Source organism: Ochotona curzoniae, unplaced genomic scaffold, assembly GCF_017591425.1.
Source record: "Ochotona curzoniae isolate NIBS_2020 unplaced genomic scaffold, NIBS_Ocur_1.0 contig_3819, whole genome shotgun sequence".
In the NCBI taxonomy this organism is placed as follows: domain Eukaryota; kingdom Metazoa; phylum Chordata; class Mammalia; order Lagomorpha; family Ochotonidae; genus Ochotona; species Ochotona curzoniae.
The window spans coordinates 44,938,913-45,011,001 of record NW_024466004.1 but is presented as its reverse complement, the minus strand read 5'-3'; positions in this window follow the sequence as shown (position 1 = coordinate 45,011,001).

The window sequence follows — 72,089 nt, the reverse complement described above, 5'->3', positions numbered from 1 at the left end:
ATTTTGCTTGCGTTGCTTTTATGAAAGTGTCCAATTATTATAAATATAGTTTTTTGTTTATTTCATATATATGTGTCCAAGCATATGTATATGATGTGCGTTTGCATTCACATAAGAGACTATGAAGTTATATGTGAATTTGTGGGCAGTGGTTAGAGGAGTGGCATGGAAGTCCAGCTAATCTTTGTCTGCATATTTTCGTTTTCAATATTTTCTGATAAACATAATAATTTGTAATTTTAAAGATGACTATATAGAAACAAAGGACTTATATACTCAGGCACTTAGTATGCATGCTAGTACAAAAAGATAATATTTGGGTTGAAAAATACTTTAAAAATTATTTTGCAGTATCTATCAGTCCTCATAATATGTAATGCATTTAAGAGTTCTCAAATGTAATAGATTTTATCAACAGGAAAATATTATTTTAGGTTTTAATATGTTCATTTTTGCTATTGTACATAAAATGACTATCTATTTTGATCAATTGCTCAGAAAGTTAATTCTGTGGAAATATATCAATTTTGAATAAAGAGTAGAAATTTACTGTATCCAGAAGTATGTTATATACTGGAAAAATTTACCAATTTCATGTATGGAAAAAATTAGATATTGACAATTAGAAATCCCCCCCACATTCACTAGAATGAAGAGGAATAATTCATTCAAGTCTAGGACAGAAGAAAAGAGTGTAACTTGCTCATAAAAAGGTATACTAATATTTGGTGGCACTTGTCATATTACTTAAAGATAAATTGTCTTTAATTCATGTATGTTTATACTCTCCGTTCCTTTCTGAAACTGTCAAAATATTTCAGAATGGCCACACAGCTGGGAAAAACTTCTTTATAACAATGATTTTTGGTTGCATTTTTTGAGTAACCATTAAAATAATAAGATTTGTTGATGTGAAAAATGAATAGCAAACAAAATATTTTGTCTACACAAGCTGCTGGAGATGTAAAGTCAAAATATGTCATTCTAAAGCTGATTTTTTTAAAAGTTATTTTTACATCAAAGTCAGATATACATGGAGGAGGAGAGACAGAGAGGAAGATCTTCCCTCCAATGATTCACTCGCCATATGACTGCAATGGCTGGTACTGTGCCAATCCAAAGGCAGGAGCCAGTAACTTTCTTCCAGAACTCCCACAAGGGTGCAGGGTCTCAAGGCTTTAGGCCCTGCTGGACTGCTTTCCCAGGCCACAAGCAGGGAGCTGGATTGGAAGTGGGGCTGACAGGATTAGAACCAGTGCTCATAAGGGATCCTGGCATGTTCAAGGCAAGGACTTTAGCCATGAGTCCACAACGCCGGGACCCAAAACTGAATATTCAACAGTCTAATACAAAAAAGTATAACATGATGTGGAAGTGCACAGAAAGAAAATTCAAGCAATTTGAATTACTCAAGTAACTTTATCTTGATCACTATTATTATTACATAAGCTGAAATGTGCAATATGTATCTGGCCCAGAGAAAAATGCAAAGTTATAATTTATGAGCACTTCAGGAATGTCTGGAAAACACATACACACACACATACTTCCTCATACACCACTTTGCCTGTCATTCTTGGATCTTAAAGAGCTATATTTTCATATAAGTCCATCAAATAGCAAAACATTTCCTCCACCCCACAAATACTTTTGTAATCATTCCTTTCCCTCACCTCATGTCCTGGCAACCATTTGTCCATTTCCTATTATAGTTATAATTTTGCACGTAGTGCTTCTTATATACAAAATAAAACCATTCAGCATATAATATTCTTAGTCTGATTTATTTTGACAATATTTTATATCTGTTTAGTCTGTGTTGTTGTGTACACTTATGTCCTCATTTTCTGCACACTAAGAATTATCCTTTACACAGACACACATAGAAAATGATTAGTTTTCAAGATGGCATATTTCCAGCTTTTTTTTGCCATTATAAATAAATATACTCTTAAAATGGGTTATTATCTATATTCTTTTCTTAGGACTGATTGACTAAATGGGGGATTACATACTAAGATTATGATTATAATGACAAGAAAGTCATGGACTGTTTTCCAAAGTGGATGTCTTATTTTGCGTACCTAGTTACAGTATGTGAAGAATTTGTAAACTATTAATTTATTTGTTTATTTGAATGGCAGTGTGAGAAAGCATAAGAGAAAGAAAGCCAGAACAAGTGAGAGAGACAGAAACAGAAAGAGAGAAAGATAATCTTCATTTTCTGGTTAATTTCTCAAATTGGAAAAGCCTGGCTTGGGATTAGTTTAAAATTAGGAGCAAGAAACTCCATCCTGTTTCTCAGCAGTCAACAGAGACCAAGATACTTCTGCTTTCCCAGGCACAATAGCAGAAAGCTGGATTGGAAGCCAAGCAGCAGGAACTGGCACTGGCTATGCGACAATAAGACGACCTTGTAACATACTGTGCCACAATGACAGCCCCTGTTTATGGAGTTTATGTATTTTTTTCCTCTGTATCCAGTCCTTACTTAAAACAGTTAATCCTAGTTTATTCAGATTTCCTTAGTTTTCGGTCAATTTCCCTGTTCTGTTCCAATACTCCATCCAGTATACTATTTTTACGTTAGTTGGAGTGTTTCCTAATTCATGTTTGTCAAACTGCTCTTCTTTTTTCATAAATCACTTATTTTTTAAAGAACTATTACTCCAGTACTTTACAAAGTCTTCCTCAACCAAAATCAGTCTGATAGTTTCCTCATACTTAGTAAAGATTTGGTTTATGGAACAAAGATAAAAAAGGTAAGGTGTCATTCTCACCAGGCCATTTTGAGAGCACATATCATCGACATGTAAAGTCATGGTTGATCTTTATTTTGCTCAAATGGTTGAATTGATCTTGTCAGATTTCCCTGTCTGATAAATTATTTTCTTTCTCCCTTCTTCAATTACAAGAAACTAACTACATTGAATTTCTCCTGAAGCAGCTCCAGAAACTTGAGCAGAGAATGTCCACACAAATCATTTTAGATTTATTTGTGCAGAAAATTTGACCATTTTTCTTCCTTCATTTTAATTGTAGAATTATTTTATTGATATTCATTTTATAATCTACTTTAAAACTAAACATTATTTTAATAATATTTCATCAACGTTTTCCAACTTTGGCTATTGAGAATCTTCCAGAATGTTTCCTGCCCCATGTCATTTTTCTATATTTCCAACACTATGGGTGTTGCCTTGTGTAGTCTCTGTCTTTTTGTAAGAATTCTCAGTTTCTGACATTGTAACAGCTATAGGTTCTCATTTTATTTCCTACCCTCAAATCTGAATCAGCCATTTTGCTAAGAGATTGTCATTTTATTTAGGCTGAATAGTATTATCAATCAAGATCTTTTTGCAAAGTGTATTCAATGTGATTGCTTTGTAGTGTTTGTACAATGACAGCAAAGAGATGTACCTGTGGTTACGTATATATGTATATACCCATACCAATAAGCATTTTATGTGTATTCTGCTAAGTCTGTGTTAATTATGGGTAGATACTAAGGTCTACAATTATAATGTATTGCCCAAAATATCATTCAAAATTCCTTCCATCATACATCCGTGACTTCTTAGTCCAACATCTACAAGTGTATCTTGTGTGGTTCTATACCCATTCTCCAGCTCTTCTTGCCAGTATACAGAGAGTCATTTCTGGGTACTTCACTGTATCCACAAGGAAAGCATATCCATTAACTAAAGTAAATACAATGTTTCTTTGTAGTTATTTCCCTTATTTTTAAATGATTCCACATGTTGCCAAATTCAATTCTATGATCAAATTTATTTCTGCATTTAAAATAAAAGCATTTTTATCACAATTTGGATGCAGTCCTAAAATTCCCTGACCTTCTATTTGATTCATTTTTAAGCTTTCTATACTCTAAAGGCTTTGTATTGAATGTTTTAGATTTGTTTGCTTGTTTTAAGATTTATTTTTTTTATTGGAAAGAGAGAAAGAGTGACAGAGAAATAGTGTTCACTGGTACACTCCGCAATGTCTAGAGATGAGTTGATCTGAAGCTAGGAGCCAGGAGCTTCTTTGGGGGTCTCATAATCAGGTGCAGATCACATGGCTTTGGACCAACCTCCACTGCTTTCCCAGGCAACGAGCAGGGAGCTGGATGTGGAGTGGAGCAGCCTGGACAGGAACTGGTGTCCCTATGAGTTCCCAGCGGTTACAGGGACAGAATTTAGCCACCAAGCTTGGCCAAAGTTGGCCCAGAGTGTATGGGTTTTAGTGAAAGCTTTGTTTTTGCACATACAGCATCATATTGAGTACTTTGATTTGTGTAATAATAAGGCCTATATTTTACTTATTCTGCCCTTATGTTCCTGTGTCTGTTAAGCGCAGATTTGTTTAGACACTATAAACTTGCATTTTTCACTTTATAATAGCAAGTTAAGATTCACATATACATACTCAGCCCAGTGGCCCAGTGTCTAAAGTCCTCCTTGAATGTGCCAGGATCACATATGAGTGCCGGTTCTAATCCAGGCAGCTCCACTTCCCATCCAGCTCTCTGCTTTTGGCATGGGAAAGCACTCATGGATGGCCCAAACCCTTGGAACCCTGCACCGCGTGGGAAATACTGAAGAAGTTCTTGGCTCCTGGCTTTGGATCTTTGCAACTCCATCCATTGTGGTCACTTGGGGAGTGAATCATCAGAGGGACCACTTTCCTCTCTATCTCTCCTTCTTTCTGTATCTCTGGCTTTTCAATAAAAATAAGTAAATCTTTAAAAAAAGACACATATATGTTTTGCATGTTTGATAGAATATTACTGCTTATGGCTGAACAGCATTCTATAGAACGGATGTCCTCTACTCTGTTTTTCTATGAACCTATAGAAAGGCATCTTGATTGTTTCTAGTTTCTGTGCCCTTGTGAACAAACCTTGCATAAATATGCATGTGCAAATTCTCTGTCAATATCCATTTTTAAATCAATTTAATAATACTTAGAAGCATATTTGAATTGTTAAAAAGATGATGTTCAGCTTTAGAAGACATTGCCAAACTGTTTTTAAAGTAGCCATTTGACTTTGCATTGTCACCAGTACTACAGAAATATTTTCATTGTTTAGTATCATTGAAAGCATTTGGTTATGCCTGCACATTTTTAAAAATCTTTGTCATTTCAGTAGGATTTTCATGGTATCTCATTCTAAATAGAATTGTTCTAATAAAAAATGATGCTAAGTAGGTTTTCCCATTCTTATTTTAATTTTACATACATTCTTTGGTGAGATGTCTGCTCAAAACATTTGCCCATTTTTAATCGGTTTGTTTGTTTCCCTTTTTATTGAAAGCTAGGAGTTTTCTTTCATACAGTTTTTATCATGTATATCTTCACACATATGTCCCACAGTCTGTGGAAATTCTTTATATTCTCATTCTAGTGTCCTTAGCAAAACAAAGACATATTTAGCAGGGAATAATTTACAGTTTTGTGATCATTACAGTAGCATCCTTTGCTTGTACTTAACCAAATCCAAGTTCGTTGTATAAATACTATTTTATACCACACTTGATCCTAGCCAAGAGGCTGAGAACTGATAACTACTATTTTACGACTCTCCTTTTTACTGCTAGTTTTTTTTAAAAATTATGATTATTTTTCACTTATTTGAAGGGCAAGGAGAGAGAGAGATACAAAGATAGAAAAAAATATTATTCCTTCTACTTCATTCCTCACAATCCTAGCATGGGCTGGGCCAGACCGAAGTCAACAGCAAGGAATTCAATTCGGGTAATTTCCATGAGTGACAAGCACCAGAAGATTTGATTCATTCCCTACTGCATATTAGCTGGAAGCTGGAATTGGAAGTGGAAGCTGAACTCAAACAAGTAACAACCATGTACGGTATCAACAACCCAAAGTTATATGTTCTAGTTTTTGAAGATTTATTTGCTTGAAAATTAGAACCAGAGATATTGAGAGAGAGAGAGAGAGAGAGAGAGAGAGAAGAGAAGGAGAAAGAGAAAGAGAAAAAAAAGGGTCTCACACATGCTGGTTAGCTCAAGAGTGCCACCGTGGGTGTGCCTAGGCAAGGCAAAAGCCAGGAGCTACTTCTGGATCTCTCACTTGGGTGGCGGGGTCCCAAGCACATGCTTGTCTTCAGCTGCTTTTTCTAGGCCATTAACAGGGAAGCTGGATGGGAAGTTAAACAGCTGGGAGACAAAGTGCCTCCCATATGGGATGCTGGCATCACATCACGGTTGTGGTTTTACGTGCTACTCCACAATGCCAAAAGTCCGCACACATCTAAGTGATGCTGTAACTTTTCTAAATGTATGACTGCATAGTAGGTACTTAACTGATGTTTTATCAGTTTTCTACCTTATTTCTGCTGTAGTGTTTTGGGAATTCTACATCTTTGCTTTATTCACACATTTTGGCATTAGGTTTCTCAATATTCAGAAATATCTTCCAGGGATCTTGTTAGACAATATATTGAATCTACAGAGAAAGAAAGGAAGAATTAACTTAAACATGTTGTCTTTGTATCATGAAAATAAAATTTTTTCTACCTTTTAAACTTCTCTCATTGTTTTTGGCATAAAGATACATATAAATTTTATATGTAGTTTACTTTTTACCCTAATATGTCTTTCTGGTTTCCTTTTGATTATTATGAAAAATCCTGTTGTTGCATACTGGGTTCGTATCCTGACACCTTGCTATTATCACCTGTGAGTTGCAGCATTTTTCTCTGTAATTTGCTTTAAATTGGTCTGACTCAGATTTATTTGCAGTTGTCATTGTTATCCTTTAAAAACGTTCGTTTACAGCAGTGATGTCACTTTTTTTATTCTACAATATTGGCAATTGGCATGCTTTTTTGTTAGCGTGGTTAGATTATAAACTTTATTGATCTCTTTAAAACAGATAAGCTTGATTTCATTAGGATTTCCTTATGTGGATCAGTTTTTAATATACATTTCTACTCTATATTTTATTGTATCTTGTATTCTGCTATCATGAAACTTAAATTGCTCATCTTCTTGTAGTTTACAGAGATGAATGCTGAAGGTATACATTTATGTTTCTCTTTCTCTTATTAAATATTCTCACTCGTTTAAAATATTTTACTGGTGCTAATGGTATCCATTTCCCTATTAATACTGCTTTCACGTTACTCTACAAATTTATAAAATACATATATCAATTTTCTTTTAACTTTTAGGATTTATTTAATTGAAAGGCATAATGAGAAGATGTATTTTATTCACCGATCATTCCCCCAAGATAAAGAAGAGACAACCAGGACAGAAGCAGGCTAGGAGCCAGGAACTCCATCCAGATGTTTCCCAAGTGCAGCAGGAATCCAAGTACATGGACCATTATTTAGAGCTTTCCTAGGAATATTAGCAGGAAGCTGGACTGAATGTAGAGGAGAAAGGACTGCAAGGGGATATGAACGGACGCTGACATATAAATGTCCAAATCAGTGGCTTACCCCTCTGAGACTCAATATTTGTCACTCAGTCTTATCTGGTACAAAGTACTTCCTAAGCTTTCTTAAGGCTGATTGCCTGAGCAAAAAATTTTAAATTTTCAAATATAGGAATTTTTTCAATGTGTTTTTAATTTTTATTAAATTTCTAATTTAAAACAAAATTTGTATGCTTTATATTTTTAACATTTTTATGAACTAGTAAGAGGTTATACAGTTGATGTTCCATATAATCTTGGAAAAATATATATCCTAGTTAATGGAGTATTTTATAAATACTCATTCAGATTAAGTTTATTGCTCATGACTTTCATATTATTTGTATTCTTATAAGTTTTCTGTTTTTTTTTTTTTTAATTCCTTAGAGGGATGTTGAAATCTCCAACTCTAAAAGTAGATTTAAAGTTAGAGACAATTTATTTCACATTTCAAATTTTTTCAGTCTTTGTTTCATGTATTTGATTTTTTTTAAAGATTTATTTTTATTATTTTTTTATTGGAAAGGCAGATATACAGAGAGGAGAGACAGAGAGCAAGATCTTCCGTCAGATGATTCACTCCCCAAGTGAGCGCAACGGGCCCATACTATGCCGGTCCGAAGCCAGGAGCCTCTTCCGTGTCTCCCACGCGGGTGCAGGGTCCCAAAGCTTTGGGCCATCCTCGACTGCTTTCCCAGGCCACAGGCAGGGAGCTGGAAGGGAAGCGGGGCTGCCAGGATTAGAACCGGCGCCCATATGGGATCCTGGGCGTGTAAGACGAGGACCTTAACCACTTGCGCCACCGCGCTGAGCCCCTCATGTATTTGATTTTATGAATATTACTAACTCCTTTAGTTTTTGAAAACTGACCATTGCATCTTGTAACAGCATGTAGCATAGCCTAGCTAGCCTTCCAGAAGTCTATTCAATCTTTAGCTAATATGAAATTGATATAAAAATTCAAGATTCTTGTTACCAATTTTGTCAATGTTTTTCTTTCCTTATGGATGACTACTTGACTATTACTCTAAATATGATATATGAGGGCTGTGTGCGTGTTTGTGAGATTCATCTCAGCTTCTTGGATCTTTGTTTCTGGTCATTAATTTAAGGAAGTTTAAACTACTACTTCCAATATTGGCCTCTGCTTCATTATCACATGCTTCTTCTTGTACTTCATACAAGAAGTTTAATATAAAACTTTGAACTTTTGAAGTTACCCTACAGTTCACCTTTTTTCTATAGGAGGCTTATTTTTCTGAAGCTTATATGACCCTATCTTCAAATTAATTATTTTTTTTCTTAGCCCCTTGTTGTCTACTGATGATGCTATCAAAGTCATTCACTACCCGTGATAGAATTTTTTCATCACTGTCTTTGATTCCTTTGTTAGAATAATATTTCTGTTTCCATCTTTCAGCTGTTCTAGCACATAGTATGTTCCCATCAGATCGCACACATATTAATTATACCATTCTAAATTTCCTATTAATTTCAGTATCTCCATGGTTTCCTAGACTAAATGTAATTGCATTGTCTCTTCAGAATGAGATTTTGCCTGTTTTACCTTTTGATATGCTTTGTAGTTGTTAGTTGAAGTAAATAGGTATTTGGTACCAGTCTTTACACTAGTGTGACTACAAATTGGACAGTTTTTAAAGTCGATTATAATTTTATGTGCCAGAAGACACAAATGCTCTTGATGTTCTTGTTTTTGTCATTCCTCTTGACTCTGATTTTCTCTAACTGTTACTCAGACAGACTGTGTCTGCAAATCTTTCAGATATAATACAGTGCTCTACAGGAGCCCTCGTGGCAAGATGGTAAAGTGTGCAAGGAACAATATTCTGTAATCTTAAGATTGAACTAATGTCTTGTTTAGTTCATGTCCCCAGGCTGTGACTTTTCTAAGTGTTTCTCAGGAAGTGTAGCTTTTTCCACCTGCACTTCCTTCTGCTCTTTGGTTACGGCATTCCCCAAACATTTGCTTCATACCGATACTGGAATAGTTACTTGCCTGTAAAACATCAGTTTTACATAAAATTAAACTTAGAGTAATTACACCTAATGTGAAATAATTCTCAACTTAGACCATTTTTCTGGTAAATGTAGGTGTTTTATGTATTTATCTCTGAGCTATTCAGACATCGTTCTCAGATCTTTGGAACAGAGTGAAGAGAGAAGGAAAGCCTAAAAAATGTTTGCAAGACCCTTTGCAGCAGGTTCATCACATAGTGTTTATCAACTGGCTGGAGTATGATGATAAAGAACATAGAATATGGAACAAATTACATGGATTGGGGTTATCACGTGCAAATAAGCAGCAAGGCACAGCAGGAGCCAGACTCCTAGGCTCCCAAATCTGCTGCTTCAGCAGGCTACACCAGCATACCTTTAATTTGTTCTGTATATAAGGGATCCCAAAAAAGTAGCCGACCCCGAATTTAGAAACACTGGCATCACATGAATCACTGTGATAATGCACTGAAGGATATCTGGGGGGTATACATGTTTATAGGGGTGTGACTGAGGCTGGAAAACAGCCCAGGCGCTTCCACCAAGCTCTCAGTGTCTACAGATATTCTTGCGATTTACAAGTAAGGAGAATTGGTTAGGTACAAACCCCAAATCCACGCCTGAAGGCAGAAATCCATGTGTTTTTCCTTTTTAATCTATTTCACATTAAACTTCTAGGCATTCATAGAAATTAACACTTAAAGCATTATGATTGAGAGCTGCTGCGATCTACTTCTCAAAGGGCTCCAACTTTGCAGATGCTCAACCCTTGCTGGACAAGAGACAGACTTGCTTGTTCAGCAACACTGGATTTTCTGAATCATCTAAAAATATTCTCTAATTTTCAGTTTCCATATTCTGATTTACTCACTAAACAATCACAAAGGCCAGAGCTGGGCTAGTCTGAAGCTGGGAGCCTGGAACTTCTTTCAGGTTTCCAAAATGTGTGTAGGGGCCTAAGCACCTGAGCATCTCCCACTGCGTTCCTAGGGACATTAGGAAGAAGCTGGACTCCAGCTGAGGCCGGCATGGGATGTCAGTGCCACCAGCAGAGGATTAGCCTACAACAACCTGGCACTGGCCCCTCATGTCTCACTTTTTAAAAATAAACTTTATTTTTTTTTAAAAAAAATTAATTTATTTGAAAGAAAGACTAAAACACAGGTAGAAATCTTCCATCTGCTGGTGTACTCCCTAGCTGCCGCAAGATTCAAACCAAACACAAGGGGAGTGAGGTTAATCCATCTCCCGTGTGTGTGCGAGATCTCTGGTTACTTGAGATATCACCGGCTGCCTCCGAGTGTCCCACGGTGCACACAGCAGGAAGCTAAAATCAGAGCAGAATTGTCACTCAAATCGAGGCAGTTGGATATAGGATGTGAGTAGACCAGGTGGCATCATAATTGTTGTACTATTGCTAAACACACAATCTTGCCTTTCCCCCATTCATTGGTGTTATTATATTAAAATAAGATGTAAATAATAAATGCACACCTCACAGTTGTAAAAGTCTGTAAAACTCTATAGTTTCAACCTCTATAAGCTCGAAAAATAGGACTAACTTTGATAGTTAATTTTACAAATTTTAATTATTAACTTGTTTATTATTTTATTATTTTATTTTACTGCTATTCATGTATTTGAATTATTAATACTTTATGTTACCGAGAGAGTGAAAGCAAAAGTGAGACACATAGCAGGAAAAAGATGGAAGTCTTGTATCTGCTGTTTCATTCTGAAGAGCACAGAGTGTCTTCCAGGTCTCCCATACGGATGCAAGGGCACACGGATTTGAGCCATCTTCAACTGCTCTTTCCTGGCTAATGGCAGGGAGATGGATGGCCAGTGGAGCAGGCAAGACTCAAAGCAGTGACTATATCAGATGGCATCACAATGACGACTGTACTTGCTATGCACGGCACTGACCCTAGGATTCAGCTATGACAATACCCCAGGACCAATATTCAGCTTCACTAATTGGTAAAGCAGCTCTATATTCTTACAGCTATACATTTTGCAAAGGAACTTCTTACAAATGAATTTTAGCAATTTATTCCTGAGCATGTTAATTATATTAATTTAATATTTCTAGGTGATATTCTAGGTTTTAAATATTGTTGAGGATAAATATGACAATAGATCAATATTGCTGATATAGCTGAAATATCATACAAACTCAAATGTATCACAAGTTTTACAGATTTTGATTCCAAAAATAACTTTCAAGTACGACTTCTACACAATAAAAATATTTACTGTAGTAACTAATAACTTTGTAACTAGTTATTAGGTGACTAATGTGACTGAACGCAGAATTTTTTATTTTATTTTCTTTTTTTTTCCCCCCTAACTTCAAATAGTCACAAAATGCCAGTGGCTATATCATTAGAGAAAATGATTCTAATGAGAAACAAACATTTTGCTTTATTGTGTGCCAGACCTAAGTGTCCAATCTTTTCACATAATTTTTGTTTTATGTAAATAGGAAGCAGGAAACAATGACTTACCTCATGCCGTGGGTAAGAATAATAGAAACCACATGGATTACGATGCTTGCAATGTTTTTTTCTGTAAACAATCACCAGGATCCTCACATCGCAAGTCAATGTATTAACATTGATCATTTTATTTGTGTGTAATATGAACAAAGTATAAAATATCACTTACGCATTTTAATTAAGAAAACTTGCATTCACCTGACGTTACCTCTAACGTAGGTGATCAAATCTCACAGGAGAAGCTCCCCTTATTAATCATTTATAGCCTGAAAATGCAGGATATATGACAGTGAGATATAATTCAGATGTCCATGACCTGGATCTATTTATCAATTTGCAGGTTTACCCCATTCACCTCCTACTGTTCTGCTGCATTATTTCAACTAGATGAGGTACTGTACAAACTACTGGTAATTTAGGGAGGTGATAATAGATGCATGCCATTTTAACATTACAGCAGGGGGCCCTTGTCTTGCCGTTTCCATTCACAGCATCATTGTACAATATAACACCAATTAACACTTAAGTGACAGAGTTTCTTTTTCAAGGTAAAATTAGGAATCTTTCTTTGATGCCACTGTATGGGAGCCTGTATGTTTATGATATTTAATCAGCTGAAAGCCCAGGGCATGCACTTCTACTTGCATTATTATTTATAATTAAATGCCTCACTGCTGCTGTGGCAAAACTTACTGGCATCATTTGTGTAAGGTTTAATGGTTTCTGGTATTGCTCCCAGGTCCTCACTCACCAGGCTATTCTGGTGTAATGTTGCAGTGTTTTAAAATAAGGGTTTGTACCTGAAGTCCATAAAAAGGAGGACAAACAGCGAAAGCTGAAATAAAATAATTAATTTTCAAAAGTATCATCATCTGATCCAGGCCAAGTTTGAAGCATGTATGTTCTATGTTTCACAGGGGTTAAATGACAACACATCAAGTATCTATTCTGAAGGTTTAAAAGACTACACGCTCTTATGTAATCACACATACATCTATACAAATTTAAGAAAAATTAAAGTTTTACAAATTGTATGATAGAAACCACATTTTCTGAGCTTTTCTGTACTAACTTTTGGCTATGTGAACAGCAAGACTACTTACTGCTAGCATCGAAGCTGACATTACTGTTAGGACAGGGTTTTATCTATGCAGTGATAATAGCAAAACAATGCAATAGTGTCTAAAATATTTCTACAGAGACTTGTCTCACTAAATAGTAAGTAGTTAAATACATTTATCTTTGCATGGACCATATGAAATACATTTTACTGAAGAAAAATAAAGGTAATTATTGAAGTTAATTTGTAATTCTAATAATTTCCTTTGTTTTCAGAATTCTTCGTACATATTTCATATTTCCCTGTTTTCTTTCTCATATCTCCATTTTCTCTTACAAATATGGACCTGATTTATCCATTGATTCTTCTTAACAAACAATATACAGCTTGTAAAATATCTATTAAAGGCCTGACTTCTGCCAGTATGTATGGAATGCAGCCTTGAACAGACAAAATGAGTTCTGTCTCTGTCTCTCTGTCTCTTGCTCACTCTCACTGTGTGTCTGTGTGCATAACTCTACCTTTCAAATGGATAAAATGAATTTTATGGAAATACATATTGAGTTATCCCAATAAGTTTCATGTTTACAAAGCTTCCCTTCATGGAATTTGTATTCCAGAGTAAATAATCTTGGGAAGCTGCTCGAGGTCGCTCCTCTATTTTCCTGCCAACACAAGAAACCCTTTAGTAAGATTTATTCACTTAATGTTTTATGTGTCAATGCCTTGATCTTAAAAACTATGACCAATCCATAAATGAATCTTCTGTTTTTTCTGCTTGCTGGTTTCTCAGTAAACTTTTAGATTCCTATAAGAAATTGGAGGAATGTTGTTGCTACTGCAAAAAACCTTTTTTTTATTATTATTTTTTTTTTTAATGAAAAGTTACACTAAGAGCAGCTGCAGCTTATACACTTGGGTAGTGATATGTAAACTATGGCAATAGAATTGAGTGTGCTAATCTGCATTTTTAAATACAATATAAGTAATAAAACCAACAACCCCCTACAATAAAGATGTAAGGAGTAAATGAAATTGCAAAGGGAATACTCCTTTAAGTTTACATTGCACTCTGTAGATATGCTAAGTATTAATTTATGCTTTTATTGCTTCTCTAAGCCAGAGAATAAAGCAGTATACATTTTCTACAGTTGGCCAACATTTTCATCAGTTCTTATAATGTAGAAATTAACCGGATAAGTAAAGGAAAAGATACATCAGAAAAATCACTGGATTAGGATTTGTATGATATCTATAATTCAGATCTGCTACAATTATCAGATCCTTGGTTTTCAAATTTCTTGGAGGTTTAAAGTAGATGAATAGTATTTGAAGGACTATTTTGTAATTTTTAAATTTACAATGCATAAATTAAAAGTATAATTTTACTTTAGAGAGAATTAATTGCAAAGTTGTTTACTTTTCTTAAGAAAATGACATTTTGATCCTATTTTCATTTCAATGATGGATTAACCTGAAGTCATTTTTTTTTACTAAATTTGACATTTTAAACTGCTGAAAAATTAAATTTTAGAATTGTTTAAGTGATCTCATTGATTACTCATTGATCTAGCATCACTAGATGCTTGATATTATTTATCACTCTATGTGATAGTAACAAGTGCTTACTATCATTGTCTTTAAATATAAAACTCAGTTTCTAAGCATAAATTTAGAAAAAGAGAAAGAAATAGCTTCTGCACCTCTATGATCCATGTAGACAAAGTTATCTATTTAGGCTTAATGTATTGTGGAAAAAAATGCAATTCTGTTTTGTGATCCATAAGGAAAGGGATGGAAACAGTTGGTCAATAGTAATAATAGTACTACAATATACCATAAAGCCGTGTTTCATTGATCTTTAATTGAATAATTGAATTTATTTATTCTTCCATTATAAAGCTAAATGTAAATGATTGTATTTCAATATTTTGATGCATATTTTAGCTTTGTCTAGCTGTCTTAATATGGTTCACAATAATTCTTGGGTTTTTTGTATAAATTCCTTCATGTCATGTTTACTTTAATAATATTATCTATAGCTACCCCAATAAAAGCTCTTCTAATGTATTTAGACTGATTAAGTTTTTCAATGACCTGATTTAATCTTTCCATATAAATTTAATTGATTGTGATTTGCTTCTGAAATTTATTGGAATTTCCCATTATTCAAGAAAGTAAAAGATTTATAATATGTAATTGAATATTCTATTCCAGATGTCGAAGTAAAGATAATGAAATTGAATTAATACTTGAATACACACACTGTAGGTAATGGCAGGTGCTTCCTATTAGAGCAGAGGTGGACAGGAACACGTGATAAATTCCAGAGACGCTTGGGTTGCTGTTCCTTGGGAGGGTCGTTGCCTGCTGCTGAACATTCAGTGCACTAATAGCTCTGCAGGCAAATGAAAGAAAGAACAAATAGTGGCAGACAAGAGAGCTACAATGCAGGGTTATGATCCCCTTGTGCATCACATAAGATTAGAAGGTAAAAGATGCCTTGCTTGTAAAAGTGATACTCTTAGAAAAGTGAGCTTACTAAAGAAGCTATTCCTAAGTAAATATTTAGTGATTTTCAAAATAAGAATGACAGCACAGAGGTGTGCTCACCTTTAAATGGGCCACACTTTTATTATCCTAATCCAGCTAAAAGTAGCTAAGGACTGACTAACTGTAACCAGCAAATATGCCAAATGGAACTGGAGTATGGTCAAATGAAACAAAACAATGCATTTAATCTAGGTGTCAGTTTTGAACTTTTATCTTTTCTGTGGTCTCTTATGAAGTATACAAAAGAATAAATTTAGATAGAGCTGTACTTTTCTTTTTGATTTCCAAAATTGTTCCCACTGATATACTTTAAAAGATAAACACAAAACTAAGAAATCTGAGAGATTCTGAACTACCATACAGGATGGCTTCTTTTTTTTTCATACATAAAATATTTTACATAAATGTTCTACAGTTTCTTTTCATTCACATTTTTGTTTAATATGTATTTGTCAGGAAAATGTTTTCAGCTAATGGCTTCTGGCAATTAAATCTGTGTGGGAGCATGAGTTTTGAGAAATTTGCAAAATATCATTACCTTGTAATCTAACTGTATTAAAAATGCGAAGTGCTTATAGAGTGCTGATTTCTGTATTTCCTTTGCTCTTAATACAAGACCCCTAGCTGAGGATTAAATTAGAATAAGTCATTTCATATATGACTCCCAGTGGAAGGTAAATTACAATGCTCAGATTGCTGATTCTCCTAAGTTACCTTTACTATTTTTCTATTAAATCTCCTAATTTTTAATATACAGTATTAGTGGATTTTAGATATAATGAGGAAAGGATGCTCAAATTAAAATGAAAAGATCCATCACATAGCTCAGCCTCTGCCCACAGGCCCTACCGTTGGGACTTTTCCTTCTCTCTTCACACGTTACAGGGGGAAATATGTGCTCAGGCATACACATATTTACAATTCCAGGGGTTGCGTTTAGCTTGGAGACTAAACAAACAAACCAAGATGACTTGAGTCTGGAGCAGAATATGTTTTGTTAGTGTTATGATTGATTTACTTCATTTCACAGCAATCTTTCAGCAGCCTTACACTTGGACTACAACATGTTTCTTAAAATACGGTCCATGGAACAGAAGCATCAGCTTCACCCAGTAACCTGCTACGAAGAAAAGTCCTGCACCTTATCCTAAGCACATGAAATCAACATGTCTGGGGAGGGAGTCAAAAGTTATCATTAAAAATGTCTGTTACAAGATGCAGATTGAGACTCAAGTCTGAGAAACATTGCACTAGAGAATCTTTTTAAAAGGAGTTCTTTAAAATGTTTCCGAAATTTATCGTAACTGAGAGCAAGTATTTTCATTCTGTTTCCTAAAACAAATGCAATATGTGCTTTTTCTTATATTTTATTATTATGCTTTTTATCATTAATAATTTTATTATAAGATGTATGTGCTATTATATAGATAGTATCCTTAAATTATGCTTTTGGAAATAATGAACACTTGACCACTGTTGCAAATAAGCATGCGGTGCTGCGGCTCGAGTCTTGATCTGCTCCCAATTTCAGTTTCTTCCTAATTTAATATTAAGGAGGCAACAGGTGATGAGCCAAGCAGTTGACTCCCTGCCGGCCATGTCTACAATCTGTCTATATAGATCAATCTCTGCAATTGTAGAAATGACATCATATTGCTGTAACTGCAAAATCACACACAATCTCAAAATAAGTATTTTGACAATAGGTATTGCTTTTGTACCTTCGAGAGAAAACCAAGGACCAGGACAGTCTGTATTCATTAGATTTGTTCCAGGCCTCACTATGTAAAATTTTTGAAGCTGAATGTTTCTAAGCCCCAGATTTACTTTCAACTCTGTGATATAGGAAAAGTGATGATGCCTATTCACAAAGCTGCTATAAAAATTTATTTATTTAACAAATAATACCTAAAAGATTATCTGGTGCTACAGACAAAACAAAACTGAACCAAAGACGAATCACTATTAGCCATTAGCTCCATTATAAAAAAAATCAGTAACTGTTTCCAACCATTTTATTCCTAGAGCCAATACTTAGATTGTCTATTTTTGCCCACACCTAAGTAATAATTTAACAAACATACAGCAAATCCAATTAATCTTTACAAAAAATATGAAAAATATACTCAAATAACTCATTCCTAAGAAATATTTACAAAGTACTTACATGTTGAATACATTATCATAGATTTATTTTTTTCTCATCTTGTCTACATATTCTCTCAAAAAGTAGTCTTTGTAATATTACAAATGCATTTCAAGATTTCTTTCTCCATTTTACTTCCATTAATATAATCTAAATGTCTCGTTTTGTTTCATATCTCTCCATTGGCTACCCTCTGTCTTACCTCTGTGGTTATATCTCAAAAAAAAAAAAAAAAGTTTCTATATCCCAGAAGAAAACCAATTACAGCAGGAATTAGGATTCCAGGCAATATCATTTGAAGGGGAAATGAAAGACAGAGGTTGTAAAGAGAGTCATGTCTACAGAATCAATTTTGAAGAAGAGGAAGTGTTACACATGAACTTACTAAATATTCCTGTCATGACTAGCATTAATAACCACCAACTTCAGATTTTAATTTCTCTACTTTAATTATTTATTGAGTGACAAAGTGAATTGTCAGACATTACATATCACATTGCTGTGGTTATTCTTGCCTGAAAACAATCATTTCAAAGTCTTCATCATGAAGGAAGAAGAGGAACAGACACAGGGTGATGAATCTTAGATTATAACTAATTATCTTGATATCAAGAGACCACATAATCATCTAGACTCGTATCCACTGGGCACTAAAATTTGGTAATATGAACATGGAAAGGGCATTAACAGCAGCTGGATTTCCAATTTTCCCAGTTGCAGACAAAGGTTAATTACGCATGGCTATTGGGAGCTAAATAATTGTATCGTAATACACGTTATCTATTCACTACCCTAACCAAAACTGCTGGAAAAACAGTGGGAACAGAATTATTCAGGGATTTTCCAAGATGTAAGAACAAGGGTCTGTATAATCGTAAAAAAAAAAAAATGGTTTTGAGGAGAAAAAATTGTCAAGATAGTTAAGTATGATTTCATCATATTTCCTTACCTGGGATCGCTTATTCAGTAATGTCTACAATAAGTTGCTTCAGCACAGAATATGAAAGAATTAGAACAAATCAGGTATAGGCCTGTTTTGGCAGAGATGGCATTAAAAAATACTCAGCAAATTAAGTTAATATATCAAAAAGTGTCTTCTCATTCACAGCAAAATCCAATCAATGAAGTAAAAACAACAACAACAAACGGCCTCAGATAGTTCCAAAGGCTGATCAGAATAGCTTTATTCCTGAAGTATAGATAACATATATTGCCTTTCAGGAGAGACTGTAAATGCATAAGAAGAGCTGAATAAGATGCAACTTCTGTCAGTATGAATGTGATACCCCCCCCAAAGCAGTAGTGGATAGTATGATTATGTGATATTTATAATAGCATCCAAAGTGTGTGTGTGTGTGTGTTGATTTGAGAAAACTGCTGAATGTTTCCAAAGTTATTTGCAAATCCAACCTGTTTCCGTAATGCTCTTCCTTAAAATGTTTCTCTAGTTATGCCTAGGAATCTGGAATTGTCACACATAATCAGACCTGTTGTCTGGGACTTCAGATTTTGTCTGTCCTTATGGTCACTTTGTTTGCCAGACATCTGCTATGCTTAGAAGCAATGGCTCTGCCCCATCTGGCCCTGTCTAATCTGTATCCATGCTCATCTCTCTCCCTACCCTTATTATGAAAACTACTGCTTTTCTTCAGCTTTCTTAAGAAAGTTGTCTTATTGGAGTTCTTAAGCCAGTGTTCTAACACTTAATTCACATCACAGCTGAGAGGGAAGTGAGATCAAAGAAGAAAAAAAATGAAGGGATGGGGTGGGAGTGGATTTTAAGGAATGCTTCTCAATTTTATAACCAGTTCCTTTCTAAGACAGCCACGCTTCTTCCCTTAGGACTTTTCCCTCGCTTCTTTTTTTTATTACATTTGATTTTATAACACAGTTTCATAGGCTCTGGGATTCCCCAACCTCTCCCTGTTCCCGCCACCCCCATGGTGGATTTCTCCACCTAGTTGCAGTATTACAGTTCAAGTCCAATCCTCATTCTTTCATTGCAAGCATATATTTTGCATAGTGTCCAGCATCTTATTGTCCCTTGCTTTTCATTAGCTCTTCTTTCACCAGCTCTTGTGACACCTGCCTAAAAAATTATGATTAGCTGAAGTCCCCATTAAATCTAGGAAATCACTGTGTACGTTTCAATATACACAACAATTTCAGAACAAGTGACCTTATGCTAGTCACAAAATAGGCTTCAGAGAACCAAGGAAAGGAATTGCACAGCTTATACTTCCTACTTAAAAAAAATGAACAGGGTATGACACAATCAATATTGTTATAAACGCATTTCTATGTAAATAAGGTTTTCCAGCATGGCAACAGAGAAAAAAATATTTCTATGTCCAGGTATAATTAACTTTTAAAGTACAATCAAATATTATCAATATAATTAAAAATTATTCTATCATGTAAGCAGTACAAAAATTGTGAAGCTTCTTGGGCTTAGTCCTAAAATTGAGTGTGCATTTTGCACTAATAAATACCTCAGCACAGACAGACTTCATGCCAAGTGTTCAAAAGCTATCTGGGAATACAGGATACTCTATCTGTAATGCTGACCACATTTTTAACTCTACTTACTGGATTATGATTTATTTGTTTATTTTAGGCTCTCTTAATACAGTTTTAATTTTTAAGTTCACAATCATATTTTTCAGTATGTTTAAAAAAAGTATAGCCATGCTATGCTCTAATTTGGAAGAAAATAAATATAACTTGAAAAATTAGCTCCTTATTTTTGTAGGAGAAATTCACAATATTTGACAAAGAATTTTAAGTGTAGAAGATACATTAGTGGCAATCCATACATATGGAAAATATAAAATCAAGATTATGATACAAATATTAATTTAATAAAAATGCAACCAATAAAATTAAAAACATGTCAATAAATTTGATATATTTCAGATGGCAAATTTAGTTAGATTGGTTCAAACCTGAAAAATGCATTCTCTTAATGACAACTTACTTAATTTTCTCTGCAAAATTATGAAGCCAGTGGTCCACTGTACACTGTGGAGACACAGTTGGAAACTGTGAATGACTGGTGAACAGAAGCCACATACTACATTTATTTTCTGGTCATAGTAGGAATGCTGATCAATAAAGTTCATACAAATTATCTGTGTTGGATCACAGCCATCTGTCTGATGATCCCAACTGAATATTTTAGAGGTTCAAAAATCTGAAACCCCATAGGCATTGCGACAGTCTAGTGACAGCTGCAACTAAGTGCTGAAGCAGAAAAGGGGTCTAAAACTAGGAGTTCTGTTGGTGTGCAACATTTTTGAAGCATCAGAAGACGTTGCTCTATGATCCCAAAAAGGAGTTCTTTACAACACTGAAGTAATAGTGTCCAGGAAACATCCCCTGGGGGGGGGGATGAAGTTGTCTGAAAAAAATACTTACCTGAGTCCTTCTTTTTTTTGAGTGAGAGGAACCATCCTCTTTCATCATACTTGCCAGTTCCACTGTGTTTCTGACCAATATTCATCCCTCGTAGTAACTGATGAGAGTCCTATTGACTCCACTGAAACAAAGATTTAGCCACTGTGATGATCACAAATTAATTCTCAGAAAGCTGAGGTTTCTCTTATGTGCTTATTTATACAAAATCCTAAAAATAAAAATGCACATTTTTTTTATTTTAATAGACAGAACCTGGGTTATTTTTGTCCCTGTTATAACATGTGAGAAATATGAGGGGCCTCTTGGTGCTGCTATATACTACTGATTTATGATTTAAATATATATGCATATTTTTATGCTTCTTTTATCTGTGGCATCAAAAAGCACTCAATAATTATTACAAATATTTACTCAAAAAATTTAGTCAAATTTGTGTTGGGAGGAATGAAAGAAAACTGAATTTCTTTTAGAAAGATACAAAAAATGCAATCCTGACATTGTAGTTGGAGAAATAATTTTGACTTCAGTGTACTTCAGTAATGAGTTTGAATTAACCTGTTATGCTTGATCACACTTGTGTTGTTCTGCCAAAACTGGACATAAATATGGACAACTTGAAAAAAAAATTAAAATTTTTGATTCTAGATTCTTAAAATGATACTGACCAAAAGGCCATAAGTTGCCTCAGTTTAACTAAACTTTATGCAGGTTTTCTTAGGATTTTCCCACTGCGACCATCTGGGGAATGAACCTTCAGAAGAGATATGTCTCTCTCTGATTCTCTCTATCTTACTCTCTCTCCTTTTTTCCGCTCCCAATCCTAAATGTGTGAGTGTATAATTTTTTTTAATATTGAAACAATATTTTACCGACAAAATTAAATATCTACTAAACTACCCATCATATTTAAAGACAACAGAAAAACACTGGTCATGCCTCTTGGATCTGGTATCAATAGATATCTGTGGCCGTTGTTGTGGCATACTGTTTATGATACCACTTGTAATTCTGACGCCCAATATGGGCATTGGTTCACATCCTGACTGCTCCAATTCCAATCCAGTGATGACTGGTGATGATGGTATCTTTAATATCTCCCATTGAGGAGGTTTAAATGGAGACATTTGGTATAAAAATACACGCAAGAGTTAGCAGTCCAGAAGCCCTGATTTCTTGCTTCCAACTTCCATCAGATGCTGCATTAAATAGGTGGGACACAAAATCTTGTACGGGAAGAAAACTTTTACTGAAAGAGAAACTTAAGGAGTTTCACGAAACTTTTACACATGTGCAATTTTATCTATGCAATTTGACATATAATTAGTTTAAAAAGATGAATACCTCAGTATTTTGGAAAGAGTAGTTCAAAATCATTGGGTCATAGAGTATCTGGTAGGCAAAGCGAAACAAGAAAAATAGACAGCCAGTTTTATAGAAGGTAGTTGAAGTTTTCTCATGTCAAATCATGGAAATGTACTTAACTAAACAGGATCTTTTGAGTCTTTTTTCCCCTCAATCTTAGAAGGATGACATAGTTTTAAACATGCATACCTGAAAATTAGTTTTAGGGTAGGGCAGGGGATGAAAGCACTAGGTTTGCTTGCTAGGCTTAGAGAGCAACGAACATCTTAGGTAAGCAGGGGAGAAGAGTACCAAGCCAGCACACACAGCAGGAGCTTGGGTCTTCAGTGGGCAGGCAGAGCTATAGGGTAACACACTTCCCCACTGAAGACTGGGCTTGGGAAGACCTGGCTGGGGAATCCATGAGATCCTGGATACAGGGGATGGGTAATGTTAGGATGGACCATGACACTGATTAACACACAAGAGAACCAGGTCTGGGGGCAGATTATGTGGAGGATATGTGGACTCACTCCTATTGAACTATAATACCTCCTGATTTGATCAAGAACCTGGGCAGTAACAGGCTTACTGGTCATGATCATGGATCCCCAAGATATTCATGGGTATTGGGATTGGGAACAGACTGACATGGTTCAGGATGTAACATCTGTAGACACATCCAAGAATAGGTGTGGGGTGAGCTGGTCATCATTATCCACTGGCTCAAACAAAGGCCAGGACAGAGGGGGTAAACTATACCAGGTAAGGGCCTAGCACCTGCTAACACATGTGACATCTGGGTCTGGGAGTGGGATGAATTATAAAGGTGTGGATAAAAAGCATTCTTAAGTTATAAGGTCTCTTCACAGTTTCATTCAAAATAAGTCTTTTCAGATTATCTGTGAATAATTTATTTTACATTAGTAAAATTGATCAATGTTATAAATACTAATCTCCAGAGTAAATTCTTTGTTTGAATTCCAGACCTTCTGCTGATTGGGTCTATTGTCTTATGAAATTGTTTTTATAGCTGTACTGGAAGAGGCTAATGGATAAACCTTATTCATGCCATTGATTGGAAGAAATGGGAATATATATATATATATGTGTGTGTGTGTGTGTGTATAAATTGCTTTTGTAGCATTTGTGTGATGACTCTACAAATTTGTTAGATCTCTTTCTGTCACTGTTTACATTATTATCACTACCAGGTGTTACAGGATTGAGCATCATTTGGCTTCCCAAACTCAAACATGGTTAAACTACGAAGACTCACGTTGGATGTTAATAATTAATAATAGAGGCTTAAACTAGAGATAATGTCGGAGAGGTGGTTCTGGTGAGTGTCTTCCAGTCGTTGGAGCATGCCCACTGTGCCAGATGACTGGTCTCCAACTATGTACCTCTAAGCTACAAGTGCATACAGCCCTTTTCCTTCTCACTAAATTCTCTTGGATACTTTAGTTAAAGTAACAAAGAGCAACTAATGCACTCTGCTGGTATGTACCATTTATCTTTTGGTATTTTAAGAACATAGTAGTTTAATATTCAGCTTTAGTTGATCGTAAAGTTCCTTTATATTAAAAATAGTTTACAGCATCTAGAAATTCCATTTTTTGAGCACAGCAAAAAAGCTCTGAAGAGCAGTGAAACACACAGAAGAATCACTTAAATGTATCATTTGATTTCACACAAATCCACACTCTCTTCTTTTGTTTGGTAAATGGAAAACTTATGATTTATAGCTTCTAATAGCTTAAAATAAATTGACTTTTACCCTACAGCTTTGGCAATAACAGGTCCCTTGATTCCTAACTCGATAGTCAAGTTATCTGATAACTATTGAGACAGTCATAATAAATGTATTCAAATCTCTGCAGTAGTTTTTTCCCCCATTATATCCATGACATGCAAGTCAACAGAAATATACCAAATGTCTTTAAAGCATTGTAGTTAAAGCATTGTAGTTGGGAGCTCAAATTTCATTTTATATTCCTCACTGTATATCCAAAATAGTTATTAATGATGTTAGGAGTTTTAGGATAGTATCTAATTTCAAACATTGCCCATTTTATCAGTATGCTAAGGAAAGATTTCCTCAATACTGTTTTCAAATCTGGCTGCTTTAATAGCAGAAATTCTTCTCTCTTTTTCTCTTTCTCTCATCCTGGTCACATAATCATAGATAGACAATCTGAAATTGTTGTCATTTTGTCACAACTGTATTTTGCTTAAAAATATTTCCCTTAAATGTGACAAAACAGTACTGCACATATGTATATTTTATGATATTCAATTTCAAATAATCAAGTATCTTTCTAAAAAGAAATAATTTTCCAGTGTTTAAATATGAAAGCTCACTCTTACTTTCAATCCCTTTATATCTTTCTATATTTTGCATGACATTTGTCAAGAAACAGCTATTTAATTACAAAAAGGAAAACAATGCTATTAACACAGAATTAAAAAAAATGAAAGCATTTAATAAACTATAAATATTGATTGAAGGTATAGAACTAGTATCAATTTCATGGTATTTCCCATGAGGAAATATTACAATCACTTCTTTCAAATGGTATTTCATTTTGCAATTCACAATTTTCTTTCTGCGTACATTGAAACACATAAAGTGCCATTCAAATATCACTCTATTAATTTTCACCAATTTTCTTTCCAGTTGTTACTTTTATTATTCTTTTATACTTATGGGATATAAAGTAGATGTGTTGGTTATCTATGCTCATGCTATGGGAACTAGGACGCCAATTCCATTTTTTTTCCCTTGGATTTCAGTGTCTAAATTATTACTTAGAAAAGAAATGCATTAGCATTGTTAAAATGCTGAGAAAAATTTCCTATATTAGTCCACAGGACAAAGAAACACAATTGCCTCAGAATTTCTAAGAATAACTAAAGGAGAAATATATTATATGTAAATCATTTCATATTATGACTTAAACATATTTTCAAAATACAGTAAGAAAAAAAATAGAGAAAAGCAATCTAATGGGCATACAATAATTTTACAAGTAATTATATCAAGTAGCAAGAGTTTAATCGATATATGATATATAAACTTTATATATCTGTATAATTTTCATTATTTTTATGCAACTCTATCAGTATATGCATAATTGTCACCTTATTTGAAAGCAGAAAGGCAATGCAAGACAGAGACCTTTTGTCTACTAGTTCATTGTCCTAATTTTCACAAAAGCTAGGATAGGGTCTGACCAATTCCAGGAGTTGAGAACTTCACCAGTGTTTAGAACGGGGGCAAAGACTCCAGTACTTGATCTGTCACTTGCTTCTTCCCAGGACACAATTGCAGGCCACTGGCCCAGAAAGAGAGTAGCCAGGAATTAAACAAACACCCTGAAGGTAAAATGTAGGCAACCAGAGGATCAACTTAGCTGCTGTACCAAATGCCTGAACCTAATAAGTTACATTCAAACAGTTTTCACATAGAAACCCCAACTATTAGGAATGATTGAAATAAGATTCCAAAGGAAAACCAAATGAGAAGTAGGGAAGGAAATAAGAGAGCTGAGAGTCTTTTCATGGAATTAAAAGAGAGAGAGAGAGAGAGGGAACTGGAATGATTAAAGAGATTCCATGAATGTATAAAAATGATTAAATAAAACATGAAAAGGAGGAGAGAAAAATCCAATCACAGGAACCTGGGCATAAGCTGAAAATACATACATTTAGCTATTTTAACCCTATCTTGTGCTTTCGACATTTTTGGTGAATCTTTTAAATATTAAATGTTGTTTTAGGAGTTTAAAAAATGAATTATTCAGGGCCCGGCGCGGTGGCGCAAGTGGTTAAAGGACCTCGCCTTGCACGCCCGGGATCCCATATGGGCGCCAGTTCTATCCTGGCGGCCCCGCTTCCCTTCCAGCTCCCTGCCTGTGGCCTGGGAAAGCAGTCAAGGACGGCCCAAAGCTTTGGGAACCTGCACCCGCGTGGGAGACCCGGAAGAGGCTCCTGGCTTGGGATCCGCATAGTATCGGCCATTGCGCTCACTTGGGGAGTGAATCATGGGATGGAAGATCTTCCTCTCTGTCTCTCCTCTCTGTATATCTGCCTTTCCAATGAAAAAATAATAAAAATAAATCTTTAAAAAAATGAATTATTCAAATAAAAAATTCAATTTTTGACATAAAACTTAAGATATTATCATGTGTAAGAAATATGAAAATGCATCAAATAAACACATGGCTTTTGGAAAATTGTAACTTCTTTGATATTGTGACAATCAACACCTCTTTCTCTAATTTAGGACACAACAAAAATATTATAATTATTGTTTCTCTTCTGAAATGCAGACAAAGCACAGTTTTAAATTTTAGCTAATAAATATTTTGTAAAACACACTTATTTGTTTTTGGTTAATAGGCAAAGAATCTGTATTTTTTCCTCATAAGGATTATGATTCTTACTACTTAATCTGCTCTTCCTTGGTGATCTAAAGCAAATAAATTTCAGCTGAAATGATAGAAAATAAACACATTCAAAAGGAAAGCAAACTTTGAGTTAAATCATTGTTCATTTATACTCTTTTATTCAAAGTTAGATTCAAACATTTTTAAAAATCTATTAATCTTAAATGTTGTTTTAGTATTCATCTCCATGATTCCTTTAAATTAAATAACTATTTCACATTTTAATCAGACTGTATATATGAAATGACCTGAATTATTCATAGCCATACATTAACTATTCTCACTGGTGTCTAAATTTCACCCCAAGAATAAACTCATCTTTTGTAGAGTAAAAAAGGATAGGATTTGGAAGAACTTTTAAAGATGGTTGTTGTTTTCTAAGAGTTTGCAGGATAAAGTTTCCCTCTGAACTTTATCAGAAAGAATTGAAGAGGTCCACGTGGAAAGCTAAAATGCATTTCCTGTATTTGGGCTACAATGCACAAGCTCTGCAAGTGACAGCTCTGCAAGTCTTAATGGGATGTTTAGCTGCTGATAGATAAAGCAATGTAGCTCTTTGCATTTTAGTCGAATTTATTTGAACTTGCTTTTTCTAGTTCTAATAATGAATATGTTGATATTTACATGGACAAGTTGTGAAAAGAAAGTACAATGAAGAGTAACAAGCTAGTCTTTCCCAAGTCAAAATGTCTCCTGTTGCAGTCAGAAACAAACACTCACGAGAGGGCATACTGCGAGAGCCCCAAAGATGGAAGAGCTGCTTTACAGAACTACGAACTCATTCTGGGAGTGAAGCCTGCTTTGAACGCCTTCTGATGGCCACCTGATGAAAACTCGTAATAACCTCTAATCTATCTTATTTTTTAAAGATTTGTTTTTTATTGGAAAGCCGGGATTACAACGAGAAGGAGAGGCAGAAAGAAAGATTTTCCATCCACGGGTTCACTCAGGTGGCCACAGTGGCAGCAGCTGACCAGATCCAAAGCCAGAAGCCAGCTGTTTTTAACAGGTCTACCATGCGGGTGCAGGGTCCCAAGGCTTTTGGTCGTCCTCCACTGCTTTCCCATGTCACACGGAGAAGCTGGGAGGGAAATGGAACCCCTAGGACATGAAACAGCTCCCAAATGAAATCCTGGCTTGTGAAGGGAGGATTTAGTCAAAGGCTTACAGCGCTGATTCCCTAATAATTTATTTTCATCCCTGGGCTTTCATTCCCTGAGGGAATGGGGTTTACAAATAAACTGTAGAGAAAACAAAGAGTAACAATCAAATTACTTATTTTTACTCAGCACAGAGTTCTGATTCACTATAATGTGGAAGTACAACTTGCATGTGAGAAAGTGATCTGCAATCCCATGTTGATTGCAGTAGAATGCATCACTGCAAAGAAACAGAAACAACCTTGATGCCTGTCAATATGCTGCAGTAGACGTCTCAACTCCAAAGAGAATGATAACTCTAAATGAAACAGTTAAATATACTTTGATACTATGCACTACATTTTTTACCTTTGCCAATAGCTATGATGCCATGATGCACTTAAATGTACTTAAATATAACTCTTACTAAAGAACTATGCTATTATAATATGAAACTAAAGGAAAAGGAAAAAAGGGGGAGGGGAGGAAAAGGAGGTAAAGGGGGGAATCCCTAAACTGCATCATTAAAATAATGAAAAATCATAAGAAGAAGAGAAAATGTAACTACATTTTTTGATCACTTACTTGTGAGTAGATTTTTATTTTCTGCTGTTATTTTTGCTCCATCGAGATTATTTTTATAACGTAAGCATGAGACTTACACATGCTCTACAGATTTAGAATGGGAAAGAACAAACTCTATACAAGAATGACAAAGAAACACTGGGGAATAAAAACCAAATTGCCTTACTGCTTCAGTCTACAGACTCATAATTCCTCATCATTCTAGCACTTGTGATGGAATGTGCTAGCTGAGCTGTGGATGGCCCAGCTTCTCTAATGCAGATGCTACAAGGAGCACTGCTGTTTCAATGCCTAAGAGGCCAAGTCATCTCAACTGGAACAGTAACTGCCAAATGGATGCCAAAATTCTGAAAAAAAAACAAACAAACAAACTTGTATTCCCTCAAAAGTGAGTAAAAATTTGTGTTTTTATAAACTTTTCAATATCTCATTTATTTTACAAGCTAAATTAGTGTTAAAGTTCTAATTTTTCTGTAATTTTACATACCATTTTCTCTCTTGAATGTTATTTTCAAATATTTCTCGTTTAAGAAATCATTGTCTTGGATAAAATTTTGTAATTTATTCTTAACCATTTTAAAGGTTTTTGGTTTTTGGCTTTTCTTTTTTTACAATATCTATACATTCAATTTGTTTAAAATGTGTTTGTGTTTACACTGAAACAGATAAATAGAAATATATAAAGTCAGTTTGACTAATATTTATGGTTACTTTCAGCAGGTAAATGTGCTCTATTTAATGTGAAATAATCCGTATGGTATAATATAATCTTTTATGAATGGTGAACTTTACATGCATATGTAAACATATAGAACGTCAACCTATGTGGTCATGATTATATCAATGTCTGTTTAAGTAATCATGCATCATTTACCTGTGCACAAAGTGTAAATGACAATAACTACCTCAACTAATCCTTATATTTATATTTGCAAAATAATTTATGTATACACAAACACATATATACATAAATTATATACATATATTTATATGCTTAAAATTTATTTGAAACACAGAGTTATAAGAAGAGGAGAGACTGATAAAGGTCTTCCAACCGCTCGTTCACTCTTCACAGGGCTGAAGTGGCCAGGGCTGGGGCAGCTCAAAGTCAGGAGTTGATAGCTTCTTCTGCTTATTTCACATGGATGGCAGCCTTGATAGAGTTTGTCTATCATCTGCTCACTTCCCAGGCACTTTAGCAGGGAACTGGACTGGTAGTGGAGCAGTCTATAGTTGAGTTGGTATCTGTAAGGGGTGACAACATGGCAAGTGGTAGCCTAATTCACTGCTTTACAGTACGGCTCCCACAAAACATTTGTTAAATAATTGCAATTGCACATAAAAATTGTTTGAACAGTGGTTATAAATCTCCTAGTTCAATGTGCGTCTGACTAAACATAAAACATAGCATTATAGGAGAAAGTTCCATAAACATGTATACGCTGCAAATGTTTGCACATTCCTCAGCAAGGATCAAACAATACAACTCTTGCGTTGGTTGCAGGTAATTAACCAATTTAGCCATCACAGTGGGCTCCCAATATCTGCCATGGCTGGACATTTAAGTCAGGAGCCAGAGCCAGGAACGTACCATAGATACTCTGACAGCAAAGAGTGCCTTAACCAGTTTCTTCACTGCTACATTAAGCAACCTTTTTTAGAGTACAATTTTTCTGTCTATTCAATAAGAGATAATATGAGTAAAACATAACTTGTGAACTTTTTACTGTCTTAAATTAATGTGTGTTCTATAAGTGTGCTGTTATAAATAACTACCTATATGTATATATGGTAATGCTAATAGCCACTATGGTTATAAACTAAAAATTATTATCAAATTCATAGCATGTTACTAATACAAAAGATACTGTTAATAGACTATGAAAAATATATTTCACTAGGGTCTTTTAATATATGTACATGGAAATTCATGATTAATATTGCATATAAGTAAAATAATTGAATATAATGAGAATATTAATATGTATAATAACAAAAATACCTTAGAATATGAATCTGCACACGTGTAGATGGACTTATAAAACAAACACAGCAGTAAAAACCAAGTAAGTGGTAATTATTTTCATAAAGCAACAGATTCAGTTTCTGTGAGAAGGAACAGGAAATGTCCTTCATGTACCTATGTATATTGTTTGTCAAAAGCATACATTAAGGATAATTATTACAAATGCAATTATCTTAATGCTTAAAATAATAATATGGCTAGCAGTATTTGTTACAGAGTTTATGTCAACGAATGGGAAACCACATCCCATTTTGGAGTGAGAGGGAGAAAATCATGTCTTTGCTTCTATTGAGCTTCCTACTGCTGTGCAGCCTGAAAGGCAGCAGATAACTCAAGTGCTTGAGTCGTGGCTGTCTACGTTGGAGGTCTCAGTTCAGGCTGTCTTCCATCTCCAAACTGTGCCAATATTGGGTGGTGTGGAGATTTAAGGAATGCATCAGCAGATGGATTGTGTCTTGATCGTTATTGCTTTGTCTCTTTCACATAAAATGAAAATACCAAGAACTTAAAAAAAAAAAAGATTCCGGGGCCTGGCGTGATAGAGTAGTGGTTAAAGTTCTCCCCTTGCCCACGCTGGGACCCAATATGGGAACTGCTTCTAATCACGGCTGCTCTGCTTCCCATCCAGCTCCCTGCTTGTGCACTAGGAGAGTAGTCGAGGATGGCCCAAAGCCATGAGACCCTACGTCTATGTGGGAGACCCAGAAGAGCGCCTGGCTTCGGATCAGCGCAGCATCGGTCATTGTGGGCACTTGGGGAGTGAATCATCGGATGTAAGATCTTTCTATCTGTCTCTCATCCTCTTTGTATATCTACCTTTCCAATAAAAATAATCTTTAAAAAAAATTCCATGAAGTGCATATACAAATATACAGAAATTTAAAATAATGAAACCATTTGTCAAACTGTTAATACATATTCGCTTATTATTTAAATTTGTAAATTCCCTGACTATGCTATTTTGTTAAATATACATATATGTATATATATGCATACATTTCAGAAATGATAGAATCAAAATTTTGAGTTTGAAAAGACAATAATCCAGAAAATTTTAATTCAAGCAGGCATTAATGCTTATCTATCCATTTTGGCCAGGGATAAGCCTGGGAATTAAATGTGATTTTTTAAATGATTATTTCAATGTTTGGAAAATGAGTGATTTACTCATTTATAACTCCATAGCCTAAATATTTTTGTTTACTGAAATGCATATTTTATTTAAGAACCAGTTAAAATATTTTCTTTTTGATGTCTGGTGATAAAGCAATAGTGCATTTATGATTCAGTAAACTTTTCAAGAACAAAAGGTTCTACAAAGTCATATATCCGAAAACATACCTTTCCTGCTCTGTTGAAACCAGTATCCAAATTTATAACAATAAGCAAGCAACACTAATGTTGCAATTTGTATCAAAGTTGACAGACCAGCCCAGAGCAGGTGGATCACTTCAATTACTTGCCATCTTCAATGAATACAAAATAACTTCTAAAAGGGTCTGGAGATCTGTAGGATGCTGGCGACAGCTCAGAGCAATATGACATTGATAGTAGAGCTTGGGCAAGATAAAAGCTTTCCTTCAAAAAAAAAAAAAAAAGGCATTGTCTTTTGCGGCCTTTGGTTTGGCAACCATTTCACTATAAATGCAACAGCTGGCCACTGAAAGGACGGTATCAGGACCCATTGAAGGGTGCTGAGATGTGATGCTATTGGCAGAACGCCTATGGATTTGAATGGAATAAGCCCAGCAACTGGACGTTGTAGCAGCTGGCCAGACAAAAGATATTGTTCAGATATTTAACAGCTGATAATTGAGCATTATAGTAATATTTGTTGAAAAGGAAGTGGTTTACCAAATGAGTTGGCAAATGTTCAGAGACAATCGATATTCACAGTTTGAGAGAAGAATTTATGGAAAGACAAGCCAAGAGTCATGAGTTTGTCATTAACTCAGCTCTTTCAGGAATTCTTTCAGACAGATGAGGTTAGAGACTTCTATAGAATAAATTAATCATGCTTATAGTATATCACTGAGTAGCCATTTCATTGCTGGAGGTTTTTCTTCACTTACTTCAATCTTGCTCTAATAGAATCCATGTCTAATTCGGTACCTCCTCACTGTTGTCCCTAACAGGATGAATCTCAATCATATATTGCCATAAACATTCTTTCTGCCAGTTCATAAAACATATATTATTTAACTGTAATTGGCCAATGATCTGTCCTGTGTTTTTATTTAAAAAATGTATAAAAATAACTTGAATGACCAATTATTTATTATAAAATAAATAAAAGCAGGTTACATGTATATATGTCATTAAAGATAAATCATCCCCCTTTATGAAAATATGTTTAAATGCAGTAAAATCGCAACTCAAAGTATTTCTCTGAGATGTTGGTTTTCAAAATTGAAACCATTCCATTAAATTATATATTTTATCTTATTCAGAAAGTTGGTGCATTTCTATTTTCCCCTAAATTAAGGACCATCATGATACACAGTGAGTGTATAAACCCAAATTATTATAAAATTGAAACTGGGTTTTTATGCAGATAGCTTTGATTTTTAAAATTTAACTGACTTTTCAACTAATTGCTAATTGAAAAACAACATTTTCCTCAAACTCAGTACTTCAAAGTTGCTCTTTAGTATTTATCAAAGTACACATTCTCTAAGAAATGTGCTGTAAATCATAATTGTTTCAAGTAACTTGTATAATTTAATTAAAGCAATTCCCACTGGCAGGAATTAAAGAGAATCCTAACTTCTTCTCTGAACTGAGTAATTAATGAGAGCAGCAGAACATGATGCCAAATGAAATACACAGTACAAAGTTAAGAGGCAATTAAAAAGAAAACTCATCTCACTTTATCTCTTACAAACATCACATTGAAAACATGAGTAGGAATTCCGGAAGAGTTATCGATTTCATTAAAAGGACATATGAGCAATATAATAACTAAAGAAAGACATTGACCAGGAAATGAGAGTACCAATCTATGTAACAGTTATTCAAGCCCTTTATGGTTTAATTAGCACTAGAAAGATTATAAATTTTGTACAAGTGAACTCATATTTCACTCTAAAGTTCAGGTAGCCCACAAATGATGAAGAAAAACCCTTATTACTTGCCTTAAATTTTTTATATTACTTAATAAATGTGTGGAATAGAAGTTCCTACAAAGTATACTTTGTTACTTATCTTAACATTGCACATTTAAGACAAAAACTTTATTTCTTTGATTTTACAAAAATCCATTAAATATGTGCAGACACATAACCGTGTGCCCCTACATATAAACATACATATTTACTCACGTATCTGTTTTTGCTTTCAGAATGTTGTTTGGTTAGGAGTGCAACATTATTAAATTACCCAAGATTCTGTTTTATCTTTGGTTTTTCTTTTTTGCAAATAAAACGTTTTTAAAAAATCTTTTTTTTTAATATATATATTTTCAAACAAACAAACACCTACTTTGAGAAGCTGTTTAACTCAGGCATTGAGACACTCATGCTCCACACAGAATGCTTGGGTTTGCCTCCAGGCTCTAGGCCATAACACCAGCTTCCTGCTAAAACAGGCTGAGATGCTGATGGGTTAATTCAGCTATTACTCCAACTGTGTGGGAGAACTCAGTGATTGACTTCTAGTTTAAGGTTAACTCTGCAACTAAACATTTGGTACATGAATCAGATGAAGAAAGCTCTTTTGCTTGCTCTCTCTCTCTCTCTCTCTCTGCCAGGGGTTTGTATGTGTCTCTATTCCTCAAATAAATCAATAAATACATTTAAAAGGTTACTCTGGCATCATTAGAAGTAGTAATTATAAGAAGAAGAATTGTTTATGGATGGTTTTTTAAACATCTATTTCTTTAAAAAAAAGTATTTATTATTTATTTCAAAGTTAGAATTACAGAAAGAGAGAGGGGAAGACACAGGGATATCTCACATCTATTGGTTCATCCCATAGATGTCCACGTGGCTGGACATTCCAGTGCTGAGTCCATTTGAAACCAACAGTAAGGGGTTCCTCCATCTCTCCCAAGTGAGTAGAGAGTGCCCAGGCACCAGGTCACTCTCCTCTGCTTTCCTAGGCATATTATCAGGGCCTGGGACTAAAGCTCCAACCTGCATCCATGGGGGATGTAGGTATCATAAATGTTAGCTTTAATGGCTGTGCCACAGAACTGGCCAGATCATCTATTTCCACTGTTGTAATTTGTTTATATCATGAAACAGGAAGTATAAGCAGTTTGGAGTAATCATTGATTGCTTCTTCTTGATGTTCATAACAACCATAGTGTGACTTTGTCGTTGATGTTTCCATTCTCTAAAGATAGTGAATGCATTTAAAATATAATTCCATTTCTGCTTGACTTGGAATAAGTAAATATGAAATATTTCTGCTACTACTTCTTTAAAATATTTTACGGGGCTGGGTACGATGGCTTGGTTAGTTCATCCTCTAACTTGCAAGAGACGGGATCCTATCTGGGAGCCTGCTCGTGTTCCAGCAGCTCCACGAATCATTTCACTACATGTTTATGGTCTCGGAAAGTAGTGAAGAATGGCTCAAAGGCTTGGAACATGCATTTGCACTTGAGACCAGGAAAACGCCCCTGGTTCCTCGTTTCAAATCAGCTCAACTTGGCCCTTGCGATATATGGGGAATGAACCCAGTGAATTAAAGATGTTTTTCTCTGTCTCTCTTTCTCTATAAATCTGGCTTTCTAATAAATTTTAAAAAATTAGAAAGAAAACAAATAATACAATGCAATTGTCTCATATGCTATGGGTTTGTAATTCATTATTTGTCTTCATTTATACAAATTATTACAATTTACTGATAAGAAAATTAGGGAAGTATACTGGGAAATACTAATCACCTCTTGTGCTCTCTTCTGCAGCACATATACTAAAATTGCAATGAAATAATAATCATCTCCTCTGGTAAAATGGGTGCATGAGTGAGTGATTAAATTCAAATGTCATTCCTATTAATTAGGAGGATATCACAATGATGAGCCCATTTTTTCTGGATTTTAATAATTATAAACCATGAAATGTTTCCATACATCCAAGTAGCCAAAGCCATTTTCACTTGAATTTTAGAGAATTATAATAATTATCAAAACTGACAAAATTACCAATACTTTCATGGGTAAGATAGAATCAATTTGATTCAGAGGAGTTTCAGTTAATAGCTAGTATTCTAGCTTTAGCAAGTGTCACACAGGAAAATGACCACAATCTCTTAACTCAGCATAGGACATTTAAGCTACTCTATCATTTCTTACATTTTAAAGTTAGTGTATATGTATAATATACAACACCTTAAATATAGACTATAGAATTCTGAACCCAAATTGAAATTTTTATAATTGCTTATGCATTTCATGTCTAAAAGGGAATGTGGTGAGTGAAATTAGCAAAATGAAAGTAAAAAAAAAACAACAGGCTTTTAGTATACACTCCTCAATTAAATTGACTTATAACTCATAAATTTTCAACCCAAGCATCAGACACTTGAATAATATAATCTCATTGAACTGTTCCCCACTCTCCTATTCTAAACCATCAATCTGTGTTTCTCTGTTGGAGAAAAGCAGAGAAAATGTAACTGAATCAAACTGATAGATATGAAATAATACAATTTTACGACTTTTAGATGGTCTTTCTAGGTTAAAAAAACACAATAGGTGAAATTTATTTGTGTTCTTATTTTTGTTTAAATTGAAAATTATCTATGATGGAAAAACACAGGAATGTCTAGAGACTTTATAATAACTGGAAAATAAGTCGATAAATATGCATAAGAAGTCATACACACATCTAATCTGAAAGTATAAAAATCAAAGTGAATCCTCCTTTGTATTGTAAGTGTGTCAGTGTTATTACATCCGTAAGTTATGATAATGCTTTTCCAGTTAAAAGGACACCACCATGATTTGTAATGTATAACTGCTTTTGAATTACGATCTAGATCGAGTGTTCAAACACTGAGAAGATATAAATGTCTACCTTTTAATGTGTAATAATATTGTTCACTTTATCATCATAAATTCAGTATATGTGAATGTATTACCCTCCCAACCCCCTTTTTCATCACAGCTTACCATGTACATTTTTTTTTTTTCTGACTGGTGTTACTCTTTCTCAATTCCCAATACATAGTAATTATATCTTCTTTCTCCAAAGACCCATTCTAACCGTATTTTCAAAACTATCCATATCATTATTGATAAAAAGGGTTACTGCTTTGAAACCAAACAGTGATTACATGGAACACTGCTTTACATGCTTGAAGAATTGCAGCCAGCATTATACAGTGGTTCCAAAAATGATAAAAAATGCTGCTTGAAATACTTTGGAATCAGCTAATATTTTATTCATATATAAGCATATAGGAAGATAATAGGAATATAGAAAACATCACTATTAGAACAGGTTATTCTGTAGTGACTTACCCTTGGAATGGCAGAGAAGAATTCAGAAGAAAATCTGTTTTGCAAGCAAGATGTCAAGGTTTCCAGAAAACCGTTGCCTTGCAATATCACAAAACCTTGCCAATATTAGATTACAAAAGTAGAAGAAAAGAAATTTGAAAAAATGTTTTCATGGATGACCTCAAGATTGACTTAAGGGTGTAACATCACACACATCATTAAGATCCAAGGTGGGAATAAATATATCAGACAAATATCAACCGAAGACCTAAGAATGAAAAACATTTTTTTTAATTTAAAAAAATCATTCAGGTAGTGAATCAACTAAGAATATTCACTCTTTCCTGTTAAATGAATTCAAATAATATGCAAACCCAATTAAGTAAAATAGAACCAAGATGGACATATCAAGCAAAGTAATATACTGGTTATAGAAAGAATGTGTCAAAATCTTTATGGCTTGTTTTTTCACAGTGATTTGACTAAGAGTTATATATATATATATATATATTTGTTATATATATATTTGTTTTATATATATTTGTTTATATATATATATTTGTTTTATTTTTATTTGAAAGGCAGGATAACAGAGAGAAAGAGAGACACAGAGTGATATTTTTCATTCTCCAAATGTCTATAAGGGTTGGAGCAGAATCAATCCTAAACCGAATCAGTACCTTCTTCCGCGTCTCCCACTTGAGTACAGGGGCTCAAGGACTTAAGTCAACCTCTGCAGCTTTACCAGACCATAAGCAGGGAGCTGCCTTAGAAGTGCAGCAGCCAGGGTATGAATCGGCACCCACATGGGATGCCAGCATCATAGAAAGAGGCTTAATGTATCACATCACAGTATTAGCCCCCTTGACCAGTGCTTATGAGAGACATATTAGTAAACTATCCACTACGTTGGAAAATGAGATTTAAAAATTGCCACTGAATACTTAAAATGACTGTGAGCTCTAGCAGCACGTGAACAAATTAAACACATTGCTCAGATCTCCAACTCTTGCTCACTGATGGCCACTTCAGAAGCACCTAAGGACAGATGTCACAACATGAGCAACTTACCATACAAAGTCGGGAAATGCAGAGAGGTTCACAGGAAAGACACAACTGTAAATGTTTATTGCAAAAACATCTCCTGGGAAAAAACAATTCCTAGCAAGTGCACACATTATAAGATTTGGCTTAGTCTTTTTCCAGCCACTATATTCAAGCTCTCAGTAGAAGTTGTGATCCATGAGGATGGGCATTGTGTCTATTTTATTTATAGTTCTATATCCGACAACTGGAGCAACAACTGATATGTATATTAATAAGTATTTATTGGCTAACTGAATTTGTGGATGCTCTTTAAAGTGCTATTTTGCTGCCTCATTCTCCCTTAATTATTTAGTATTCAGATCACACACATTTTGGGACAATGTCTGTTCTTAATATAATTTATTGATTTAAGCTGATTCATTTTTCTCTTCCTTGTGGCTGAATTGAATAGAGATTATACACTGAACAGAATAAACGAGAGCGTGGGTTGGCTCTGAAATATTTCATTCTTTCTTCTCTTAGAACTCAGATGCATGTTGGATATGGAGCTAGGGGGAAAGTGATGGGATTTGATCAAGCTGCAAAACTATAGGAGGAGCATGGTTAATGGAGAGCTTTAGAAAGCTTTAGAAGACACACTGATGAACGGACATGCTCCTGGTAGGCTAATAGGCCAAATGTGTCCCTCTCATGGGTGAAGGGTGTGTGTGTGTGTGTGTGTGTGTGTGTGTGTGTGTGTGTGTGTGTCTGTTTCAATGTCCTTCCTACACCCCTGCCTCAGAGTTTTCTGAGGTGAGAAATTCTCTGAAGCCTGATGTTGCCATTTCCTTCTACTGGCTTTCAGCACATCGCGACGTTGCACCTGAAAGCAACATGAGCAGAGGTGTCTACGTATCTGAAATTGTGTACAAGCTAGTATGTGAGGATACAATTGGAAGCATTTTATATATTCGTGATCATAGTTTACATATAATTCAATCAAATTGCCGCAGAAACTTCTAAAATCTAAGATCAGGTCAGATTTTTTTTCTTTTGTATATCAAGCAAGTTATCTAAAAAATCATCATTCTGCTATTTGCAATGCATTTTAAAATCACTTAATTGGGGCCAGGCATGATAACATAGTGGCTAAATCCTTGTCTTGCATTCACTGCTATCTCATATTTGTTCCAGTTTACATCATGGATGCTCCGCTTCCCATCCAGCTCCCTGTCTGTGGTCTGTCAAAGCAGGATGGGCCAAAGCCTTGGACCTCTGCACCCTTGCAGGAGACCTGGAAGAGGCTCCTGGCTCCTAACTTCACATCTGATGAGCTCTAGAAGCTGCGGCCACTTGGGGAGTGAACCAGCAGGCTAAATTTCTTTCTCTGTGTCTGTCTTTTGCTCTGTAAATTTGACTTTCCAATAAAAATAAATCAATCTTTTTAATCACTTTATTGTGGCCTGTACCATTATATAACATGTTGGCCTGCTGCCTGTGGTATAGATTTCCCATATGAGGTGTCAAGTTTAAATCTTAGCTCTGCATCCATTTCAACTCCCTTCTAATGCACCTGGGAAAGCAGCAAATGATAGCCTAAGTACAACCATGTGGGAAAGCTGGAAAAAAACTCTGGCTCCTGCCTTTGGTTTGGACCAGACGTGGCTGTTGTAACCATTTGGGGAATGAACAAGCAAATGAAGGGTTTCTTTGGATCTCTCTCTCTGTCTCTCATAGTCTCGCTCTCTTTCTTTGTGTAACATTGCCTTTCAAATAAATAAAATAAACATATGGAAATTCATTTAATTTCCCTGTATTAATTCTTCTGTGGCAATGGCAAAATTGAGAAAATAAGTTCTGTATCTCATAATCATCCCCATCTCTGTTCTACCTGAACACTTAATTAATTGTTTTTGTGTGGCATACAAACCCTGTGGGAAACTCACAGTCTGTAACTCATAACACAACACTCCGGTAATTGTGAGTGATGTGACTGATGTGCAAAATCACTGTTTCTTCCTTGTAAAATAAAATTGTCAACTGGGAGTTTCAGAAAGGTCATTTTTCCAAAATACGTCAGATAATTTTACATTAAAAATGTATCATTTTTGAGCTAATGTATACATTTTACATTAAATAGAATGTTAATAAATAAACATGATTCTATGTCTTGCCACTCACACATAGTTTGACACTTGAAGAAGCAGAGTGGCCAAAATAAAGCGTTGCTACGAAGTAAAAGAAATTGAGAGAAAGAAAAGGCATGCAGGAAAAAGTAATATAGAGCAGGGTGTAGAGAAAGTTGGTATGGTTTGACCAGGTTACCCGCAAGGATTCTCAGTTATTGGTGTTCAAAATTATACTAATTTAATATTCAATCTCATATCAGAAAAAATAAAAAAAAATATTCTTTTCAAAGAAAATATAACCAAAAAATCTGTGGGTAAAGAGCATTACACATTGTGAAATGTTCAATCAGGTAAAATAGTGAGATCCTTGGAACACTAAGATGGTGCATGGCTTATGAAACTAGAATGACATCACTGCTTAATTATAATTAACATGGAAGAACATGGACAGTGTAAATCAATTAGCAATGGTGTGTGGCCTGAATTATCCTGAAACATTGACTCCCCCAATTATCTTTTCTAACATATAAGATACAAGAAAATGAAAGCACATTGTTACAAAATGGATACATATAAGACAAAGGGAACATGACTGGAGTCAGCATTATGTTCTTTAAAAACATATACACCTATTTATTTCATTCATCTGAAATATAGGGACAGAAAAAGATATAAAGAGAAAGCATGAGAAAAATTTTCATTCCCACAGGTGTCACAGCTGGCCCAAGACAAAGGCAGTAGTTAGAAACTCCACTTGGGTGTCCCATGTGGATGGAAGGGACATAGTATGTGAGTGGCTATCTCCTGATTTCCAGGCTGTTAACAGGAAGCTGCATAAGAAGCAGGCATGGGGCTGGAACTCAATCCCAGGCACTCTGATATGAGATTGAATATTAAATTAGTATAATTTTTCTCAGTAGTAAACTTCTGTAATTCCATAGCCAAAGGCTAATGAAGACAAAAGGAGAAGATTGAGCAGAAAATAATAAAATTTTATTTCTCAATTAAAAAAAAAAATTGATGCAGTTGCTTTCCCCAGCTCTCCTGCCAGGATGCAGGGTTCCAAGGCACTGGGCCATCCTCTACTGCTTTTCCAGGCCACAAGCAGGGAACTAGTTGGGAAGTGGAGCAGTCCAGACAGGAAGCAGCACACATGTGGGATCCTGATGACCGCAAGGCAAGGATTTAGCCACTGATCCGTCTGGCTGGGTCTTCATCCCTCTATTAAAAAAAATTCTAATTTGTTTTCTTAAATATCACACTGCACATCTTAGCCTTTCCTCCCTGGGTACTTCTTTTCTGCTCTCATTTCTTGGTATTTCTGTTCTCGTTACAATTCTCCAGAGTATAATAGTTCTTCAAGTACACTCATATATTGTTTGATGCACTTTAATCCCAATTAAATTTCTCTCTTGTCTCATCTCAGCAAGCGTTACCATCATTAACACAGTTATTCTTTTAGAAGTCTACAAGACTACCTTATGTTCCTCTCATCTTATCATGCCACATTCAATCTTATTTGTTCTCCATGTCACAGAAATTATCCAGCCCAAGCCACCTACATTTTGAAGTTCAATTTCATGTCTATGTATTGGAGGATTTGAACTGATGCCCTTGTAAGGCTTATAACACCATCAAAAATCAGAGTCAAAGAACTATTTCCAATCTACTTCCCAGACATCTTAAATAGGATCTCATATATTGTCATTCTTCAAATAAACCTGCTCTTTTGGTTTTTTTTGTTTTGTTTTGTTTTGGTTTGTTTTGTTTTGTTTACTTCACCTTTTCCCATCACAGATACCCACCAAGGCTACTCTGACATTGAAAAAAAAAAAATTGGTCAGATGTTGTGCCCAATCCTTATAAATAAATCAGAAGTGTATCAAATCAAACTTTGTTTTCTAGATTTGTGCTGCTTTTCAATTTCCTCATAAGTAATATTTTTTTTCTCTGTATATGATTACCATGTGTGAATAACAGTTTGATAGATTCCTTATGTACTACTATAATTAGTCAACCCACAGTAAGAATATATTTTTTGAAATACTGATGCCATTTTCTCCAGGTAAATTACATAATGGAGACAAAAGACAAATTATAAGAAGTGAAATTGGCAATTTTTGTACCTGTTGGGAAAATGTGGTGCTAATTCTCTAACTTTCCTGTTTGACAGTCTATTGAGTAGGTAAAGAAAACAGAAAAACAAGAAAGCATAAGATGTTGATAATATTGGCATAGTGAGATAAGAGAACCAAACACTGAAGAATCTATTTAGCAGCCTGTAAAATGTAAAATTTACTATAAATGTTTATTGTACCGCAAATGCACAAGTAAGTCTAATAAATTATTTTGTGAAGCTTCAGCTCTAGCTTTTGTACTGATAATAAAAATGAGGTTATACGTAGATGTCTAAGTTTTGCACACACAGGAAATCCTGTAGATAAACAATGGTGGCAAATACTGCTCTAGAGACTTAACTCTTGAAAGTTTATAACATTGAAAGCAAAGTTTCTGGTCTTTTGGTGTCTGTGGACTCTCCAGAGTGTGGAATTTTGAATTTTTCTTCAAATAGTTCATTTGATTTAACTGCCTTTGATGAAAAATATAGCTACCATAAGTAGTAAATATCTCCTCTAACTGGAGAATGCTAAATACATCGTTGATTTTTAATGATCATATAGGTGTAAGTTGTGTTTTAGCCTAAATGCCTTATGCATGATGACCATGAATTTGAAATGGAATAGACCTCACTTCTGAGAATGTACAACATTTATTGACTGTGCTGGAGACCAGCTCCGGGTGACTTGAGAGCTTGCAAAGGATGCATAGATCAGCGAGAGGATATGAAGAAGAGAAAAGATGTGTACCACTGTGACATGTTGCTCATAATGGACAACTCAGAAAAGTTGCCTTCTTTATTTATACACAAATCATCACATGCTTTTGCACAATATCCAATTGTTTCATTCTTACTTCATGGTTAAGAGAATACAAAAAAACAATTCTAAAGAAAACATTTTCAACCAACCATTACTCATTGAAACCTGCAGTCACCTGACTGAAGCCAGGAACTCCATGATTGGCAGTGCATACGGTTACATAGGGACAAGTGGTTTACTTATACTCAAAATCAATTTTTACTAAACACAAACAAACTAACATTGCTCAAAATATTAAGAATACAGAATTAAAAGATCATTAATAAAAGGATTTTGTAAAAGCATATAACAGAGTCTTTGCTAAATCATATAATCAAATCATGCATTAATTACCATCACCTTCACCTACTGCTGGTTCAATTGTTTATTCTTCTTTTGTTAAAGGGCAGTGAAAGGGATCAAGGCAATTCAGCCAATCTACAAACAGAGGGCTTTTTACAAAAAACTTCCTTTTATCTTTATAAAATGGTTTCTTTCCCTAAATATAAGTGCCAATATAAGATATTTTAAGCCATTTTGAGGGGGTTCACATTCGTTGCCCTTTAGAAGATGCCCCATATGCTTTTGCTTTCTGTGGTGAGAAACTAAAATGCATCATATCCTATATTGTAACAGGTCGAGGCACATGGTAAACAAACTCTTTGTACTTCCATGATTGCCATGTGCTCCAAGAAATTATCAAGCATTTTCTTAAAGAAAACATTAATTATACTAGGGCAAACTTCAAGACAAAGGTGGGCACCTAACAGAATGTTTGGAGACATTGTGGGCTCATTGTACTTTTTTTTATTATTATTAATTACATTGCATTATGTGACACAGTGTTATGGCACTGGGATTTCCCCCATACCTCCACAAACCCTCTCCCCATGGTGGATTTCTCCACCTTGCTGTGTTACCAAGTCAAATCAGTGAGGTCTTCATGGAAGTATTACCAAGCATAAGTCAGTGTCTTATACCAGGGTTCACGACTTCTGGTGAACCATCTGGTCTGAAGGCAAAGCCCAATCAATTAAAAGCCCCGACATAACATCAACAACAATTTACAATCTCATGGCATTAATTGACATGGTATTGATTAACAATATGTTAATAAGAAAATGCGGGTTCTTAACTACATCCTGTGGCTTCTTCATAGACATTTCAATTTTTGGTTTATATTCAACCGGATTCCATGCACCTCAAAATGGCTATAGATTACTATTCAGCTGTTTTGTCTATCTTTATTTTAGTATTTAGCTGTTTATAGTGTTGAAGCATGATTTTGCTGAACTTAGTTGTTTTTCAGATGGTCCGAACTGGCTTATAACTCTAGCAAGACATGTGTCATCAATTTAGGTACAGAACATTTTTTTTAGGATGGGTGTGCAGAGAAATTCCCAATATCCCAGTGAGGCGTAACTAATCTTTGTGTCCCACCTAGTGAGGTATGAGTGAATCCCCGCTGACCATTTCCTGTCTGATTCTAAGTTTTCCTTGTTTTTGTTTGTCCATTCTAGGTTTTTTGTTTGTATGTTCGTTTGTTTTGAGGGGTTTCTGGAGTGATCCTAATGGTCACCACGAGGGAAGGTGGGAACCCAGAGCCGGAGCTAGGCAAGGACCAGAGAGAGCTCACCTCCCTGGTCTCGAAGGAAGTTTATTATTCTTCTGTTTCTGCAGATCGCTCAGGGCTCCTGGTTGTCATTCCGATGACAGTGGTTTCTGCACAGCAGAGTTTGGACTTCTTCCATCCCCTGTAGAGGCTCCAGATGGGGGTGGGTGACCTCAGAGTTCTCGGCCTCTGAAGGCACGCCTATTCCCCATGGTCTCCTTGGCAGTTGGGATGAGTCCTTGGTGTCCATAATAATAGTCCTTTGTGAGGATCTGCAAGTCTTCAGGGTTGGGATACCAGCCTCCTCCTGTGCATGCTCTCCACATTGGGGTCTCCCCCCTGCTCCATACGCGTGACCTCCTGTTAAGAGGCTTTCAGGGTCGCTCCCGATTGGGCTCATTCTACTATTATATACTTTTATATACCCTTACGTCGCTCAAGATATTTTTTCATAACATGATTGATCAATTTTGGGTGTTATACCAGCTACAGGAATCACTTCACAGTAACAGAAGAACAACAACAACACCACCCTCAGGAAAATTTTATGAAACATCACAGAGGTGACTGAGTGTCCATACAATGGGGTGAGGCAGCAAAGAGGTGACCAGAGACATTCTGCCGGGCCTTACCTTGCAGCCAGAAACTCCTCGTAGCCTTACTAACCGAGGAGCTGTGCTCATCACACACCCATGCTATCCAACCCAACTGCATGGGTCCCCACATCTTTGAATACTGAGGAAATACATACAACAGTCAGTGATAATTGTATCTTGGTTGCATGCACAAATAATTATATTTTTAATATATTTGTTAAATAAAAATGACTAGGATTAATTTCACTCTTTTTATTGTTCCAATTGTGGTTACTAGAACAAAATTAAATCTCTGGCTTGCACTGTGTTATTATTAGACAGTAGTGCTCTGTGCTTTTAAAAATATGTGCTCTCATTATATGGTCAGATGCTGTCATATGCTATCCTGATCAATAAGTTGACATATAGGGTCTCCCTAATAGAGCCTATAAAATATGTAAAGAAAGGAATGCAGGTATAATTATTTCATTATTGATCACACTAATGCTCTATCTTCTTGTGGAAAATTTGTCAAGAAAAGCACAAAATTGGCATGGAATTATTGACCTTTCCTGAACTTTCAATATGTTCACAGGAACATTTAAATCTAAACTGTAACAAACACACCAGTGGCTTTCAGCTATTATTACTTTTCAGAGTACTAACTTTGCTTTGGTTTTCTTATTTCATTGTGAGCATTTGCAAACATAGGAAAACAACAATGACAAGAAAATGCATTGAACATCTGTGTACCAATGTATTATTCAGCCTTTTGCTAATTTAACTAAAGGATCCTAAGAGGAGAAATTAGCAGGAAAGTTTATTTTACAGATCAGAGGTCACAGCCCTGGGTAGGTCAGGCCCACCAGTCCAGCACCTGTTGGAGATTGGCAGTGGTGTACAGACTGAAAACAGGAGACATGGACAAATAGATAAATGGAGGTATACTCTCCACCATTCTTTGTATCACCTGAAAAGGCTACCAGAATTTGGTCACTGAACTCTGCCATAGCAATGTAACCCAATCTACTAATGTTTCAATGCAGCAACATAAGTGGATTGCAAATCAACTTAATCTGTCATTAATGAATTAATCATTAACAGAAATAAGTGAAGTTCAAAAAATATTGATGAGATGGCAAACCCAGGTCTTATTCAAATCATAACATACTCAAAGAATTAAATTCCACTGCCATATTTCCATTCATGAAACATTTATATAACAAGATGATATTATAATGCATAACAATCTCTCTTTACAAAGCATGCATCCTAACAACCAGCAACTGATTTTTTCAAAATTTTAACTAATTATTGCAATATTTTTCATATACAAGGTTTCAGATTTAATCAGTTATGGAGAGCTTCTCCATGTCATGGACCATGTTGCCTAGAAGAGATGAACAAATTACCTCTAATTTCTGGTGCACAATGGTACAAGATATAATGAAGCAGTTATATGAGGTACTTACATTGGACATCACACTTATTTTTTCTCAGAGACTAAACATGGATTTATTGCAGAGAAAGAACGTTGGAGTTGGAAGAGCATTGACGACTAGGGGAACCAGGGACCCAATCTGCAAGGTAGTCTAAAGACAACAAGTTGCTTGTCAGGTTTGGGTATTCCATTCAGACTATTCTCATGGAGCATAACAGACAAGCCTTAGGGGACTGGAACCACAGATAAGGTAGCTGTTTGCTCAGAACTTTTGAACCTAATAAAAGTAATACAGGTCTGATCTGAAAATATGAGAAACCTCTGTGAGTGTTCTTTTCTCTTGCTTTTATGAATTGGATCATTAATTCCAAAATATTTAACTTGATCACACATTTTCTGCTTTTAAAACTTCATTTTTCAGAGATGAGTGTTGGGCACAGAGAATAAGACACCATGTGGAACTCCTGCATCAATACAGTAGTTAGTGGGTCCAATCCCCACCTTTTCTTTCAATAGAAGCATCTTGCTAATGCTCAGGTTTGAGGGCAGCAGATGATGGCCCCTGCACTCAGTATCCTGCCATCCAAGGCTCTGGTTGAATTGTTGGCTCCTGCTTCAACATGGATCTTAAAAATAAGTTGGGAAGTGAACCAGAGGATGAATGATGATGTATGTTGTCTTACTCCCTTACTGTCTCTCTGCCTTTCAAAAACATTTAAATATTATTAAATACAAATAAAAATAAAAATTATTTGGTAGTGTTAATAACATTTATTTAAAAGACAGAGCAACAATGACAGGGAGAAACACACACAAAGAGAGGCAGAGCTTGAGAAATGGACAGAGAAAGAGGAGAAGAGAGAGAGAAACTTCTATTTGTGGTTTCATTTTCTAATGGCTGCAAAAGGGAAGATCTTGATAATTCCGAAGCCAGGACTCCATGATTAATTCCATCCTCATTTTGAATGTGTATGGATAAGGACCCAATCAAATGGGTCATCTACATCGCCTTCCCAAGCACAGTGGTAGGAAGTTGGACCGGAAGCCAGCAGCTGAGATTGGAACCTGTACTCCAGTAAAGGATGTCTGTGTTGCAAGTGGTGACTCAACTGACGAAGCACAGCACTGTCCATAGTCTTTTTTTTAAGGTAAGTGTAGAGCCACACATTGCTTCAGTTTCCTTAATTTAGAGAATATCTTTCCCTAAATTCAACAATATGAATCCACTCTACCACTCCCCAGTCCTGTCTGTGGTGCTTATCTGCATGGAAAATAGGAACTTTGAGAGCATTGAAAGGAACCACTGTGGCATTTCAAATGCTTCCTCCGTTACCTCACAGAGTAAGTTTTTAGTCTCCACTTGGACAAATGCTTTGGAAGCTCTTGCTACTTACTTCAATGATCAAAATCATAATAGTTACATTTTAGAACTTCCTACTGCCCACAGAATCAAGTGTTCACTGTGCTATGGGTAGAAAAGAAAAAAAAAAAAACATGCTGGGGGCAAGTCACCCATAAAATTATCTTAATTCATTTTATCTTTATTTGTTTGCTTATTGCAAGGTTGTGTAGTTTTGGAAAAAAAAATAATCACATTTCTTCTGGCCTCTGGAAATTTAATGATCTGAGCATGTGCTCCGTCATTTCATACTTACCACCCAATGATGATCTTCAGCAATTTTTATGGCGATAGCCCAGGGCTAAAAGCATCATCAGGCTGACTGTCTCTAGGCAGTATTCAACCAGTAGTCTCATTCCAAAACTTTCTCATCATTCTGAAATCATTCTCTGTTGAGCAGTTTTCCTTTCCATTTGATTCTTGGCTTTTCCAAAAATGACTTTGCTGCTTTCCGCCTTCAAGTTTTGTCTTAGTTTTTAGTACAAGCATGCTTTCTCTCAGAACCATGAAGGATTTTTTCCCCCCCGTATTTATGGGAAAGAAAACGAGAGACAAAGAGTGCTTTCCATGCTTTCCACAGCAATTTAAGCAAACTCTAAAAGGACTTCTTCCTCAAGCACTTAAACACAAAATGCTCTACTTTATCTTACCAAAATGAAGCTGTTAAAATTTTCTTAAGTTTCTGATTTTTTATACCAATAGGTGTTACAACTCAACATGATACTTATTTTTATTCATACAGATTTCAGGGAACTGATCCCAACGAAACATCCTGAAATGACATTTTTAATTTCAGTTTTTCAAGAATTTTCCTCTCCTCATAACTGTGACTGGAGTTGAAGCAAAGGACTATTTTAAATCTCTTCATTAATATACATATACAAAAACATGCACATCCATATGGTGCCTTGCTGCACACTTTCACAAATGGCCCCGTGAGCCTGAAATGCCCTGTGAACTCTATCATCCCAAATAACATAGAAGTTAATACAGCCGCGCACTGCTGTTCAGATTACTGCTACACATTTCACCCTTGATTCTCTTCTGCTCTTTTACCCAGAGGAATCTATCAAGAGACCATGTACAGAAATACCGGGTAAAATGTATCATAAAAAAAGGAACTCTGAGAACCTAGTGACCTGAAAAAAGTGTTACTTATGAAACTAATGACCTAAGAATGCCTTTAAATCGGAAAACATCTACAGTGGCAGAGAGACTTTCAAAATGGGCACGTAAGCACTGATCCAGATAGAGGATGAAATAGCACTATATATTACAAAGTGGGAGGTACAGTAGGAAATCTTGGAGATTTTCACTAAGCCAGGTAAGTCTCCCAGCAGCCGAGGGAGCCTGCATGGCTCTCCTCTCGGATGGTGTCGTATACTATTTAGCTACTTTGCTGGAAGATTGCTGTGTTGTTTCCCTTTAAGAAAGTTTAATATATATAAAAGGAATCAAACATTGGATTATAGATATCAAGGATTTTCATCTTTTTTATTATTGCACTTTATAAAGGAATAAATGCAAATAGCCTTTGAACATTTCTATGCATGCCATTTATATTTCAGGCCAGAATGATTGCTAATATTAAAGTTCTGAGATAATTGTGCCTCCCTTAATTATCGCTATATTTGTTGATTAGTACACCCAAAATTTCAAATTGGCCATAGTGAATGAAACTATTGTCATTCCAATTCTTTCATCAATAAAATAATGACAAGTTTTGGAGTAGAGAATTAAAAAGGGAAATCTCTAGAATATTTCACTAACATATAATCAACAGAAGGAATTTTTATTAATGCTCACAATGGCAATTTCATTTTAATTGACAGTTGCAAACACAATTGTTATATCCTTTTTTCATTTAGAAGACAATTATGTGTTATGAATTTGATTCTGCAATTTTTTTTTCTAGATGAAAAATAGTTGAAGCTTGGAAATTGATTTTTAAGCAGGTATATTATCCCTACTTCACATTGCATTAGTCTTTAAGAGAAATTTAAATTGATAGGGTTGATGTGGTTGTGTTGCACGATATTTTCTGCCCTGTTGTGCCAGCATTCCATAGGACATTAGTTCAATCAAGTTATGCATCCGCTGCTCCTTTTCTGAACCCAATCCCATTTTACAGCTTGGGAAAGCATTGGAGAGGTTCGGATTAGCTTAGCACTGGCTATTGTGGCCATTTGAAAAGTGAATCAATGGAGAGAAGACTTTCTCTCTCTGCAAAATTATATTTCAAACAAAAATATGTAAATCTTTAAAAGAAAGAAAGAAATGCAGGTGGATGTGTTTCATGCACAACTATCAATAATTCTTTCCTATTATTTAAAGTATGCTTACTTTATTGTTTTATGTTTACTTTATTGTTTATTATTTAATGTTTGTTTACTAATTGCTTCTAAAGAGAACTACAGAAAAGTAGAATACATTTTGTACCTCTTATTTTATTTATAACTGAATAGAAAATAAAAGCATAGCTACTGCAGAATAAATCAATTAAAAGGAGCTACTATGATTCTATGTCCATATAATATAAAAAGAAAAAGTTGTATTTTTGCCTGAAGTCAGATAAGAAAATGCCATAAGCTCTATCTAGTTATTTTCTTTTTTTAGGAAATAATATGCCACATCCTGACTTGAATAATTACATTGAATTTCATTGACTTGCTTCTGATCTGGAATTATTTAAAATAATATCATTATTATTACTAGATGTTTTTGTCTTTTCTTGATATGCTTATTCAGGTTATACTTTATGTGCTAGGTAGCTTCCGAATAATACACTTGTTTCTCACAATTCTAAAGGCTTGTAAGATTTTAAATGGGTCAGCAAATTCTTTGATGAGGTTCCTTTAATTACAGAAGACAACTGCTACTTGTGTTGTCTCAGGGCAACAGGAGCAAGGCAGCACTTTTCATTCTGGTTTATAAGGACATTGATTTCTTTACTATTATCTTTCCATGCAATCACCTCCCCCCAAAAGCATCACCTTAACATAGTCACTTTAGTTTAAATGTTCATCACATGGATTTTCAAAAGAACAAATCAACAACGATGCACTTGCAAATTTTAAAAGAAAGATGTGTTTATATATGACAAAGTTAGAACCAGAGTGAAAATAAGAGAGATTTTACTTTTGTGACTCCAGTCCACAAATGGCTTCAAGAGCAGCAATGGGCCAGGCAGAAGCCAGGAAATGGGAGATTATTCTAGCTCTTCCACACCACTGGAAGCACTTGGGGCATCTTCCAGTGCTTTCCCAAACACATTGGTCGGGAGCTGGAGTAGAGCGGCCATGACATGAACTGGCATCGATACGGGCTGCCGAGATCAGAGGCATTGACTTAGAATGTTATACCACCACATTGTTCCTGAAATATGAAATCGTAAAAGAAAATATTTCTATGTAAAGGGAAATATAAATATTTCATTTTTTAAGATTCCTTTTTTATTGCAAAGTCAGATATGCAGAGAGAAGGAGAGACAGAGAGGAAGATCTTTCCATTGGTTCACTCCCCAAGTGGCTGCAACAGCCGGAGCTGCACTAATCTGAAGCCAGAGTCAGGAACCTATTCTGGATGCCCACACACAGTTATGGAGTCCCAAGGCTTTTGGGCCAACCTCAATTGCTTTCCCAGGCCACAAGCTGGGAGCTGCATGGGAAGCAGGGCTGCTGGGATTAGAGCCGGTGCTCATTTGGGATCCTGGCATGTGCAAGCAAGGACTATAGCTGGTAGGCTACTGTGCTTCTTTCATTCTTATCATCCCTTGTTTAAAAGTTTTCTATCAGCAGTGTTATATCATGTCTGCTATTCACACTAGCAGATAGAAATATAAACTTATATATGGACACATAAATCTGCATCCTTTAGATTTAGAAGGCAAACGTGGTATATGAAAATATTTAATCTTTTAAAATTTTTACTACAAATATATTCAAACTTTTAACAAGTTTATTAAATAAATGATGCTATTTTTATTACAGTAAATACACACAAATCTTAAAATTTATTCAGCAAATTGTTTTCATTTTACAATGATTTATTTTTACTGGAAAGACATATTTACAGAGAGAAGGAGGGATAGAGGTAGACATTCATTTATCAGGTTCATACTCCAAAACGGTTGCGACTGCTGGCGCTGAACGAATCCCAAACCAGGAGCTGCTCAGAGTCTCCGCAGGGTTACAGGATCCCAAGGCTCCAGACCATTCTCTGCTGCTTTCCCAGTCCATAGGCAGGGATCTTTATGGGAAGTGGAGAATTTGGCACACACAATGGCCCCCGTATGGGCTATTGGTGCTTGAATGTGGAGAGGTGGAAGATTAGTCGGTTGAACCATCACATCGGTCCTTATTGTTTATTAATGAATACCAATTTGTGTTTTACCACTGATAAAAAGCAACTAAAATCCTGTTGTTTATAATTTTTTTTCAAGTTTATATTTAAAATGTTATTATTCTGTGTTTAGGAATGTTGTCTAAAAATTTCATTTGATGTCTAATGTTTTCCTGCTATGTCCTTTTCGTGAACTCTCAGCATGTAATCTTTTTACATTTCAAAGTGTTAGATTTTTGACTCTATATCCAGAGACGAAAATAGGGTCATAGAAAAAAATCGCCTATTTTTTTTTCATTTAGTTTTCGCTCAGTTCCAGAGGTTAATGTAGGTCTCCATAAGGTCTGCTGTGAACTTTGACAGAGACCATAATTGGAAATGAACTCTGATTTCCTTTTAGAGTTAAGAAGGAGCACAGAAAGACCAAAAACGTCTGAAAAGTCATTTCTGGGAGTAAATAACTGCAGAAGGAGGGGTAAACTATTATGTAAAGGAAACTCACTTCTTTGTTTTCTTTCAATAATGTGCAATTCAATAAAGCAATTCAATTAATGAGAAATACTGCTTAAAAATTGACATGATTTGCTGCAACTTTATTAAAAATCTTGTTATCAAAAGTCCCATGAAATTGGAACAATGCGAGTTCTACATTACCTGGATTGAAACAAGAGAATCAATTAATGCTAAAGAAGAAATAATATCAGCTCTAACAAAAGAGATGTGTTTACCTTAATAAATTATAATAAACACTCTTAATCTATTAAAATTAAGGCCTAAGACTGACAATATTTCTTAGTTACTTGGGCTATTGTCTGTGAAGTTTAGGACTCCCTAAACCTGAGCTGGTTAGTTCATCTCTCTCTCTCTCTCTCTCTCTCTCTCTCTGTATATATATACTTGAATTAGTATAAATATACTCAGCTTATAAAATTTGCTTCTTCTATACGAAACAAACTGAAAAAGGAAAGAGTATATTTTACAGATTGTTGTGACAGCAACAAAAAATAATAAATATATGCTGGCTCATGGATTACGCAGTGGCATTATTTTTCCCAAGAGACTTTTGTGTTTCCTTTTATTACCCATGTGTTGGTTACTCAGTGGGCTGTTTTGTTCATGGTGCTGTAGTGCATTGTTGATGTTGTTGTTATTGTGGCTGTTCTAACTCATACCAGTTGTTGGCCTTGTTTCGTGGCTTCTCAATTATGGAAATGTATAGTGATGGAGCACTGGGGTCTACCATATCCAGATGTGGGGGTATAATGCAACATGCATCCCTGCTTTCGGATGAAAGATGGATTCCTAATGAAACTGTTGGGCATGTGTAGACAATGGGATGCTGGACTGTGTGGCACTGTCTATATCAGCAATGTGAGGGCACACTTAAATAAGAGACTGATAAAATTATGATTCCTTACGAAGGACTACACTACTGTGTTAAAATCGGGAAAATCTGTTGGGGGGTGGGAGTTTGGGGGTGAATCCCAGCCTATACGAAATTGTACCATGTAATTCAAAATTCAAAGTAAAAATATATTAAAAATAAAAAAATGAAACAACAGAAAACAAATATATGCTGAATTGATGCATAATTCTGCATTCAATTTGTTACACAAAATTCCTCAATTATTCCTCCTAACAGCCCTATGATGTAACTATTATCGTGTAATTTTTGCAGGTCAATAGAAGAGCACAAGAATTTTCAAAATAACTAAAAAAAAATTAGAAAGTCAGGTGCAATAGCAATTGATATTTGAAGAGAAAATTCAAATAATATAAACATACTGTAATGAAAAATCATGACAATGATTTTATTAATTATTTTAAAAATATATTTTTTGCCACTACAAAAATATCATCTACTTCTTGCCATCATTAATTACCATTAAAAACTTGTAAAACTTATGTAGTCATTTTGTGAAAGATATACATATATCACACTCTTTGTTACATGTAGTAAAAACAATTTGATCATGTGTCTTTCCCAAACTCCAGATAATTTTGAAAATAAATATGAAAATTTTTGTTTAAAGATAAGACTGACAGACAAAATGGAAAGTTACTTGAAGATAAAGCAGAGCAGGCATTTCTTGGAATTAGTGTCTGTAGAGTAAATATAAAAAAAACAAAAAAAAATTTATCTGCAAAATTTTTTCTTTCTCACTAAATATTCTGTTATTTTAATTTATATGAGTAAGTATGAGGTAAAGCAACTTCGTTAATGTCTTTTAAATTCTTTCATCCAAATGATCCAGAAATAATGATCATTGTTATTCTATAGTCACGTTGAACAACTTAAACTTACATGGCAGCCAGAAAACTCAAAAAGCAGGATATTCTTTAAATACATACCGTATCATATTGTTACTCCCTGAAATAATGAATAGGTCTCCCATATGAGAGGCAGGCCTAGTATGTGGACCATCTTTCACTGATTTTGCAATTACATTTGGAAGAATTTGATTAGGAAATTGATAAGCCTGGACAAGAATGGGTGCCCATGTAGAATTCTGGTGTTACACAATGTGGCTCATACTGTTTTGCCTCGTTGCCAGAACCAGTACACCTTATATATACCTATTTTGGGGTAGGGCACAGGATGCATCAGGAGATGTTGAATTTTATTAAGTAACTTTTTAAATTCATGAAATATTCATTTGGTTCTTTTCCTGCATGGGGTTGAGGCTTACTGTCACATATACTAATTTATACATGTTAGAGGATCCATATATCCCTGGAATTAATCCATTTTGAACATGGCAATTTGAATGTACTGTGTGATTTGCTTTGCTAATTTTTGGTAAAGATTTTTTTTATCTAGATTTTTACCATTTTCATGTTTTATGACAAGTAATGATATTTCTGATAAAAAATGCAACTGGAAAAATGTCCTCTTCTGTTTTGAAAAAAAATAATATATGAAGAATTGGCAGACATTTCTACATTGGTAGAAATTTCTACTTGGTAGAATGTTTTCTAAAAGATTTGTTTAGTTTTATAATAAAGGCAGATTTACAGAGAAACAGAGAGACAAAGAGAAACATCTTTTGTCTTTTGGTTCACTACCTAAATGGCCTCAATGACCTGAGCTGAGCTGATTCAAATCCAGGAGCTTCATCTGAGTCTCCCATGTGGATGCAGGGTCCCCAGGTTTAAAGCCATCCTCTGCTGCTATGCCATGACACAAGCATTCCGCTGAATGGGAAACGGAGGAGCTGAGACATGTGTCGGCACCCATATGGGAAAAATTCATAAGTTCATCATTCTGATATTTAAGTGTATCTTGACACTGCAAAATGGAGAATGGCATAGAATCTAGTATCCCGTTGTCAAGATATATTTAACAGTTTCATTGGGAGTCCATCTTTGATTTGAAAATAGAGTTGCAAACTGCAATGTGTCTTTACATCTGGAGATAATAGTCTCTATTGCACAAATATCCTATATTTCCTTAAATGAAAAGTCATAAAAGAAAATCAACCTAAAAAAATTGAAAATGTATAACATTAATTTACATAATATGCTCCTGAATGACCAAGGTGTTTCCAAAAAAGAAAATCAAAGACCTTGTTGAAAATGATGTTACAGTGTGACTTATGTGTCAATTATGTGTCAATTATAAAGAAACAAAAATAACAAACCTATGAGATGCAGAAAAACAGTATTGAAAGGGGCATTTATAGCATCAGGTACTCAGAAAATTCTCAAATATATGCTTTAATGATACATTTCAAAGACTTATTCACAAATTCAAAATGAACAGGAAGTGAGATAATAAAATCACAGCAAAAATAAATAAGTTATATAGCCATTTTTGTTTCAGATAATATAGGATTTGATGTGAAAAGTGTTTGAAAAGATGAAGAACAACACCACCTAATGATCAAAGGATCCATTCAGCAATGAGAGCACCTTACTAGTTTCTAGTGATATTTTCTTTTTCATTTATAATTTTACTTGGAATTTTTTATTACTGAATTTGATCTTTTTTCTAAGATATTATTTATTACTTTATGATTTTTCATGATAATTTCTAGTGATCCTGTGTATTTCTGAGTTGTTACTTCTAACATTTCATTATTTTCTAATATTTTTGTCTAAGTATTTGATCTCTGTTTTTTCTTCTTCATTAAGCCACTTTTTTTAATCCCTCAAAAATGAGTTATTTATTCTGTTGGTTTTAAAAATAGAAAAAGCTATTTTATATTGTTTCAAAAGGGGGTAGGGGAAAGAGTGACACAGAGCATGTTTCACTCCCCAAATGGACACAATAGGCATTTGCTAGGTTAGACAGAAGCCAAGAGCCAAGGGCTTTATCCAGTTCTCAAACAGGGGTAAATGTACCAAAGACTAGGACAATCACCTGCTCTCTTTCCACGCATACTCCAAGGCAGCTGCATCAGAAGTGGAGTAGCCTGGACTCCAGCAAGTTCTCATGGGGTGCTTGCATTGCAGGCAGTTCCTTAACCCATCATATCACAGCCATCAGTCCCTCAATTGATATTTTGGTGTTTTCTTTCACTTTTACTTGATTTGTTTCATCTCTGATCTTTACTTTTTCTTTGCTTTTTAGTTTATGCTCATAATTTGATTTATTTAGATTAATAAATGCAATATATTTCACAAATGCAGATTTGTGAAAATCACCCATTTTCCTACCTCTTCTTTTTTTACCTTTCTTATTTTTTTCACTTTAATTTCTGCAGTACCATACTTTGAGTTTGTTTTATAATCCCGGTTTAATCTATTGCTAAATAAAGGATTCACTGAGTAGTAAGCAAATTACTAAACCAAGCAACAAGAAACTGTTCTTCAAGGGTATAGAGAAAGGTTATAAATAATAATAAACTTTTAAAATATTAATTTCTCTCATATACATTACGTATTTACAATTTGTATGTTAGTTACCACAAATCAGGGATGATGCATTATATTTGCCTTTGTGGGTTTGTCTTATCTCACAAAACATAAAGGCTCCAGTTGCATCTTTATTTTTAAATTTCAAAATACAGAATTTCACTCAATTTTATGGCTAAGAAGTATCCCATACAATATATACATTCTCTAATATTTCTAACACTTTATATTTATATCTATCTCTAGGTTTGTGAAATTTTATATTACTATATTAAAAATAGGCTTTCTATTTTCTGGAATTATCAAACTCTTGAAACCAAATAGCTTGACTGTTTCCTGTACTGGTGCTTTTCAAAGTTTCCCTAAGCTTTACTCCACCCTATTGGTTCTTCTTTATCTTTCTTCCCCACTGAATTTATTTTCAAATAATGTGCCATTCCTCTGTTTTGTCTATTGTACTACTGATGTGTTCTTTCATATTTTAAATTTTGATTAATCTACTTTTCAGTACAAGGATATATCTGAGTTTTCTTCAATGTGATGTTTTTAATTCTCTAACAGTTGACAGATACCCATTGCTATGTAATCCGTTTCCTGGCAACATTTTCTTCCTTAGGTAAGTTTATGGTTCACTGAAAATTCCAAATGCTTCTTGGAATGGAATTTCATCTGCACATTGAAGAATTTATAATTTATTCCAGTCTTTATGATGAGATTGCTTTGACCCTATCCTATTGCAAATTCTAAGCAGTATACTGATTAAAAAAAAAAAAAGATGTATTTACTTTTATTTAGAGAGGCAGATTTGCAGAGAGAAGAGACGGAATCTTCCATCAGCTGATTCACTCCACGATGGTTACAATAACCAGAGCTAAGCTAATGTGGAGCCAAGATCTTTTGCCAGATTTCCAACATGGACAATCCTCCTCTAGCTCCTCATGCTATAATTATGGAGCTCGGTGGTGAACAGAGCTTCCATTTCACAAACTCGTGCCCATATGGGGTATTGGCTTTTGCAGGAGGTAGATTAGCCATTTGAGCCATTGAGCCAGACACAGCAGTGTGCTGATTTTATCTGTGCCTATGAATGCTCAGGTCTTTTCAGCCTTAGTTATGTGCAAAAACCAGCCTTTCCTGAGTGTGCTATTGGTATGATTTTGCTGTACAGTACTTTAAGTATCATGATAAACTTTGCCCCAAATATGCAATGAGTAGTGTTCCTCAAAATGAACTGATACATAGGTTTAAAAAAAGGCAGATCATTCATGCAAATCTCTTTCTGCATTTGCCATGTACACATGTGCCTTGTTCACAGTTAACAGCCTATGCACAGATAAGATTTTGCTTGGTTCTGTTCCACACCATGAAATGACTGGCCCTTGGGTCCTACACAATAATTTGATATTTAGGTTGTTTTCTGTTCCTTTTGTAAATATTTTCTCTCTAAATATTGAGACTGAAAGAGAAATGCTATTGGCAACCATGTGATCACCAATATCCTAATGCTAATATATGCATGGATCCCACAGAACCCAAATCTAGCACAGCATAGGGGCAGAACCATGGCCAGTGCTACTGTACGCAGCCCAAGACCACTGAAACAAGTTGTCAGTTGTGCCAAGCCAAAATAAAAACTCAACGTACTAGAGCTTAATTTTTCCACCTGGCACCAGAAAATGTCCAAAGGCATTTTGTCATTCCGGTCACTGGCCTGGGGACATGCTAATCATTTTTTGATGGATTTCAACAGCTCTGAACCCCACTTGTCTTATCTTCCCCTGTTAGATTGGTCTTGGTTCCTTTAAATGTTTCTTAATATTGAGGCAGAAGGCAGACGTCTCAGTCTGATATGGTTCTCTGTCACACCCAACTTTTACCGCTGGAGACATCTGCACATTCTCAAGAGTGTTGCTCATGGTCAACTTATGTCTGGGCTTATGCAGGCCAAAATGTGAGCTGGCTCCACCAGAGTGCAGATCTGAAGTGCAACGGAAGTTGTTGAAGCTCTGCATGTGAGTACTGTGCTGGGGATATGCATCTTTGGGCTCTGTCTCATTGTTGAACTCACCACAATTCAGTCCAACACTGAGCTCCAAGGAAAAATCCTAGGCTTACTTCCCTAACTTAATTTCCGATCTGTAGAGCTTTGAGTCTTGCTCATCTGTATGGAGTTTGGGGATGGTAGAAGAGATATTTCCTTGGTTGCCTGACGAAGAAAAACATAAAGATCTCGTTTGTAGCCATTGAATAAAATGCAGGTAATATGTGTTTCTGGTTTCAGTTTCATCGAGGTAGGCCTGATACTAGGCCTAGTCAAGTGTTTTTCTTTTTTCTTCTTTTTTTTAACCTAATTTCCTCTCCATCCACCAATAAAGGCATATTTTGTTTTTTTAAATTTTGAATTTTCTTATGCAGTTCCATAGGATTTGAAACTTTCCTACCCTTTCCCTAAGTCCTCCTTCCCTACTGATTTTTCCCATATTATTACAATAGTATAGTCTCTCATTAGCACTCATAAGTCCATCAGCCTATTATTTAAGACCTGAAATTGCTGGTATAGACAGTGTCAGACAGTCCAGCATCTAAATGTGAAGACATTTCCGACAGTGCCCAGTGGCGTAGCCTAATGGCTGGGTTCTTTGTCTTGAACATGATGGGATCCCAGCACTGGTTCTAATCCCAGCAGCCCCACTGTCAATCCAGTATGCTTCTTGAAGGCAGTGGAGGACAGCTCAAGGCCCTTGGATGCTGCACCCTCCTGGGAGACCTGGGGGAGACGCCAGACTGCTAACTTCAGATCGCCACAGCTCTGGCAGTTATGGCCACCTGAGGAGTGAATCATTGGACAGAGGATTTTCCTCTCTGTCTCACATCTCTGTATATCTGACTTTGCAATAAAAATAAATAAATCTTTAAAAAAAAGAGATATGTTCAATAGTTTCATTGGAAGTCCATTTTGATTTGGAAATAGAGATGCACACTACATTGTGTCATCACATTTAGATATGATAGTCTCTATTATGTTGTCACTATACATTCCTTGAAATGAGAAACCATGAAACACTATCAACAACAAGAATGAAGTTAAAACAAAAAACTGTACAGTGCCATGGAGTTAACATGCTACTGAATAACCAACATATTGATGAAATATGCAAACACATACACACACACAAGTTTTTTGGGGTAAGATGATGCTACTGTGTGATCCATGAGTTAGTGAAAAATTTGATAAGAGAAAAGAAACTATTTGGAAGAAATGAAAATTAAAACAAATGTATCAAAACCCATGTGTTACAGCAAAATCTAGTATGGCAAGGGTTACTGATCTTATATTTTGCACAAATTCTCCTATATATTCAGCAGCACAATATACAATAGCAAAGACAAGGAAACAACCCAGATGCCCGTACAAAGAAGAGTGGATAAAAAATTGTGGTATATCTATTCCATGGAATATTATTCAGCCATTAAAAAGAAGGAAACTATGTCATTTGCAACTAGATGATCCCACTCAGTGAAATAAGTCAATTCCAAAAGGACAAATATTCTATATTTTCTCTGACATAAGAAAGGTGTATCTTAAGACTTCCCTTCTCAATGTTCGGAGCAGACTGACATAACCAATTACCATGTTGGTTCCTTTCTTTCTTCCTCCATGAATATGTAAGTATGTACGTATGTATCTGTCTATCTATTTATCTATCTATCTATCTATCTATCTATCGATCGATCGATTTTTAATCCTACATAGGCTTCCTTTGTTCTTGTGAAAGTAATTTGATGCACTGTCCAAATATGAGAACTGTCCAAATTGCAGTTATCATTTGAAGGCAAATATTAGTTCATTTTACTCAACCATCTACTTACTCCCAATTTCAATGCTAGCATTTTTTAAATATTTATTTTTATTGGACAGGCAGATTTAGAGGAAAAGAGAAAGAGAGGGAGAGAGAAAGAGAGAAGCAAGAGATAATCTTCTTGCTGCAATGTCAGGAGTTGTGCTGATCCAAAACCAGGAGCCAGGAGCCTCTTCTGAGTATTCCATTTTGGTGCAGCGTCCCAAGGCTTTAGGCCATTCTCGACTGCTTTCCCAGGCCACACGCAGGGAGGTAGATGGAAGCAGAGCAGATGAGACATGAATGCATGCCCATATGTTATCCCAGCGCATCCATGGTGAGGATTTATCACTGGGACATTGTAACAGGCCACCTTAGTGATAGCAGGTTTAAACTGTAACATCCCTGGCTCTGCAAAGAATATAGCCAATAGTCTTTTCTTTTTAATTTATAAAGTATTGGCAAATAACAGCCTCCCAACTAAACTAATTTTATCAGCAAGCTTTTACCAATATTTAAGCTGTTAGAAAACTGATTAAAAATTTAGTTATTATAATAGGTTGTAAACATTTTACAAGATTCCAAGATAGATTTTTCAAACAGCTTTCATCCTTCTCTATTTTAATGTATTTAACAATTATAAGGAAAATATGTGCATATATAAAATATATGTACACATAAAATACATATATACACATGTAGAAACACACAGTGTAAACGCAAGTAGTCAATACATGAAATTCAATTTTTAAATAAGACTATTACCAGAATGAATTTGTATAAGTTGCACTTTCATTAATCTGTTTAAATGAAAATAAATCATCCTAAACTTAAGGTCAACATATGAATTTTAAATAAAACCATGAATTGACACAAACCCATGAGCTGTAGATACCTAAATTTTCAGCTATTGTGGATCAGCCCCTTTTGGTTTCAGGCTCAATTAGAGACAAGTTATTCTTTTGGACAGAGCTTTGAGAAGCAGTGTATTGCATTTATTTGTTCTAAGCAAAGGGGAATGAAACACTTTGGTTTAGAAAACAAAACTTTCCATTCTCATCATAGCCAGCTTTACTCATAGTTGAACAGGGGTTGGTTTTAAAACAGGATTTTTTTTTTCTAAAACCTCAATTTGTGTTCTCAACCTTGGCTTCTCAGAGTTTCTAGAACACACAGAGACTGAGTGATGGCCTCTACAGATGAAATCATTGTTTAGCTCTGATTTTAAATTAACTTGTCAAATCCAATTAATTTTATAGGAAATTTCGTAAGGAAGAAGCTGTCTTTGACTGTACAACACAGTGTTTATATTTGCATTTGAATTAAAACATGGTAAAGAATGCCCGTTCCTTGATAGTATTGGAAGTGAATTTCAATAACCATTTGTTAAGGAGATTAAGGAGGATTTCTTGTACTGGATATGAAATTGGACAGTAGACGACAAGAAATATTCTGTCTAATTTGAGTATTCTGCATGTCAAAAAAATTATTTGTAAGCAAAGGAAACCAAGGTACATTCAGTTTCAACATTGTTTCAATGGGGAATTAATTTACCTAATTTTATTCTGCTTGATTATTTTTTTCAGAAGTCATTTCTTATAGTAATAGCTGAAAGTTTTTCTTGCACAATTTCTTCCAGAAACTTTGTAGGCTTCTGTCTTAAGTTTATGTATTTGGTTCATCTTGTACTGATTTTTGTAGAAGATGAACTGTAAAGATCAATCTCCACTATTCTACATGATTCCATCTTGGGTTGCCAAGATGATTTTGTGAATAGAATCTCCATGTTCCAATATATGCATGGTCTGATAAATTTTGCCAGAAAACACTTAGCTGTATGTACTTGATTTACTTTTACGAGCTGTCTATTTTATTGCATTGACTTGCCTGTCAGTTTTTATGCCAGTACTATTTTATTTTATCTTTTTCAAATTTTGTATTGTTATTGTTATTATTTTCAAGGATAAGTTTTTTGTAGATATAAGGATTCTTCCTCCTTCCCTCTCCATTTCCTCCCACGCCAATTTCCCCATATTAATAAAATGGTATGGTTCTTCTGCAACAGATGGAAGTCCAATATGCTGGTATTTAAATGTATCACAATAGTCTAATATTAGCAATGGTGGAAAATCTGGTATCATGTTGTCATCGTTCTAGGGGCCACCCAGACCTATTCTGGATGGAACCCAAATTACTATTTTTTTTCCTGCTGTCACCAGTGCTGTTAATGAGCTAGGAGTGAATTCTTCCCTGGTTTAGCACATGTATAGCTTGTTGTAGTCTTCCCTCAGGGGCTTTGTGGCAGAAATCAAAAGGGTGCTGTGTGTGGTCCAAATGAGGGTCTGGGCTATGAATTCCACTCTAGTCCCACACTTATCCAATAGTACTCTGCCACTCTGCTCATGATCGGACTAAGACAATTCAGAGGGACCCGTATTTCTATGGCTGGATTCAACTCCTAAGTTCCCAGTGATCTCCCCTCTTCTCTTCATGAGCAGTGGAGCGCCAGTTGCTGCTGGAGTGGAAATCTGCTGGTCAAAGCAATGCTCTGAGTCTCTGATGCTTTCTCATGTCCACAGCACTCTAGGTGTCCCTCTACAAATGGGCTTCCCTCTACTGTTTCCCAGGATTGTACCCTGTTTGCTTCTCCTAGATTATTCCTGCTTCATCCATTTTAATGTCTCCTCACCCTATCTCATCATGGTGTTGACTCTCCTAAACCTATTTTTTTTTCAAAACTATAAAATACCCATGATTATAATAAGAAAAAAAAAATATGGTTCCCATCTTGCTCATAGATGGTACGTCTACAACATGGCATAATTCTTTTTGTGACTGATACAGGGAGAAGTCAACTCTGAAAAACTGTGGTTTGAAATTAGGGAAGAAGTCCAGATCCTGGAGGTGTGAGGTTAGTTCCTGTATTTGGCGTCTTTCTTGGGCCTTGACATGTGCTCCGATTGCGATGAATCTACCTCATAGCACTGCTTTGGCGGTGTCCCACAAGTTTTGGAGTGTTGTATCAGAGTTTTCATTGGTTTCCATAAATTTTTTGATCTCATCTTTGATTTCTTCTCTGACCCAATGTTCGTTTAATAGCATATTGTTCAATTTCCAAGAGTGCCTATACTTCCTGGGGAGTTTTGAGTTGTTGATTTCCAGTTTCATCCCATGGTGGTCTGAGAGGGTACATGGTATGATACTAATGTTTTGGAAGTTGTTTAGATTCGCTTTATGTCCTATCATGTGGTCGATTCTGGAGAAGGTGCCATGTACCGCTGAGAAGAATGTATAGTCTGTGGCCTTAGGATAAAAAGTTCTATATATGTCTACTAAGTCCAGTTGTTCTATTGTTTGTGTGAGCTCTGTTGTTTCTTTGTTGAGTTTTTGTTTCGTAGACCGGTCCATTGTTGTTAGAGGTGTGTTGAGATCGCCCACAAGAATTGTCCGGGTGTCTATGTCTTCCCTTAAGTCTGTAAGTAATTGCTTTACGTAACTAGGTGCATTAAGATTCGGTGCATAAACATTAATGATGGTGATTGCTTCTTGATGGATCATTCCCTTCACCAGTATAAAATGGCCTTCCCTGTCTCTTTTGATGTTAGTTAGAATGAAATCTATCTCGTCTGAAATTAGGATAGCTACCCCAGCTTTTTTTCCTTGTCCATTAGCGTGAAATATCTTTTTCCATCCCTTCACTTTCAGTTTCTTTGCATCCTTTCTGGTTAGATGCGTTTCTTGTAGGCAACAGATGGTTGGGTCTTGTTTGATGATCCATTCTATTAATCTCTGTCTTTTGATTGGTGAATTTAGACCATTTGTGTTGAGAGTTAAAATTGAGAGTTTGCAATTTTGCCTTGCCATGTGATTGTGTTGTGTGTGTGTTGTTGCCTATGTAGTTGTCTTGTTTGTGCAGCTTTTAGTTTGGAGACCTTCTTATTTGCCATCTTTGTTTGTGATTTGCCTCCTTTTTGTCCGGGACTAGCGCATTTCTAAGGAGACTTTGCAGAGCTGGTTTTGTGTAGACATATTCTTCTAGTTTTTCTTTGCTATTGAAGTATCTGATTTCGTTCTCATATACAAATGAGATCTTTGCTGGGTAGATTATTTTTGGTTGACAGTTGTTTTGTTTCAGGACTTGGAAGATCTTTGTCCATTCTCTCCTTGCTTGTAGGGTCTCTTCGGAGAAGTCAGCAGTGATTCTGATGGGTTTTCCCCTGTATGTGATCTTTTCTCTACTTCGTACTTGTCTCAGGATTCCTTCTTTGTCTTCATTGGAGTAGAACCTGAGCACCGTGTGTCTGGGTGAAGATCTCTTTGGGTCATGTCTGTTGGGAGTTCTCTGTCCATCCTGTATGCGGGGTGGATTCGTGTTCCAAGTGTTTTGGAAGTTTTCCTGTATAATTTCATCAAGCACTGCTTGCATCCCAGATTCTCTTTCTACTCCCTCAGGGAGGCCGATGATCCGAATATTCAGTTTTCTAAGGTAATCCTTCATCTCTTGCATCATTTTATTAGTTTTGCTGAGGTTTGTCTCCAGCTGTTTAATTCGCTGGGCACTTTCATTTTGTGTGTCTTCTGTTTCAGAGATCCTTTCCTCTGCCGCATTTATTCTGTTGATGAGGCTTTCAATTTTATTCTCTTGGGCATCCAGTTTGGTTTTGATTTGTTGTATTTCGGTGATTATGCGGTTCTGGTAGTCTTCCAGCTTTGTGTCCACGTCTCTGAGAAATTTTAGCATTATTTTCATCAATTCCTTTGCTGGTAACACGTCCATGTCTTCATCTCGCATCGCCGATATTGATAATGGCTTTTGGCCCATGTTTGGTGGGGTGCTGGCTCTTTCATCTGGAGCACAGCTCTTTCTGGTGGTTTTTCCCATTGCGTTGGTGAATTCTGGTGGGGCAAATGAACCCGTGTGTTGAGGGGCTGTCAGATGCTTTCCTGTAGAGATTGGAGCCTGCAGACGTGGTGTTGTCGAGCGTGGTAATTTTCAAGGCACCGTTGGTGCGTTCTCAGGGCCCGGGGCTGTAGAGCACCACCTTGGGGGCCCAGTGGATTCCAGGCACACTCTGGGCACCTCTTCTACAGGTGTGACACCCCAGGGCGTGGAGGGATGGAGGCGCTCTCTGGGTGTGCCCCCTGCACGGGAATCCGCAGGACTTAGAAGGTTTTATGTGCTTTCTCCTTGCGTTCTCCGTGTCAGGGACTGCAAGGTTTTTCAGAGCCCACCTGGTGCGTCTCCCACACACGGGACTGTGGGTGAGGCACTTTCCAGGCGTGGCTCTTGTGCAGTGAATCCACCACTCGTGGTGTGTGGATGTTCAGAGCCCCTGTTCCTGTGTGGCTCTCTCACACCGGCCCTTAGCGGAGGAGTGGCCCAGGCGCCCTGTTATAATTTCACGGCAGGTTCGCACCATGTCAGTGTGATGCAGGAGTTTTCAGTGCTCTCCTGGTGGGTCGCCCACGCTCAGAACTGCAGGGTGGGAGGCGAGAGGTGAGCAGTTCACCCTATGGGAGTGGTACCTGCGTGTCGGGGACACACAGCACTACACTTCCCAAAGCTGGGCAGAGCTCTTCTGACACCTGACACCTGCGCTGTGGAGGCGGCTGCTGCAGGCGGGGCCGCCTAGTCCGCTCGGCGCAGCCGCTCGGCGCGGCGACCAGGGTCTTCCTGATGTTATCTCACTTCCACCAGGCAGGATGTGGAGGACTCCAGACCCTCGCCAGCAGCCTCTGCGCACCGAGACGCACTGGCCCCCCCAGTGTAGGAACACCCGAGGCGCCCCCCCGGGGCCCCCTCAGCCACCAACACCACTGCACGCAGTTCCCAAGGCACAAACCCAACAGTTTCAGTCCGTCTGCCCCGCGTTCTCAGAGGCTAAAACCTCGGCAGGGGTCTAGGAATGCGGAGGCTGCCACGTCAACCCCCCGGCTCACCAAACGTTCGGCCGCTGCAGTCTGCCTCCACCGCTGCCGAAGGCCTCCCGCCGGCGACGATCCGCCTGATCTCCCTGCCTCCGGGCTGTCCGCGTCTCCCGTCAGGCCGTTTTCAAAAGTGACTCAGCAGGTCTGGAGTGGGATGTCGGTTTCTCTACCTTTGCCCTGCTCCGTTCTCGCTGTTCTTCCGAGTTGTGTGGATCTTTTTGGCTCCACACTGTCCCAGGGAGCCTCACGGACCTCTCCCTGCGATTCCCTGCTGTTCCTCTTTGCTGCTTCTGTGACTTTCTATCCCTCTTTCACTGGAGACTCCCTCACAGCCTTCCTCCTACGTCGGCCATCTTCTCTTCCCTCCCGGAAGAAGTCCAAGGAGAAAATACAATGCTAACATCTGTTTGAGTATATTAAAATACAAGTATATGGGACAAAAACAAGTGTCCTCAGGTACATTCTTCAAGGGTCCAAAAGCCAAAGAGGAGACAGAAGGGTGCATTTGAAAATTTGTGAATTTAAAAGTCCTCAGGCTTGATTTAAATAAATAGAACTAGTTAGAAGGGCAAGTATGATTTTGAGACAAAGTTCTGGAAGCATATACATCTGAGAAAATTGGAAAATAGAATAAAGGGGCAAAAATTATGGATAAAAAAGGCAACAAACAGGAAATTAAAGTTCATAAATAATCATTCAAGAAAAAGACTCACAAAATGAAAACCTGTACACATCAGGTGAATGCATCTGAATATTTGGCACATATCCACAAAACCAATTACATTCAAATATGAAAATTTCCTGAATCATACAATGTAACTCTAAAATCAAATAAACATTAACCAGGGGCGAAAATATATATATATACATAAAGAGAATGCCTTCAGAAATGAACGGGAAGGGTACACATTAAGAAAAAGAAATAAAAAAATAATTTACCTCACAAGCAAAGAAAGATAGAATGACTTGAAAATCTAGTAAAGAAAGTTAAAGAAGAAAGGAAAATGATCTGCTGAAATAATATAATACCAGGAAGACATGCAAAAAGAAGTAGTGAAGATGTCACATCTCTGTGGCAAAAATAACTCATCTAAAAAATTTGGGAGGGAAACAAATAGTGAAATAGAACTTACACTAAAAACTAAAATGAAAAATAGCTCTCAAAAATTGCCAAAAAAAATCTGAATGTGTATGCTAAATTGCCTCAGCAAACATATTAGAAAATCCCTAGAAAAACTCATGTTGAGACCCTATCATTAGGCTGCCAGATTTAAAGGCACAATGGCATTTTACAGGCTTTCAGGATCAAACATCAAATGGCTTGCAAAAATTAGAATAGAATTTAAAAATGAATTTATAAAACATTAAGTAATAAAGATTTTTTTTCAGGAACTCAAAGTGTGGACCAAAGATTTCACATTCCATTAACCTCTCTTATAAATACATGTGAAGGTGAAGTATGCTAAGTTGAAGATGATGACTGTATTTCTTTAAAGAGGTGAAGTGTATTTTGTCTCTAGTGGAGAATATTTATTTGAAAAAGCAGAGGGACAGAGAAAAGGGCAGAAAGAGAGTGAGTGAGCAAACTTCCATTCCCTGATTGTTTTCCATCTATAGTGGCCAGGATGAATCAGGATCTAGGAAATCCATTTTTGTTTCTCATTTGGATGGTAAGATTCCTTGAACTTTGACTATTTTCTACTCCCTTTTCAGGATCATCAGTAGATTGTTGGATTAGGATTATAGTACCTGAAACTCAGATATGCAATTCCAGTGCTGTAATAGAATCTTAACTTCCTGCATTAATAATGCTATTCCCCAGAATTTTGCCATTCCTCTTAATAGGATCACTGAAAGTTTGAATATTGGACTACCTTGTGGTATAAGATACCACACTGGGATATTGACAGTTGCTGAGACTTGGTAAGACATAATGAGTGACTGTATATAGACACAAATATTTTCTTAAGCTAATAGCAATGTTTTAGAGTTGAATTGTTCACACAAAACATGTGAATTAAATCCACTGTAAATCAACTTCAACAAAGCTCTTTCAATAAAAACATAAAAAAGTTAGGAAAACATACTAAGATTCCTGTCAATGTTAAAAGTAGAAAATGTGTAAACATTGTAAAAATGAAAATATAAAGTGGCCATTATTTGCAAAAGATACCATCTAAATGGGCAAGCATAGAGAATAAAAAAAGGATGACAAGTATCATTATTTGTGTGTAGCATCAGTGTCGAGTAAGAAAAAACATACGTTTTTCAGTTACTTGCCTCAGAATAAATGCTAAAATGTAGCTTGCAATAGAGAAGTTCAATATGAACAAAAGCATAAAACCTTAGAAAAGGGTATAAAAATGGACTTCGTGAATTAGAATTGGCTTGTGAACGGTCTGGACGAATGACTCACCAATTTAAAAATTATTGCCACATATTAAAGTGCTTTTAAATGTTTTATTTATTATTAACCATTTCTGGCAGTCTTATGGAAGAACTTTGTAAGCATTAGGTGATAAGCAATAACACAAAGATGGAACTTTCTATATAATATTGCCTATAATATTAAGCTGTAGAAATTGAAACAGGTTGTTATCATCTTAAAAGTTGTATTTCAATTGACTTAAAAAATTTCTTCTAAAATATACCCCCTAAAATAAACATAAGGGAAAAATTTACATATTACAATAGTTACTGTATATAATACAAATAAATCAAATTTCATTTAAAAATTTGGAATAAACAAATATGATGTAACAGTAGAAAATATTAATGATTCATAAATATCTATTTTGAACATGATTTAAACTGATAAGGTTTTGATACAAACAAACATCAAACAAACAAAAAGACAATAGACAACTTTATATGGATTTTAAATCTACCAGTCATTAGCTAGTGAAATATTTGACTTCTTAAATACTTTCTGTCAAATTATTTTCTTTGTTAACAAATGATATTTTGTTAAACCTCATTGGCTTGTGTTATTTGAAACATTTAATATAGGCAGAGTTCTTTATTCAGTAAAGAGGATACAGTAATTTCATAAAAGTTTTATGAAATATGTTATTATTGCCATTCATTCCTGTATGAAAAATCGAGGAACTCTTGATTATAATAACAAGTTAAATTAAAAAAAATTCTATATACAAACAAAATACGTAAAACTGCTATATGTATATTTATATTGTATCTATAGATACTAGACAACTAATTATTTAAAAAAGTTGACACTGTATGAAAAAATGACAAATGAGTAGTGAGCAAAAAGTAGTGAAAGAAAATGTTTCATTACAGAAATCTAGCATGCCTTTACATTGATTTCTAAAATGTAAAATACCTTATTTTAAAAGAGTGCTTGATTCATGTCGAAATAGGAATGTTGGGTCGGACACTGTACAGTGGATAGAAATAGATAAAAGATGTGTTGAATACTGGCTCTGGGTCTGGGTTTGGGGCAAGAAAAATTAAGGGTTAAATATCCAGACAAAGCATTTGGTGGTCTTAAGAGGCTGAGGAAATAGAGTCTGAATTGAAGAAAACAGATTGAACACAAAGGAAGAATTAGTTAACTGAAAGGTCAAGAGAAAATACTAAAACAAAATGAATAACATTTTGATGTCATAATTTTATAATAAATATAATCGTAATTATAAGTGCACTGATATATATTCCACTGTAAATTCTTTGAAGCATTGGTAAATTGAATACCTTTGATAAACTTTATTTGTTCATTTATTTATTTATGTATTTATTTATGAAGACTGTTTGACACTGTGGCAGGCACTTTCTTGTTTTGCATTCTGGCTCTTTGGTTTCTTAACCAGCTTCTTGTTAATGTGAGCCTTGGGCTGCAACAAGCTAGGTCAAGTACATGGGTCTTCGCTAGCTTCTAGAGACCTGGATTCAAAATGGGTAAGAATTGACTGTGGAAGGCATTAGGCAGTGAATTACTGTATTGAAGATCTCCATTTGACAGGCTGTCTAATTCAAAAAAATTCAAAGTAGTTAAATAAAAAAATATATAGTAAATTTCAAAGAAATGAAGAACAATTTCTTTTTTTTTTTTTTTTTTTTTTTTTAGTATTTTTCTGACCCTGAACAAGTAGAACAAAGTTCTGGGAGGAATGACTAATGCTAAAGTACAGTCAGTAAAGTATTAATGCAAATCACAAATCCATGGTTCTTTTCTGAGGTTCACAGGGTTTTGTTGAAGTGTTTTCATTGGGATTAGGAAATGTGAGGTCCCATGTAGCAAACTGGGATTCTTAGAGAGAATGTTAAGGCATCTGGGGAGCTGCAGCACAACAAAGAGTTTAGGCAACTGTGAGAAAATAGAAAAAGGGTAGCAAACTATACAAAGATAAATAATGAACTCCAGGGACACATTGAAAACCTTAAACAGATTTCCCTAACCTCTTTAGATAACAGTTGTTGAAGAACATTTTATGCGAGGAGATTACCTAAAAACTTAAGCATAGGATTTTTGAATATTTTTTCTTTTATTACTTATTAGACTTTAAACAAGTAGCAATTATATACTATGTTAGGTTTAAGTATTTTGAAGTGTAGTTTTTACATCATGTTGCTGTACGGAACCTGTCAACTATAAAAGTAATATAAGATAATGTTTAAGCTTTGTTGATTATGTTTAAAAAGATCTATATAAATATAGGAGCAGTAAATCTGTAAGCATTTCAAATCATTTCTGCTTAATTAACACAAATGTAAATGAAAATTTACATTTATGATTTCCATTTATAACTGATAGCATAGCAATGCACGTAAAGATGCTGACAAAAGTCGCCTTAGGGAATTATGTTAATAATTTCATTAGTCTATGCACACATGATTATTTGAATAATAAATATCCTCACACTTATTTTAAAAGTTAT